Genomic DNA, 72,089 nt, shown 5'->3' on the forward strand with positions numbered 1-72,089 from the left:
AGTGGAAGAAATAAATCAAGATGAAAGAGAGAAAATAAGAGAGGAAGAAGGAAGAAAAATAATGAAAGAAATGAAAAGAGAAAAACATGCCTCTTATAGTAGTCATAACTCTTGCAAGAGCCTAAGTGAAGAACTTCATGACTATTATGAAGGAAGGCATAAGTCACATCTTAGACCTCACTCCCATAGGAGAGAAAATGAAAGAAAGCCTCAAGAGGCTAACATTAACCTCCCATACTTCCATGGGAAGGACAATGTAGAGGTTTACTTAGATTGGGAAATAAGGATAGATCAAAAACTTAAAAGAAAGTCTACTTTAAAATCTTATGGATCTCATTCTTATCCAAAGAAAGACCAAGGTCTAGGCATCTTAGGGGCAGCACCTTCTAAGCCCAAAGATGATAAGGGGAAGACAATAGAAAAACAACCCCCTAAGGCTAGTATGCAAGAAAATACTAGCTTTATAAAGTGTTTTAAATGTCTTGGAAGAGGACACATTACTTCTCAATGTCCTACAAAGAAAACCATGATTATGAGGAGCCAAGACATTTATAGTAGCCAAGATGAGGCTACTACTTCACCTTCCTCTAGTGAAAGTGAAGAAGCAAAAGGGGAAGAATCTAGTGAAGAAATCTACTCATATGAAGAAGGACAACCTTTAATGGTTAAGGAGAAGTGTAAGGAGGTAAGTGTCTCCTCCAAGAGGTTAGCTAAGAAGGAAAGGCATTTTGAAATAAAGATAAATATTAAAGAAATTTACCCTCTTAGACAACCTCCACATTTTCTCCTTTGTAAAAAGACACTTGTTAGCATTGTCACACCTCTTGGGCTTGAGTTTATTCCTCAACTAAAAGAGTTGTTGGATGAGGGTTTGGTTCGCAAGAGCTTAAATTCACTTGCTTTGTTGGTGCCCAAAATAGGTATTATTAGGCACCAAATTCCTAAAATAGATGGTATGATGAATGTTTTGAGTGGTGCAACCCTCTTTTGTAAAATCACTCGTGTACCCAATATCTTCATTATTTGTGTACATAGGGACTCATTAGGTAGGTTTGTTCTTATTTTTAGTTTCAATACAAACTTAGGTACTCATATGGGACACCTTAGGTTTGTCATACTTTTTGGTAGGAATAATCAACATGAAAATACAGAAAAAGGTATGTTTTATTGCATTACTTTTCTTAATTTTTTAAATAGTGATCAAGGGGTTCCCATAAACACTAAGAGAATAAAGGTCATTCCTGAGTGGCCCACTCCACCAAGTATAAGTAAAATTTGGGGCTTCCATAACTTAACAAACTTTTACAAAAGGTTTGTCCCATATTTTTCTATACTTGTAGCACCACTCATTGAGTTGGTGAGGAAACATGTTCCTTCATGGGAAGATGCCCAGGAAATGGGTTTTCAGACCTTACCTTACTTCAACATACCAAACACCACTAATATATATGTTTTTGTTCTTTTTACAGGTGTTGAGGAAAAAAGCCCGGAGTTTCAAGAACTTCGGGATTTGAGGTCAAATCTTTTTCAAGGGAGAGGGAATGATGCAATCCTACCCCGCAAGGGCATTGGATAGAAGACTCCAAGTAGATTGGGCCAGAGATGCAAGAGAAGGCCCTAAGATTCTCATGAGCCTTAGGGCCTTGTGTGTGCATTTTTTCAACTTTGATCATTTGAAAATTAAACTTCAGATTTCAGAGCTCTTTTAGAGCACAAAATTTCGTGTTCTTCTCTTCCTCTCCCTTCATTCATCTCATTCTTCCTCCAAGCTCTTATCCATGGCCTCCTATGGTGGTGAGCTTCTTCTAGACTCATCTTCTCCTTGAAGTGACGTCTCCTCTCTCTCTTCCTTCTCTATTTCGCTGCTATTCATCTTACAATAAGCAAAGGAATCCATTGATGAAGAAGATTCTAGGCCTACAAGCTCCAATGGAGCTTACATCAATCAAGCCACAAGCATGCATACAATAAGCATAGATAGAAGCAGTGAACACATAAAACAACCTTAATTAGATATGAAAAAGAGTTTACATTAACTACTCAGTAAGAATCCCCAACTAAGGGTTTTAGCCATTCATGGCAAGGAAGCTCCTTTTACACTGAAGAAGCGGAATCAAGAGAAATTGCTTGCTTACAAAGGAGTGGGGATTTCTCCTCTACCTCTAGGAATCTCACAATCTCTCAAAAACTCACTAATCTCCCTAAAAGATGAAAACTTGGCCCCTTGCTCTGCTCTATGCTCTTTGAAATTCACACTCTTCAGGCCTCTCAGTAGTGAACCGTTCTCCTCTCTTGGCTCTCGCTCCCATTCCTGTACAAATCAGGCTTAAAAAGGGCTTCCTGATCTCAACGTCGCGCTTAGCGCGAGTAAGTGAATTTGAGCTTAGCGCCAATCTCGCACTAAGCCTAGAAAGCGACAGACGACTTACTTAGCGAGCTGATAACGCGCTAAGTGCGTGCTTGCGAAGTAGATGTCTTTCCAGATTTCCCTTTACTCGCTAAACGCGCTGGTGCTGGGCTTAACCGTTGATGCGCGCTAAGCGCATTGAGCTCGCTTAGTGCGATGACTCCTTTGGCCCTTCTTTAAAATAGCTCTTTTTTGCCTGAAATTAAAGAAAATTTAACATTAGTTCCATGTAAAGAGGCTTCTACTGAGCAGAGATCAAAACAAAGAAATTTTATTTACAAACCTACCAAAAAGAACCATAAATTGGAAGATTTATATACATTTTGGAAAACTTTTCTACACAAAAGTTAGTCGTAAAAGACGACTAACAAACTCCCCTAAATTTACAGTTTTGCTTGTCCTCAAGCAAAGAAAGAACAGTTCACTTGTCCTCAAGTGACAAAAAATCACAATGGTTCTTCACAAATGTGTTTATTCCAAAAAATTCAATCACATGACATGAATGGCAATCAATGCTTCCATCAACAACTTCTCACAAGACATGCAGTTTTTCGAAGACATGAACATGATTATTAAGAAACACAACTGAGATAAGTTAGTAGGAATGACAGATATCAAGGAAGGATCATCAACCAAAGCCTCACGGTCACTATTTCACTCAAGCACAAGTGTTTAGGCTATCCATTAGTCAACAACCAACATAAGTCTCAATCTTTTCACTTCATCTCATACCATACAGTCAAGAACACACAAACTTGAATCCGAAGGACTTTTACTAGGCTTGTAATGAGGCTAGGCTGCAAACAAATCATGGTTTTTCTAGGATGCAAAACTTAAGTTCTAGGAGAGCATTCATCCATAGATCAACCTTTTTCTTTTTATTCCAGCTCTATTACTTGCCTTTCCGCACTTAGCTTTTCTTTTTCTTGAATAACAGCATACATTTTTATTTTTATTTACTACTTACATTTTTTTTAACACATAGTTGTGCTTATTAACTCCTGTGTGTGCTATTATTTCTTACCGTTGGAAGCTTTCACCCAATAAACTCCCCCAAATTTGGGGCAAATTTCTTTGAACCAAATTTTTCCTTTCATGAATGATGCTCTCCTACAACCTAAGACAAGGTAGAAGGAGATAAACTGTACAGGCTCAAGGCTCAATCAAACAATCATACTTTTAGCTCAAACTGGGTGCAAGGGATAAATCATTCATACACAAGGTAAGCTTTTTGGCTAAGTGGCTACTTTTAATTAAAACATGGCCTTCATCTTCTTCAAACTCATGCATTCATTCCATATTCAGAGATTCATGCAAAAACCATTACTTACTGCTAGTCGTTCTCTCACAATTAAAGATCACACTCTCACCAGGTTGTGGCTAACGTGTTCCTTCATAATCAACCTGACAAACCAACTAACATTTTCAGTCATGATCCTAATTCCATGTTTTTTCTCTTCTAATGATTGCATGCTCATTCAAAGCATATGATTTACGCATTTCAATTCACTCACATCATACAATCGATCCATTCAAATCAATCAACAAACACTGATTTCCAAAATCAAACATCAACCATTGAATAATATAAGTGCACTGTTCAATCAAGCTTTTATACAAGCTACCAAACAAAATATAACTATGAACTGAAATTTAAAAACTGAACTGAAATTTAAAAACTGAAACATAAACATAAAATGTACTGAAGACAGAATAATATAAACTGTTCAAAGTGCAAGAAAATGAAGATCCTGATCTTGTCAATCATCCTGTGCAGCGTCATTCAGGTCCAGTGCTGGTGCAGATAGTGGATCCTGAGAAATAGGCAAGTCCAGCACTGGTGCAGATGGCTCTGGCTGAGAGGATGTCAGGTCCAGCTCTGAAATGATATGCTCTGGTAGAGGCTATGGAGTCACCTATGGGGTAACTGCTGCAGTGTCCTCCTGTGGAGTAGCTGGACCAGCCCCAATAATAAAAGGCTCTAATGGAGAGGGCTCTGATATGTCAGCAGAAGCATCCTCATGTGCAAGTGAATATAAATGGACTTTGAGTGAGAAATTTTTGTTTACCTAGTTGCAAGTGGATATAACCGCTCAATCCTTGGTTGAGTGAATGACATGCAATACCTGCCTAAGATTTTAACAGCATTATACATCCTCCCATTTTTGGATAGGGCAAAAATTGCTCCACACATTTCTTTTTGCAAATGTACTAAACATGTTGAACCCTAACTGTACCGGCCAACTCGATCAAGATTTTTTAATAGGGATAGATACATCAGGTGAACTCTATTCTTTGACTTGTCTGGCATCAACACCCCACCAATCAGCCCTAAAATGTATGCTCTACAATGGACTACTAATTTTTATGGTGCAGGTTCTGCTGGGAGAATCAACATGTTTTCTTTTAATCATTTTAGTTTAAGTGTTGATCCCACTAGTACATTCTTTGGGGGAACAACACCTATATATATTTTGCACACATTAGTTCCAAATCATAATATGTTGGGCCAATAATTGGTCTTCCATCAACGTGTAAACCCAACTGAAGAGCAACATCTTCTAAGGTGATTATGCATTCACCAACAAGAGATGAAATGTGTGTGACTCAAGTCTCTACCTTTCAACCAAAGTAGTGACTAAAGTGGAATCAATTTTAACTTTTCTAAGCTTTGCAACATGTGGAACCCAGCTTGAACCAACAAAGATTCGATTCTAAAATCTGAAGAAGGCATAACATGAGCTTATGATTGGATTACATCGTCTGTTACCTACAAAAAATAAAAATAATAACAACATCACTATTTGTGAACCATAACATAATTAACATTCGATTAAACAAAATGTATTACATACTTCTCCAAATCTATGTAGGTATTGTTTCCAAAAAAGAGAAACAGTAGTAGATTTCATGGTTTAGGCTTTGGTACTAATGTCAAGAAGAAGTTAAAGAGGGATATATGAGAACGAGACATAGTGAGGTTGTGAGTTAGTGTATATGATGGCAATACATGCATTGTATTTATAGAAAAAAACTAACAGTAAATTGATTCATTCGATGGGATCTTGGTCGTTGATTTTGTCGGTGGGATCTTAACTGTTCAACGTGTGTTGCTCCAATCGATGATATCTAGGTCGTTCATTTTGCTAGTGGTATCTTCGCAATTCTTTTTGCAGTGTATGTGACATGCCATTTAACATTATAAATATGGTCTACACTGAGACAATCTGATCCATCACCTCAATCAAAAACCTTACTATTACCATAAACCCTAAACCATGACTTTATCATCAGTCAATGCGATTGTGTACTACAATAGCGCCATCATAACAACTAAACAAGGTTCAACATTTGTAAGTGGTTCACCAAAGATAGTTCAACTTGACAACAGAATGTCACTTGATGCCAAACAAGATTAGTCTACCAAATGGTAAAGTGATCAACTTGTTTATCACACATGTTTTTTTAATTTCAAATATGTATTTTAATAATCAAATAAAATGAAAATACAAAGGAACAAAAACACTATATTTAAACTAAGAAATAGAAATAGACAATATTTAAAACAATAATAAATAAATATTTTTAATAATTCATAATAAACAAACATATATTTAAATAATAAATTATATTTTGATTTTATAGTGAATAATTAAAATTGTGATATAAATTTATTTTTAACTATAAAATATTAAAATTTAATTTTAAAGATGAAAATAAAAATAAACGAGTGATTTAAAAGAGATAGACGTACAATAAAATTATGAATATGTAATAAATTACTTTAAAAAGTTCTATTATATGTTATAGATTTTATTTTTAGGTTTCATTTAATCTATTTAAAATTTTAATTTGGTCTATTTAAAGTTTTTATATAAGTCTAATTTTTCTTTATATTGGACAATAAACTCATAAATCATTGAGAAAAAATCTATGTAAAAAAAATTATAATCTATAAAAATCAAAATTATCATTACTCAAAACACGATAAAGGTGAAAATACACAGGGATAAAAAATGAAATAATATAGTAGAAGTATCATCTTAAAATTATTTTTTAACAACACTTTCTTTTAAATCAACTTTATTTCATTTTAAATTACAAATCAAATTAAAAGAAATAACAAAAATAATACAAAGTCTTCTCAAACTACAAATTATTTTAAGTTTAAACAATTTAAGCATAAATATAGATGATTAAAAAGGAAAAAATAAAAAAAAACAAAAGAAATTAAAAGAAATAACATAAAACACATGTTATGAAATCAATTTTTGCCGTGTTATAAAAACAATAAAACCTTAGTTTAGAAATCAATTCTTGAGAATCTGATTTCTTAAGTGAACAATAATTTGTATCAGCCACCTAAATAATATTTTTCTTGCATTATTTGCGTAAATAATTATTTTATTTGTATTATTTATGTAAATAACTACTTTTGCAATACCTTGATTTAATAAAATATTTATTTTATTTTGAAATTATTTTATAAATTTGCAACTGGATTTTGGAGTTAATATATACTAAACATCATAAAAAATACAAATTCGGTAGTTGAATAAAAATACCAAAACATGTAAATTAATAAAAACAAAATTATAGTAAAAAATAAATTTAGAAAGGAAAAGCGTGGATCATATTAGAGAGAATTTTTTTTGTTACATAAATATGATTTAATATCTAGCAATAAAGAAAGTGGGTAAACTATTTATAACCTTAACCAGAAAATTTCCATCAATTATTTAATAATAAAATGCATAGATAATGAAATATATTTGCAGTTATTAATGTAGTATTTGCAGTCTATAAAACATATTTAAAAGTTCATAACTTTTTTTGTTTTTTAAATTAATGTAGTATTTTTTTATTAGTATACAAATATGTTTAATTACATATTCAAATTTGTTATTTTTTTATTTTTTTTAATTTATACATCTTATAAAAGTATTATATCACTATGGTATTACTTGAAAAAGAACAAATCATAATAAAAGTTAAGCTTAAATTTTTTAGACAATATTTACTCGATTAAAATTATAATTAATTATTTTCTTAAATTTTAATGTAATTATATATAATTTTAATATGCTACTAAATAATTTTAAAAAAATACTAGATAACTTAAATGAAATGTTTAAACCGATTCGTCAAACCAACTCTCAAATTTGGTTTACAAACTGAACCGTTTAAACCAATTTGGAACCAGTTCAGTACTGATTTTTGCACACCCCTGTACATACGTTGCAATTCTTTAATCTTCTGAGTTCAATGCATCTGTCATGCAAGAAATAAACTGAAAATATGCATTTATGCATAATAATCCAGATTGTGCACCAGATATTTTCCAACCCAATGTTCCAAAGTCAACAACTTAGGGTTGAATATATTTTTTTTATCAGCACTTAGGGTTGAATATATAGTAAACATAAAAAATATGGACAATATAGACACAACCAACACAAAATTATATGGTGTCTGATTGTGGGAAGAGCTTTTCCAACATGTTGTTCGAAAGGATCCTATTGGGGTCCAATTCCTTTCTTGCTTTATTGTATGCATCCACAGGAAACCGCTTTCTTAGCCTTGCTTGGAGGGCTGCAAGCTCCTCCTTGTCCTTTGGAACCTAGACAGCAAATAATATGCACAAAAATTAAGTATACTTCAATGTTCAAGCACTTTCCTTTCATGTTCCAATTGACAAATAAGGCGATATCAACTGGATGCACCTTCGACACCTAAGCTGGTACTTAATAAACACACACACAAATTAGAGTAGGTAAATACAACCAGAAAAACAGCTTTATAAAAGCTGAACAATATATAATAAAACAACTATTCTAACGCTCCCCCTAAAGCTGAAGCATATAAATTAAATGCTCCTAGCTTGGAACATATAAACTGAAGCATCAGAGGATGAAAACAACTCCAAAATAATTCCCATTCTCTAAACCCAAAACAACTCCAAGGTAGAGAACTCCAGTGCACAAAATACAATGCCAAAGAACTGAAGATTCTTCTTCTAACTCAGATGCTGCGGAGGAACAAACTGAAACCCATGGCAGCAATGAACTCACATCTACTCCAACAACAAAAACTGATCAAGCTTTAACCAATCAACCTTCCAACATGACAGCAATGCAGCCAATAGATACAAGATCACCTCAAGTAATTTTGCTCAGATTGGTGGCTGATTGGGAGACAACCAACTTTGACTAGTGGTTGATTGGGAGAAACAACCAACAGACTCTCCCCCTAAAGCTTACTAAGCTTTTAGCATTTACAATACAATATCTTGACCCAAAAGATGGTTCTTGACCAGATCGAACCCCAAGAACAGCAACTGAGTCAATGACTAGGACAACCAATGCATCTGGGACTTATCTCTAACAGCCCCTCCACAAGCTAGAAGGTGGACTCAACACTTCCAGCCTGGGATGAACAATACAAGTACAAAATGAAAGCGCAATACAATGAAACATGCCGGAAATACATCAGCAAAAGATAGACAATGACTGAAAACATTCAAAGACAATTGGAATATGCTTAACCATTAAGCAGAAGCCATAACACAAGGCTTAACCACTCAACAAAAGCAAACACACTTGACCACCTAAAGGGCAGAAGCAAACCACTAACTAATGTTTAACCATCCATGGTAGAAGCTTGACACATTGCTTAACCACCTAAAAGGCAAAAGCAAACCAAGCTTAACTATCAAGAGTAGAAGCTACACACGATGCTTAACCACTCAAGACAGCAGCAAACCAATAACAGTGCTTAACCACCATATAGGTAGAAGCAACATAGCTTAACCATCGAGAGTAGAAGCTAAACATGGTGCTTAACCACTAAGACAGAAGCAAAACAATATTTGAATGCTTAACCACCATAAAGGCAGAGGCAACACACCAATGCTTAACCAAAGGCAGAAATTTGACATCAATACTTAACCACCATGGACAGAAGCAAATGACTGTTTTTTTTATAAAAAAAAATAAACACCTAAAACCTCTTGATGAATGGAGGGGACAGCAATAGTAAACAGAGAATATATATACAGCAGAGGCAACACACCAATGCTTAACCATCCATGGCAGAAATCTGACATCAATGCTTAACCACCATAAAGGCAGAGGCAACACACCAATGCTTAACCATCCATGGCAGAAATTTGACATCAATGCTTAACCACCATAAAGGCAGAGACAACACACCAATGCTTAACCATCCATGACATCAATGCTTAACCACCATGGACAGAAGCAAATGACTTTTTTTTTCAAAAAATAAACACCTAAAACCTCTTGATGAATGGAGGGGACAGCAATAGTAAACAGAGAATATATACACAAGAATAACAGTTGGACAGGAGTGATTGATAACAGAGATGACCAACTTAGAAGACAACCAAGAAAGACAGGACCTTTTACAGAACCAGAACACAAAACCCAAAGGAAGGAGGTGTTAAGTTCAGACCGACAAACCAAATAATGAAAAAAAAAAACAAAAAGAAGTGAACTTCACACCTAAAACAGACTTGGAAGACCTGACTTGGATGAACCTTTTTTTTTAAAATAGAGAACAGTGGTGCAGGACGATGGTTTGTGGTGCTGGACAACTCCAACAGAAAAAGAAGACCCAAACTCAAACCGCACACCAAACGAAGGAAAATGTGAACATGAGGCCCAAATGATGATACCCAGGAGGAATAAGGTAAAAGTAACAGCAGAAATGGGATCTGCAGGTGAAAACATCCAAAAACAGTCAAATAGTGACATCTCCGTCAGTGGCTCCAGCAACTGACGTGGCGACTCCAGCAGCGGCGGTTGAATCTGACTAGAGAGTCAGACTTGCCGGAGAGAGACGAACACAATGGTGGCAGTGGATGTTACTAACTCCCCAGATAAACGTTGTTGAACAAACTGAAAGAGAGAGAGAAAACTGAAGAAAAGTGAAAATGATTTTTATTGATTTGGAAAGTTAGTTGCAGTTAGTTACATACAGAGGTATATATAGACCTATGTTCTGTTAACCTTACAGAAAACAGATTGTAACTAACACTAATAGATTCTAACTAACACTATCAAAGCTAACTGCCCTTACCATCATACTACAGCTGTTTATCACTAGATGGGTGCTATTAGCAAAAGCTAACAGCCCTTACAATTAGATTACAAAATGTTTTCACGGTTGTACAATAACATACTTCAATAACCCCTCAAACTTAAGGGGAAGAGTTTTCAGAAGAAACACTCTTCACATTGAGTTTGCCTCGGAGAACTTCAAACCTTGATGCAGAAAGAGGCTTAGTGAGTACATCAGCCCACTGATCCTAAGCTTGAATATGGACAATAGAAAGCTGCTTGGCTAGAATCTTCTCCCTTACAAAAAAGTCATCAATTTGCAGGTGTTTTGTGTGGCTGTGAAAAACTGGATTGTGTGCGATAGAGAAAGCACTCTGATTATCACAAAAGATAACAGGAGTGGTAAATGGAACTTGTAATTCTGTCAACAAGGAATGAATCCAAGTCAATTCAGTGGAAGTCTGAGCTATGTTGCGATACTCAGCTTCTGTACTAGACCTGCAGTAACCTTTTGCTTGCAAGACCACCAAAATATTAAATTTGGACCAAGAAAAATAGCAGTCCCTGAGGTAGAGCACCTGTCATCCACATCTAATGCCCAGTCAGCATCACAGAATGCTCGAATAGCAAAGGGCTTTGTAACAGAAGTGGGTTGAAGAAGCAGACCATTAAACAAGGTGCCCTTCAAATACCTTAATATTCTTTTCACCATTGTCCAGTGAGAATCCAAAGGGGCAGCCATAAATTGACAAACTTTGTTGACAGCAAAACTGATTTTAGGTCTAGTAAGGGTAGCATACTGTAATGCACCAACGACAGATCTGCATAGTGTTGGATCATGAAAAGCATCAGCACCATGTCTAGACAACTTGTAGTTGGAGACCATTGGAGAAGAAATAGAGTGAGCTTCAACCATGTTAGTTTTGTGAAGTAAATCTCAAGTGTATTTGCTCTGAGTCATCAAGATAGAATTGTTGGGCAAATACTTGATTTCCAAACCCAAGAAATAATCTAAATGACCAAGCTGCTTGAGTGAAAAGGCAATATTTAGTTTGTATGTAAGCTGTTGAATCAGAGAAGTTGAGCTACCTGTTAGAATTATATCATCTACATAGACTAAAAGGTAAACAACATGCATCTGTTGGTGAAAGATGAATAGGGGTGAATCACTTTTGCTCCCAACAAAACCAAACCGCAGCAAAGTAGACTTTAGCCCATCAAACCATTGTCTTGGGACCTGTTTTAAGCCATAGATAGCTTTTTTGAGTTTGCAGACTGGTGATTTATCTACAACTTCAAAACCAGGAGGTTGTGCCATAAAAACAGTTTCTTCAAGTGCCTTAATAACAAACTTCAATAAACGTAGATCTGACAAAATGTGAAAAGGATGAAAATAGATGGCCAGAGAAGGTGGCGACGCGTGGCAGCTCCGATGATCTAGTACAGGGTGGGTTTTGCCGGTTGTCAGACCCTAATTTCATTCGAGTATAATGTTTTATCATTCAAATATGACGTTTTGATCATTGCTAATCAAATTAAGGTGTTTGGTACTGGTTGCAACACAAGGTAGAAGGATCGCTCAAGTTGATGTTTGATTATCAAATCTGAGAATAAAAACCACAAAGAAAGAGGGCAAAATGGCCATTTTTTGGATGTTTCTGGGCCTGAGCTCGCCCAGGCCAGCATCTGGCTCGCCTGAGCCATGGAATGCCTTCATCCTGAAGCAACCAGCTCGCCCGAGCGAGCTTCCCCTGCACCAAATAACTTTTTTTCTATAAATAGCCATGCAGGGGGAAGGGTTTAGGGGTTGGCAATTGAAGGAACTGAAGCAAAAACGCATGGAGAAAGAAAAGAAGAAAAAAGCAAAGCCGAGGTGCCGCTGAATCGAACCGTGGATCATTTCCTACATCTTCTCTCTTGCTAGCCTTGTACCCTGTGCAACAATCGGTTAGTTTTTCTTAAGATTTTGATGTAATCTACCTTTATGGGTCCTCTGTGATATTATGTGTGCATTTATCTTCTCCGCTTATCGTTGGTAATTTCATTTTATTCGTAAGGCTTAATTCTAGTCAATCACTAATGTCATAAAAATTGGTTTTTTAGTGAGACTGAAAGGTAATAAACACAACAAAAATGAAAACAAAAAATCAATTCACAACCCAACTTCTTTTCATCAAATATCACTTGAGATCGTTTCAAGGTCCAACGCCTTAACGATTCTCTCTGCTTTTTAAAATTTAAAACGTCGTTTCAAGATCCAACGCCTTAACGACTCTTTGTTCGCAATTAAAATAAATATTTCAAAAACATAAAATCAATTTAACACAAACATTCAGACTTAAAGAACTACATAGGTCTGATTTCCTCATTGCACCTGAGGATACGTAGGAACAAGGGCAACACCCTTGTCAATTCGGAAAAAAAAAATAATAAAAATAATGTAATAAAAGAAAAGCAATTTACCGCTCTTGGAAAAATAAATAATTTTGAAGTCATGTTTTGCACTCTCGATTAAAAGATGTTGTCCCTTGTGACAGTGCGTAGGGTGTTAATACCTTCCCTATGCGTAAACAACTCTCGAACCCTCCTTTTCAAAATTAATAGACCTCTTTTTGATTTTTCTAACTTTTTCCTCGAATAAACGTTGATGGTGACTCCACTTGTTCACTCCCTAGGAGACAAACGTGCTTTTATCTATTTTTTTTCGCCATCCCGTCGTGAGGTAGGTTGCGACACTGGTGACAGTGGGGCAAGTCTAGTGGTGCTTGCGGTGACAACCACTACACATTGAGAGACCGCACACTAGTAAAGAGAATGTGTTGCCAGAAAACAAAGAAAGTCATTGGTAAAAGAGAAACATGTTAGGAGGATGATGTGCGGGTGTGTGAGGAGTTATGGAAGGGGATGAAGTGCGGGTGTTTGAGGAGTTATGGAAGATACGGATTCCACCTAAAATTGTAATCTTTGCATGGAGGCTACTAAAAGAAAGACTGCAAACAAAGTCAAACTTAAGGAGGAGACGGGTGGAACTCAATGACACATTATGCCCATTCTGTGGGAGCCATGAGGAGAATGAAGCACATCTATTCTTTCTTTGTGACAGAATCATCCCGCTATGGTGGGAATCCATGTCCTAGGTCAACATTCATGGTGCTCTTCCGCAGAAACCTTGGCAACATTTCTCCCAGCATGTGATCTGTTTGCCTAATCGAATTTGTGATAATAGATGAAGGTGTTGGTGGTTGGCCCTCACATGGTCAATGTGGCAGCACCGGAATAAAATAATCTTCTCAAATGACACTTTTGATGGTAACAAGGTGATGGAGGATGCTATTTTTACACTTTGGACGTGGCTGAAGAGTTTTGAGAAGGATTTTGCAATCCCCTATACTTACTGGTCATCTAACATCTCAATAGGTTTTGTCTCTTCAGGGGGGTAGAAAATATAGGAAGTGGGAGCAGCTTATCACTGTATTTCCCTGCCTCTGCAGCTAATGGTTCCTTTCGAGACTGTTCTTAGTCTGATTTTGGAACCATGATGCTCGCAGTTTATTTACATGTACTGTTTGTACTTCTGGTACTCATTATATATATATATATATATACACACACGTTATCTTTGCCGATAAAAAAAAATTAAAATTGGCTCAAAGAACAATATAATCGATTATTTGGCTCTGCTCTGTTTTATATTGTCAGATATGCACAAAGAATCGATTAACTCAAGTGATAATCGATTATTTCAGGCTAGCCAAAAACATAGGTGTGCAAATCATCAATTAAAGGCAAATATAATCCAATTATCTTGATAAAGCTAAAACTCAGGTGGTTTTAAGATCAAGTTATCAAAATAATCAATTATCCTGAGCAAATAATCAATTATTTTGGTTTTCAACTACAAATAACAAACTTTTCACCTCTAACAGTATGACTCTTATTCCATAATCCATTTTAGAGGGTCTTGGAGAGAAACATGAGCCACGAAAATCATTTTTGAAACAAGATTAACAAGTTTTGTCATATAAAACAAGATTGACAATGCATCTCTCAAGGACTTAAGGAGTCATCATGTGAAAGTGGATAAGTGTGTTTTTATTTTGCAAATCTATCACATTAGGTGATATCAATCCTTTTACTTGGTTTTTCTGTTTAGTGTTTGTTTGAGGTTTCTCAAAGGTAATCTTGTAGCGGGTTTCTACAAGATTGGGGAAAATTTTATTGAGGGTGTTAGGAACCAAGAATTGAAATGATGAAGAAAAGCAAGAATTTTACTGAATAGTAAGAAAAGAACAGAAAATAGGAGAGAAAAACTCTCCTCCAAGGGTTTCCCCTTCACAAAGGATTTCTCCTTTCACAAAAAGCTAATGTTGAATTCACAAAAAACAAATCTCCTTCTCTCCTATCCTTCTTCCCCTATTTATATCTAATAAACCCCTCTAACTAACTAACCCATTTTTTTCAAAGGCAACTAACTAACTCATTAATAGTCTAACTATCTTAATAGAGGGTGTCAAAAACCTTGAAAACTTTATATGTGCATGTGTTTGAATAGCTGGAATTTGGTTAGTGAAATCTCAACCAGGTTAACTGAGAAACTGGATGTAAATCAAAGTGATGGTGATAAAGCCAATATAAAAATTTGAGTCCTCTCTATCTCTATCTCCTTATTTTACTTTCTTGGTTATTTGTGATGTGTTAACTGGTTTCATGATAATATAGTTCAAACAAGAATACTATTACCTAGGAAAATTGAACTAGGCTACCACATCTGTATTGCTAAATTGAGGTTGATTCAAGGAAATTTTGTAAGTTTCATTAAAGGCCTTCGAAAATAGTTTGGGGATTTTAAAACTTTTCATTGATCCAATTCACCCCATCTCTGATCCAACCCTTTTGCTTAACACTTTCTATTGTAGCAACATAGGTCCAACATTTTTTTTTTTTTTGCTCAGCAAAAATATATACTTTGTATTAAATGAGTACCAGAGGTACAAAATATTACAATTAGAGATACCAAGATCATGGTTCCAGATCAGACTTGAAGTAGTCTAGATTGGAACCAGAGCTTGGGAAGCAGGATTACATATTTTGTAATTGCTGTAAAGTGTAACCCTCCACTAACAAGTGAAACCTAATCTGAGATTGCTAGACCAGTGATTAAAGCTGGTCCCAAAATCCTTTTCTAGGTTGCGAAGCCATGACCAAAGTAGAAAAGTTGCATCATCCATGATTTTGTTGGCGTTGAATGTTGCATTGGAGAAGAGTATCTTATTCCGCTGTTGCCATATGGTCCAAGTCAAAGCTAACCACCAACTCTTCCACCTATTAACCTTCACACCCTGAGGCAATCCATTAGTAAATTGGAGGAAATGATACCTAGGGATTTGTGGGAAAGGGCCCACAATTTTTACCCAAGACATCGATTCCCACCATAAAGGGGTGATTTTGCTGCAATGAAAGAACAAGTGGCTTGCGTCTTCTTCGAGTCTGTTACAGAACAAGCACCTCCTGACATTTACTTCCACTTGACGTTTGTGGAGGTTTGCTCTTGTGGGAAGGCGATCCCTAAGTACCCTCCAGGCGAACACTAGTACTTTGCTAGGCGCCTTTACCTTCCACAATTCTGCATAATCCTTATCCTCTGCCCCTTCATGTAGAAGCTCCCTCATCATGTTGTAAGCACTTTTTGCAGAATAATACCCACTAGAATCTGCCTCCCACACCCACGCATCGTCTCTTTGTGGGTGAATCTGCTTACTGTCCACATCATTCAGAAATGAGATTGCCATGCCTACCTCATTATCAAACAGCGGTCTCCTCCAAGAGAACTCCCATTCCCACCCCAAATCCTTGCGCACCCCCATTTGCTGAACGGTGTGATTCTGCTGATTAGAAATGAGGTACAACCGTGGATACTTGGCTGCTAAAACTCCTCCAACCGCAATCCATTCATCCTCCCAAAACTTAATTCTGCCACCACAGCCAACCCTCCACACTATGCTTCTCTCTAATGCCTCCCCATAGTCCGAATGATGTAGGGCCATCTTTAGATCTCTCCACCAAGTAGATTCTTTATTATCTCTAGAAACCTCGTGCAAGCTCCTCCACCCCCCATACTTGGACTCCAATACTCTAACTCATAGTGCGCCTTGCTGCTGAAATAAATTCCACTTCCATTTTGCAAGCAATGCAATGTTGAAAGTGTTTATATCCTTGATTCCCAACCCCCGTTTTTCTTTTGGGCGACACACTGTATCCCATTTTACCCAAGCTATCTTGTTATGATCCTCAGCTCCTCCCCATAGGAATTGTCTCTGTAAGCGAACCAGCTTATCCAACACCATTTTGGGAACCCTGAAAAATGAAAAGAAATATATAGGAATAGATGTTAGGACAGATTTTATGAGAGTCACTCTCCCCCCAAAAGAGATGTATCTTTGCTTCCATCTCGCTAGTTTTCTCTCACACTTGGTAAGTAGAGGATCCCACATAAGGCGCCTTCTTGGGTTTGCACCAATAGGAATGCCAAGGTACGTAAAAGGAAAGGACAACAAGCTACAATTGAGATAATTTGCTGCTTCAAGTTTCCATTGCTCGGTCATTCCGAATGCACCAAAGCTGCTTTTTGCAAAATTAATTTTAAGTCCCGAAACAAGTTCAAAAGCTCTCAATATTGCTTTGATTGCTTTTACGTTCATCATAGTAGCCTCCCCAAAAAATATTGTGTCATCTGCGTACTGAAGGATAGTGATGTCCACATTATTTGAGCCCACTTTGAATCCCCTACACAGGTTTCTCCCCTCAGCTGCCTTTAGAAGCCCATTTAAAGCTTCAGCCACAATATTAAATAACAGGGGTGCTAATGGATCCCCTTGTCATAAGCCTCTTTGCGGGATGAACTCATGCGAGGGACTACCGTTCACCAGCACTGAGATAGAGGCGGATTTTAAGCAACCCTCAATCCACCTAATCCATTTGAGACCAAAATCCATTCTTCTTAGCATATATAACAAGAAATCCCATGCCACTGAGTCATAAGCCTTCTCGTAATCAACTTTAAACACAATGCATGGTTTCTGGCCTTTTTTTGCTTCATCAACAACCTCATTTGCTATAACCGCGCTGTGTAATAAGTGCCTACCTTCAATGAAGGCAGATTGCCTTTCGTCAATGATTAAAGGCAACACCTTCTCCAGGCGGTTGGCTAGAATCTTTGCCACTATCTTATAAATGCATCCTATAAGTGAGATAGGCCTATAGTCATTCAAGGTTTGTGGCTCTGGCACCTTAGGAATGAGTGCTATAAATGATGCATTGCAACCCCTTGGGAAACATCCATTTGTATAAAATTCATCCAGAAATCTGAGGACGTCAGGTCTGATTAGATCCCAAAAACTTTTGATGAATTTGAAATTAATACCATCTGGGCCTAGGCTCTTCTCGCTCTCGCACTCCCACACTGCCCTCTTTACCTCCTCTTCCTTGAAACGCTCCTCCAGCATGTCACTTTGGTGGCTTTCTATGGTCTGAAAAGGTATACCGTCCAGCCGTTGTCTAACTTGTTCTGGTTCTTGAAAACATCGCATGAAGAATGATCTTACTTCCTCTTTGACCCTTGTTGGCTCTTCTATCCAAGATCCGTCAACCATCACTCCTTTTAAGCAATTGTTTCTGCGTCTGGCATTCATTATCAAATGGAAATATCTTGTGTTACAATCCCCTTCTCTGATCCATTTGGACCTTGCCTTCTGCCTAAGTAGAGACTCATGTGATTGAGCTGCACTCCACAACTCTTCCTGAAGGTGCTTTCTGGTTTCTATTTCGATGGGGGTTAGATGTCTATTTGCTGAATCTGTCTCCAACTTGTTCAATTCTTCTTCAATTTTCTTGAATTTCATGAAGGTGTCCCCAAACTGTTCCTTATTCCATACCTTTAGCCTTTGCTTCAATCTTTTAATTTTTTCTTTCAACACATACCCTCCCCATCCACTTTGCTGAATACCATTCCATGATTCTTCTACCATTTTCCTGAATGATAAGTCTGATAGCCAGCAATCAAGGATCTTAAAAGGTTTAGGACCCCAATCAACTAGTTTAGATGTGAGCATAATTGGACAGTGATTAGAGAAGTTTCTATTCAAGGTCTGCTGGGTACTTGCAAGCCATTTGGCGAGCCATTCGGGAGACACTAGGAATCTGTCTAACTTACTCCTAGCGGTGCCATTCGGCCGAAACCAAGTAAAGATTACCCACTCATGGTACTTCCTCAACCTCCAAGTCTCCAATCCATTCATTAAACTCATTTATGTGGCTTTCTCCCCATCCCCTAGTACAATTGCCCACTCTTTCTGACTCCAATCTGATGTTATTAAAGTCACCCAGGATACACCAAAGCCCCCCTGGATTCAGAATTTTCAACTGTTTAATATTTTCCCATAGAACTCTTTTGTGCTGAATATCACACGGTGAGTATACTGTGATGATGTGAATTGGTTGTCTCCTGTCGTCATTTCCCTTCCAACATTACGAAACCTTGCCCTATGACCTTCCTGTCTAACTTGAAACTATTTTCACTCCACAAGCATAGAATTTCGCCTGCTGAGTTCAAGGCTTGTTGTGCTTCCCAACTAACTTCGGAGTCCCCCCATAAGGCTTGGCACATGGATTTATTTATAACTTCCTTTTTTGTCTCCTGTAAACATAGCATGTCTATTTTTTGTTTATTGACCAGTCTTCTAATTGTTGGCTACTTGATCCCCCTACCCAACCCTCTAACATTGTATGTGATTATATTCATTGCGAAACCCTCCTGCATCTCAATCTGTGTGCTTCTTCTTGATCTCTAGTCTCCATGTCCATTATTTTTCTTACAGGATCCCCTTGCGAAGACCCATTGGTGACCCCCAATGATTTTACCAGCTCCCACATATCTGCTGCTTCCTGCTTGTGAGAGTGAATAAAATCTGCCTCTTCATGTTGGATTTGTGTTGGTCTATGTTCGCTGTTGTTGGTGTATGCAAGTTGTTCCGGCCCATGTTTGACTTCAGCGCCCTCCACTAGCTGAGATGAGGTTGGATTAATTGGCTCTGGATCCATTGCAGCAGTTAAATTCAATCCATGTGTAAGGCCCGAAATAAATTTCCTTTTGGAACTCCTTTTTCGCAAATACACTTGCCACTTAGTTGTTGGTGGGCTTAAGTTCTGTTGTGGGTGAGTGATATGGGGGGTGTGGATAGCGAAATCCAGCCCATCAGCAGAGTCCCCTTCATGGTCACGTGACCTATTTTAATTTGAAATGTGGGTCTTCATATTCTCGTGCTGCCCTTCTCCCTCAAGCTTTCCTCTTTCAGGCTCATGGTCAACCCTCGCGTCAGGGATTAGAATCCCAATTGTGTCTGCAATGCCAATTTCGTGAAAATCTCGTCTCTCACATGCAAGGTTGGTGGCGGCAGAGTCCATTGGGCATGTACCACTGTGCGATGACTGCCCGTTGTCCGTTGGAGTGTTTGCACAGCGGATAACATCTTTACCCTTTGGGTTAACGTTATTTTTTTGTCCGCTGGATAAAAGAGCATCAACGGGATTCTGGGTTCCGGGAGGGGAAGCTTGAACGCCGGCCATCGTCGTGACCACGGTGGGTGCACTGACAACCGTGTTGTCGCTGAATCCCTGTACTTGCATGTGGAGCTCTGGTCCCACCGTCGAGGTGGTGCTATATGGATTCTGCAACTCGGCGTTTGGCTCTGCCACCATGACCTCCACCTCCTCACCAGTCATCCACGCATTGCTGGTAATCCCGTTTAGCGTACCGACGTCACTATCTGCAGATTCTAATTCTTTAGATGAGCCATACGCACTTCCCTTCCGGCCATAGCAAGTGTCGGAATTGCTGCCATTTTCTTCTACAATATGCACAATATACACCTCCCCGTGTATATGCACATTAACAGTGTGTTGTATGTATGGCTGCCACAGGGTTTTGACAAGAACCCGTACCCTGTCCATCCTTTTAACCAACTCGACAGCATCGTCCACATCCATCATGTCGCCGATTGCGGCCACTATGTTTCCAATCTGATGCATGTCCCAGGCCGTGATTGGTAATCCCCAGCAATAAACCCATGTCAGTCTGTAACCTATGCGCAGCTTAGGGCTCCATTTCTCCAAGGAATGGAATGGAGTAAGTCCTCCCTCTTCTTCCTCCTGCATCATGTGCTTTGCGCCTTCGTCAGAGAGGCCTTGCAACAAGACCATGTCAGCACCCATGTACTTCGACGAGATGTCGGCGCTGATATCCCAGTATAGGTCATCTTCTACCCTGTCAAACATGGCGAGATTTTTCAATCTTCCCACCCACGTCTCGTTTGCCCTCTTCATCAACGATTTTGGGATATCTAGGTACACTGAAGACCATGATGTACCATTATTGCCTCTGGTAGTACCTGCGGTTCTCCTTGACCCTGAAGTTGCGTTATTTCTTGCTACTACCTCCGCGTACGACCCATGGTCTGTAGTCGATATAGATTGAACATGACGAGGTATTGCTTCTTCTTTGTGCACGTCGTGCCTCGCTTTGTTCGTGTTCGAGATTGGCTTAGCGACCTTGTTTCTTCCAAATATTGGAATATTTACGTGCATCTTGAGACCGCCAAACACGGTGTTGTCGAGTGTCCACTCCAGCTTCTGTGCATCCTTGACGCCTTCGAATCTAACAAACCCGAACCTCCTACCATTCTTGTTTCTATTCTTGGCAATGAAGATTTCCCTTACGGCACCAAACGCTTTGAAATGGTACCATAGTTCTTCCTCCGTCGCGTCGTCAGGGAAACGGGTAAAGTAAAACGATGTTATGTTTTTCCTACTCCTCCAATTAGCTCTACCGTAGCTCTGTCCTTGCCCTCGCCTGTTCCCAGCATGCCTACGATGAGGATCCTCTCTCACCTTCTCACTGACGCGCTCTCTGGTTTGGTTCCTATGCTTGACTCTTACCCACCCATTCTCACCTTCTCTCGTGCTCTCACTGTCTCTCTCTCTCTCTCTCACTCTCGCTCGCTCTCATTCTCTCACACATAGGTCCAACATATTATACAGAGCAAGTCAAATAGACAATTCAATGAGGAAATTAGGCCAAAGATCAAATAATTTTGCTAAAAGTAGTTGCGGGGCTTTTGGGGTGTCGGATCAGTGGGCCTATGGTGCATCCAAATACCTCAATTGTAACTTGATGTCCTTTCCTTTCACATATTTGGGCATCCCTATAAGTGTCAATCCCAGAAGATGTCAGACATGGGAACCCATAATTACTAAATGTGAGAGAAAATTAGCGAGATGGAGACAGAGACACCTGTCTTTTGGGGGGAGAGTGACTCTCATAAATTCAGTGCTAACATCCATTCTGATATATTTTTTCTCATTTTTCAGGGTTCCTAAACAGGTGGTCGACAAACTAGTCAGATTACAGAGGAATTTTCTATGGGGTGGGACACCCGAGCAAAACAAGATTGCTTGGATCAGATGGGATACAGTGTGTAAGCCAAAGGAAGAAGGAGGACTGGGAGTCAAGGACATCACCGCGTTTAATACATCATTGCTGGGAAAGTGGAAATGGGATTTGTTTCAGAATAAGGAGGAGACATGGGCAAGGGTACTACAATCAAAGTATGGCAGTTGGAGGAATCCGAAAGGAGCTCCGAGGGCATGGAGGTTACTCAAAGACAGATTGCCAACCAGAGATAATTTGAGAAGGAAACGGGTAGAATTGCACGAATATGTGAGTCCTTTATGCAAATCAACAGATGAGAGCGCGAGTCATTTATTCTTTCACTGTAGCAAAATTCTCCCAATATGGTGGGAATCGTTGTCTTGGGTGAAATTGGTGGGGGCTTTCCCACACCACCCAAGACACCATTTTCTTCAACACAGTCATGGAGTTTATGAAGGACTGCAGGGGAACAAATGGAAATGGTGGTGGTTAGCACTCACTTGGACTATTTGGAAGCACAGAAACAGCATTATCTTCTCCAATGCTACTTTCAACGCTCACAAAGTAATGGATGACGCAGTGTTTCTAATTTGGACATGGCTTAGACACTTAAAAAAGGATTTCACTTATCATTACAATCAGTGGTCTTCAAATCTCAAAGAAGGTTTTCTTCGGACATGAAGATAGAAATCTAGGATTCACTCCTGTACTTTTCTCTTTTGTGGTTTCTTCCAGGTCCTGTAGTTACAGTGCCTGTTTTGTGAACCAGCTCCGGAGTGTATCTATAAAACTTGTATACTTTAGTACCTCTGGTTTTCTTTTTCACAGCAAATATCAATATATTATATATGAAATTCAGTACTAGGTGTACTGAAAGTACAATGATAAAGACAAGGCAAATGCAGTCTGAACCCCACTAGGAGGAATCAATAGACAGACCACAATATAATACAAACCCATCCCCTCTAGGAAAAAGCATCCTTCAAATTGGTTGACCAAAAATTAAAATGTAGTTGGAAACCCTTCTCCACACACTTTAGCCAAGACCAGGTGTGGAATAAGGCATCATCCATGACCTTTTCAGGAATAAAAGGCTGGTTCTTGAAGATCATGCCATTTCTATGATGCCAAATGGACAAGGACAGGGCTATCCACAAAAATTCCCATCTGTTGATTGTACAAGTTTGCCTATTCCACTGAGAGAATTGCAAAAAGTGATTCTTTGGTCTATGGGAAGAGGACCCACTCTATTAACCCATCTCATTGGCTCCCACCAAAGACTCCTAGTCTTTGAACAGTTGAACATAAGATGATTGACCGATTCTTCTTCATATTCACATAGAGGGCAGCTGTAAGAAGGCAATGTGACTTGTCTCTTTCTGAGATTATCCCTAGTAGGGAGTCTATTCTTGAGAAGTCTCCAAGAAAAAGCACTCGCTCTTAGGGGAATTTTCAATCTCCACATAATCTTGAGGGCATTGTCTTCACTATCATTATTATGAGCCTCCTGCAGCACTTTGTAGGCTGATTTTGTTGAGAATAGACCATTAGAGTCAGACTTCCACCAAAGGAAATCCCTGCTGGATTGGTGTATGTGGCCAGAATCAATCTCAGCTAGGAAATCAGCTACCATTTCAATTTCATGATCAAAAAAATCCCTTCTCCATGATAACTTCCATTCCCATCTGTCCTCCACAAAGTCTCCCATAGAATTGATTGAAGAAGTCTGCTGTTTGCTTATTAAGTATAGATGGGGATATTTTCCTTGGAGGTTATAATTGTCCCCCAGCCATTTATCCTTCCAAAAACTGATCTTGGAACCACTTCCCACCCTCCATTTTAGGTTATCAATAAAGCAATTGTTGTGCTGCTGCTGAAAGATAGCCTTCAGGTCCTGCCACCATTGGGAAGTGAAATTCCTCTTTCCACCAGAAATCAGCTCCTTCCACCCACCATATTTAGAAAGTAAAATTCTAGTCCAAGGTTGGTTGTGATTATTAGCCAGCTCCCACCCCCATTTGCCAAGTAGAGCCTCATTAAATTTAGATAAATCTTTAATCCCTAGGCCCCCTTTGTTCTTAGGAAGACAAACTGTGTCTCACTTCACCCAAGGAATCTTGTTGGCCTCTTGATGACCTCCCCAAAGGAAATTTCTTTGGATGGAAACAATTTTGTGCACCACTTTTTTAGGGATCTTAAAGAAGGATAGTAAGTAGATAGGTAAAGCTGATAGGACTGAGTTAATGAGAGTGATTCTGCCCCCATAGATAAGCTTCTTTGCTTCCATTTTGCAAGTTTGACTTCAAACTTCCTTATAATAGGCTGCCACACAATCCAGCTCTTAGAAGACACCCCTACTGGAATTCCAAGGTAAACAAATGGAAAATCCATAGTACTGCAGTTGAGGAATTGGGCTGCATCCCTGCACCAACTTCCAGATTTACCCAGACAACCAAAGTGGCTTTTAGAATAGTTTATCTTGAGGCCAGAAACCTCTTCAAAGCACCTCAGAATACATTTTAAGATTCTAATATTATGCTGAGTGGCATCTCCAAAAAACAGAGTATCGTCAGCATATTGGAGGATGTTCACTTCTTCTTTTAAAGATCCCACTTGGTAGCTTCTGAACAGATTCTTGGACACAGCTGACCTCATCAAACCTGTGAGACCTTCCACTACAATATTGAAAAGAAGAGGTGCAAGGGGATCACCTTGCCTTAGACCTCTCTTAGGAGCAAATTCCTTAGATGGGCTTCCATTAACTAAAATGGATATGGTTGCAGTGGATAGACAACCATTTATCCATTTCCTCCACCTTTCACAGAATCCCATCCTCATGAGCATGTAGTCAAGAAATCCCCAATAAACCGAATCGTATGCCTTTTCAAAATCCGCTTTGAAGACCATGCAAGGTTTATTTCTAGACTTGGCCTCAGCTAAAGCCTCGTTGGCAATCAAAACACCATGAAGGATGTGTCTCCCCTTCATAAAAGCCGTCTGCCTTTCATCTATAAGATGAGGTAATACAATGGCCAGCCTCTTGGCCAAAACTTTTGCCACAATTTTATAGACACACCCTATAAGGGAGATGGGTCTATAATCATTGAAAGATTGAGGGTCATTAAGCTTTGGGATGAGAGCTATAAATGAAGCATTGGTTCCTTTTGGAAAGGATCCATTGATATAAAATTCATCCATGAACCTCATGAAATCTGGTTTCAAAACCTCCCAGAAATGTTTAATGAAATTGAAATTCAAGCCATCTGGGCCAGGGCTTTTGTCCCCCCCACAATCCCAAACTACAGATTTGATCTCCAATTCAGAAAATCTGGACACAAGGCTTTCTTTATCTCTTAGATCAAGAGAAGAGAAGCGAACACCATCCAATGCTGGTCTATTAGAACATTCCTCCGAAAATCTGTCCTTGAAATAGAGGATAGCTGCATTTTTAACACTGCAAGGTTCATGTACCCACACACCATCCATGAAGATACCTTGAATAGCATTTTTTCTTCTTCTATGATTGATCAATCTATGGAAATAGGTAGAGTTGTTGTCCCCTTCTTTTAACCACTTAACTCTAGCCTTTTGTCTCAACATAGATTCATATGCATAAGCTGCCTCCCACAATTGGACTTGAAGGGATTTCTTAAGATTCACTTCCACTTGGGATAGAGGTCTGTCATTTAGTCCAGTCTCCAAAGAATTCAACTCCTTTTTAATATTATTAACTTTTCTAGCATTAGCTTCACCATTTGATAAGCTCCACTGCTTTAAGCACTGTTTAAGGATTTTTATTTTGTGATTCAGAACATATCCTCCCCATCCTGGAGGGTGATAATTGCCCCATTGCTGCTGCACTAGTTGCTGAAAACCCTTATCCTTCAAACCACCAATCCATAACCTTGAAAGGTTTTGGCCCCCAATCTATGTTCTTTGACTTCAATAGGATGGGGCAGTGATCAGAATAGTCCCTATCAAGCACGAACTGAGTAGAATCAGGCCAATGCACCAACCAATCATCTGATAAGAGGAACCTATCCAGTCTACTCATAGCACTGCCATTAGGTCTACACCAAGTGAATCTTCTCCCAAAAGACCTAACATCCTCTAAAGCCATGTCTGAAATCCAAGAATTGAATTCAGAAATACTAGGGTCAACACCCACTGACTGAGCTGAGCTCACTCTCTCATCTTGGTGCCTTATCGAGTTGAAATCACCTAATACACACCAGAGGGCTGCTTGAGAAGCTGTCTTCAACTGAAGGATCTCATCCCATTGCTGTCTCTTTCTTTGTAAATCGCAGGGGGCATAAACATTGATTATGGAAACCCTCTTATTGTCTTTAATCCACAGCCCTTCCAATAGAATAAAACCTCTCCCCACTACCTTTCTGTCAACTAAAAAAGAATCATTATTCCATATACATAAGAGGCCACCAGCAGCACTAATTGCAGGTGCAAACTCCGAAGAAGCATTACAGTCAGCCCATAAATACTGACATAGTCTTCTATCAATGGACTCCATTTTTGTTTCTTGGATGCAAAGAACATCAAGATTGTTGGTCAAGGTCAACTTTCTAATGGCTGACCTTTTGACACCACCACCCAACCCTCTAGAGTTAAAAGATAAAATATTCATGAGGCAAGATTATCCCTTCCCATCATAGCTGGTGAAACTACTACAGTCTCACTAATATCCTTGACAGTCTTCATGTTATCAAAAGAGGCCTTATGTTCATCAAAGGTCAAGCCCAAATGCCTGGCTACTTCATGGTGGAAGTCCTCCTCAGCCTCTGCAAGAACATTGATAAAGCTGCTTGAAGGAATGGGACTGAGACAGGTCTGAGGCGGAATTGGAACCACATCAGCTGCATCCACCCCCCCTAACAAGTCATCTTCCATATGAATGGGGCCACTGTTTGCAAGGTCCAGAGGTGATGGCTTATTGTCATCCCTTCTGGTCTTAGAAATTCTATTTGTATGGCCCAAAGATTTTCTTCCTGCACCCACCTTTTCTCTAGAATAAACTTTTAAGTTATAAGCAGTTTCCTCTCCCTTTGATACTGGGCCGTTAGTATTCAGGCCCAAGTCCTGCATGACCCCTTCCATCCCCCTATTCTGAGTGTTATTATTCGAACCACATATCTCTTTAATTGAGAGATTTGAATTTGGTTTGACCGCAGGGCATAACTCAGAGGTAATATCCTCTGGACCATGCTGAAAGGCCCGAAGGACAGCCCCTTTGACGGTATCAACGTCCTTGGGACCTTCATCACCTTTTTCCTCAATCATCGTCTGCTTCTGACCAGGGAAGGTGAACCTACGAACCTCCCTTCCACTTGCATGCAAAGAGCCTATGAGAGGACCGTTGTGATCCTCCTGACGCACGGAGCAGGATGGCAGGTCCACAGCAGGAAGCAACTCCCCATGGTGAGACGACACGTCATCGTCTGAGAAAGCCTCGGACTCCGCGCGCCAAAGGTTGATGGCCTTGGTCCACCGGCGCCGACATCCGTCCCCCAAATATTCCGACGATGCTCCGTCAGGTATGCGTGTTGTCAAGTCTTCGTCGGAATCCTCCATTGTTGTCGTGAACGGTGATGGCGGAAAAGCCTCCAATTCCGACCAACGCTGCCGTTTTCCCATAGCTCGAGATACCTCCTCCCTCAAGAACAAGTGATGCTCCGTTTCATTAACCATAGCCACCATCGATTTGGAGAAGATAGGTTTCTCCTTTGTGCGTATCAGAACCCGCGCGACGTCAAGTCTCGAACGGTCCGCCGTCTCCTCGTCAAGTTCAATAATTTCTCCAAATGTCGAAAGCAAGGTCGCGAAGTGTTCAGCGTCCCATATCTCCAAGGGGACACCCCAGATATGAATCCATATTAAACGGAATTCGGGCTTCAACTCCGGCGTCCATTTCTGGATTGAATATAGCGGTGTCTCTCCGTTGGATTGTTCTCTGAGGTTGATCTTATCTGCTTTAGCTTCGTCCATGTCGTGGAGGATAATCATGTCATCCCCCCAATATGACACCTTCACCTCCATACCTACCACCTCCTGAACCTCATCCACCGCCCTCTCAAACATTCCTCTATTTTTTAGACGACCCACCCAGAGATGATCCAACCAATTAGTTTTCCACTTTGCAGTCTGCAATGTTACAGATGCAACACGAGCTTCTGATCCATTCTTCCCTGACAAAGGCACCTCAATCTCCTTCCCTTTCATCGTATGATCGTGCTTAACAGCTTCCGCATACGATTTCATGCTAGTGAAGGGCATATTGTTGAGTCTCGGTTGTTTGGGTTCCATAGGATTCATGGAGTCCTTCCATGCTCGAACAACGTCTCCCCCTGATCTCACCACTTCCCTTTTACCTCCTCTCTAAAACTTTGGTTTGTTAACAAACAGCTTCAATCTACCTTCATCCTCTACACCTTTAAAACGAACAAAACCATATCGTTGACCCTGTTTATTCTTTGATTTAGGTATGAACACCTCCCACACTTTTCCCCATTCCTGGAATAACTTCCAGAGATAAGTTTCATTAACGGACTCTGGGAAATGAGAGAAATAAAAGGAGATTATGTCCTTTTTATTCCTCCATGATAGGGGTCTGTGTTTTTCGCTTGTCAGGTGTGCATGAAGATTATTCTGTCGGCGTGGTCCTGCTCCTTGTTCAATTCTTTTCTGTAACCGAGCCTTCCTTCTACCTCCCACTTGAATCCAAGGGTCCTCCTGGTGTTTGTTATTGATGCATCTGTGATTGGCAGCTGGTCTGTAGAAATCTCTTTCGTGAATGGCGTGACCTCTTCTCCTATCCTCCTTACTCTTTCTGTATCTGGCCCTTCCGTTAAGACTCTCTTTTAGGTCTCTAGCACTCGAGCGTCCTCTCTCTCGCACAGGCTCCCTCTCATACTCGTTCACTCCCTTTCTCTTTGACTCTCTCTCTGTATCTTTCTGTATCTCTCTCTCCCTCTCCATCTTTGATTCTCTCTCTCTCTCGTTCTCTGTTTCTCTCTCCTTCTCGTTCTCTGTTTGTCTCTCTGTTTCTCTCTCTAACCATTCTCTCTCTACGGATTCAAGTAGGGTAATCAATCCCACTTAGTGCGAAAAGGCTTATTAATACCATGTTGGACCTTATTAATACATATATTATTTTTGCTGAGCAAAAATAAAAAAAATAAAAAAATAAAAATTGGTACATCATATCCAAATACCATGTTGGACCTTTCATTTTTTATGATACTTATGATTACCTCAATCTTAGCCCAGTGTTCATATGCGGAGTAACGATCCCATAACTTTGCCTGAGTCAAATGCCTATAATGAAAGAACTCTTCTGTTATATCTTTCCTTTGCCGACCATCCATGGTAGGGAGGTACATGATTATACCTACCTGAAACAACATCAAAAGTATAACAATCTTCAAAACAGCATTATAATGTTGAAATTAATGGAAGGAGCGAATGTTTTGTATTTCATTGGTTCAAAAACTTGACATTAAAGATGATGAAAGACATTACTATGGGCAGTTGATTACAATTAAAGTCAAGTAGTGAATCTAATGCCTATTGGATTTCTTTTCGGCAAATAAATAATCTTTCTCCACAACAAAAATGCATAACTGGAGAAGCCGAATTTTAGCATTTAATAAAAAATATTTCATCTTTTTCTAAATGCCACTAAAAATTTTAAATCCCAATTGCACCCCAAAAGTTTCTTTATACAAAACATGAGAAAACAAAAAAGAAGTAGAAGCATCAAGATAAACATGGAGCTAAGCTCACTTCATATGACCATGTAATACCAGTTCACCCATCCTGGCTTAGAAAAGAACTTGGAACTATATCTGCACTGCAAAATCACCCAGGAAAGAGTTTTATTACCCAAGAAAATATATCATCCCCAGACGGACTTGAAGCAGGACTCAAGGAACTCCTACTGCTAGCTGTCCAGCGCTGCTCAATTGGAGCAGGTGCAGGTATGTCTTCTTTCTCTATAAGTAGCTTCAGCTCTTCAATGTATTCAAGGTCTTTCATGCTTGGATTAGCTAGTTTTCCAGCAGGGAAACATGCCTCTGATACCCACTGTTGGCCTCCGCAATCAAAGCCCAATATTTCATCACTCCATCCAACCCTATATCCTTCTGACTTTCGCCAGAACTCGGCCTCAGCTTTATTAATGCTGATGATGTGCTTTTTATTGAGAGGATCTAGGGCAATTAGCTTATCTCTTAATTCTGTGAAAGAAAGCTCATCTATATTTTGTTCACCATCTTCTGCTGATTTACCCCTGGATCCTTCTGCTCTGTATACAATAACAGAAACTCATGCAACTTGAAACAGAAAAGTTCACAACATGCAACAATAAAATAGCGACACAATTTACTAAAGATATAAAAGAGAATGAAAGTTGTTGGCAATATGTTAGGAACCAAGAATTGAAATGAGAAAGAAAAGAAAGGATTTCATTGACTAGTAAGAAAAGAACAGAAAATAGGAGAGAAAACTCTCCTCCAAGGGTTTCCCCTTCAAAAGGATTTCCCCTTTCACAAAGAGCTAATGCTCAATGTACAAATGATAAGACCCCCCTCTCTCCTATTCTTCTTCCCCTATTTATATCCAATAAACCCCTCCAACTAACTAACTAACCCCTTAACTAACTAATCAATATCCTAACTGTAGTAACTAACTCATTAATAGTCTAACCATCTTAACTAACTTTACCTTCTCCTTATATCCTAACAATACACCCCTCCTAAAAATCAACCTTGTCCTCAAGGTTGGAATTTGAAAACTGGAATTGCACACAGAAACTTCCTCAAGTTTTCTCCAATTGTTGGAAGACAACTGCACCCCTTGTAGCTTAACTGGGAATGACCCACTGTCCTTGTATGCAAACTAAGGTCCGGCGGATTCAGTGGTGGGAGGGACAAGGGTGACCTCCATATAACTTTAATCACCATGACTGCCTCAGTACATTCCTTCTCCCTTTAGCTCCACTGCTGAGCTGTCAGCCATAGATGCAACAAAGTTTAATGCTAAAGGCACATCCAGCAAGTTGACATTCCAAGATTCCAACATCATTGATGTTCTGTCCACCTTCATGATCGAATTTGGGTCCAACAATGAATTCTGTTTCATCATAACAATCTTTTTATGAAAATCTGAATCTTGAAAAGAATGAGGCTTGACTGCATCACCAGCTTCAACTTCCTTCTTGATCATCTTTGGTATTGGGTTATCAAGAAAATGGTCTTCGCAGCCCACATTCTTCACTTTGTTTTCCTTGTGTTTCTCCCTCTTCATCGAAGGATCAACTTCTTCCTCCATCATAACTTTTTCAATCTTTGTTTCTCTTACTAATATTGCTTCATTGTTTTTGGTTTCCTCTCCACCACATAGTGTGTGGTTCTTGATTACTGAAACTTCTTTACTTCTGTTTTCTGATTTCAAGAACTGCAATGGGTCATCGTCACACTCAAAATTGTTACCCTTTGAATCAGTTTCCCCTTCTATGCTTCCATCAAAGGTGGGAAGTTCCAGGTTTCTTGTCCAAGAACTAGCCTTTGCTTCACTGCTTTCTAACCCACTTCCCTCCATGTTATGTTTGTCTTACTGAGTCGAATGAGGATCAACCTCTTCAGTCAATATCTTGCACAACATATGTTTCAGCTCTTAAATGTTGATCCTCTCTTTCAAGAACACTATGGAACTCCTTTTTTCAATACGGGATTCCTTTTCCTTGCTTGACATGCACTCCAAGATCAATTCTTTGATCTTGTCATGTCTAGCATATTGTCCTTGATGTGGGCAATGTCACGTCGCAGCTCCGTCAGTTTTTCCCCTTGAGCGCTGGCCAATTTCTCCAATGCTCCCACATGGTTTTCCATCACGAACACAAATCCGGCAGGACAGACCAATTTGTTAGGAACCAAGAATTGAAATGAGAAAGAAAAGAAAGGATTTTAATGACTAGAAAGAAAAGAACAGAAAATATGAGAAAACTCTCCTCCAAGGGTTTCCCCCTCACAAAGGATTTCTCCTTTCACAAAGAGCTAATGCTCAATCTACAAATGATAAGATCCCTCTCTCTCCTACCCTTCTCCCCCTATTTATCTCTAATAAACCCCTCTAACTAACTGACTAGCCCCTTAATTAACTAATCAATATCCTAACTGTAGTAACTAACTCATTAATAGTCTAACCATCTTAACTAATTTTCCCTTCTCCTTATATCCTAACACAATACTAACAGAGAAAGTAATCAAAACTATAGTAAAAGCATAAGAACACCAATCTTTTTTTTTGCTCAGCAAAAATAGATAATATATATTAATGGAGTACCAGAGGTACTAAATTACAGATATTGGGGTGCCCAACACAAATATGCCCAAGACATTGGTTCCAAAACTGACTAAAATGGAGTCAGGAGTGGAACCACAATGGGCTACCCCAGCTGAAACAAAACTATATTAGATAAAATTACTGTTACATGAACCCTGCAGAAATGTTACTAGACCATTGGTTAAAATGCATGGAAAAATCCTTCTCTAAATTCCGCAACCATGTCCAAAGTAAGAAAACTGCGACATCCATAACTTTGTTGCTATCAAAATCCTCATTGGAGAATATCATTTTTTTTTTTTTTTGGTCAGCAAAATTAATATATATTGATATATGAGGGAGTACCAGAGGTACTATAGATACAAGAGTATGTAAGTAATGCTGGTAAAGCCTCATATCAGGCTGAGTACAGACTGATAGGAGCTTACTAGCATACTACAGAGCGTCAAAAATTACAAACCACAGCTAGTGTTACCCTAGTTTACAGAAAACCAGCTGGTAGATTGCTAGACCAATAGTTGAAATGCAATGTAAAATTTTCCTCCATTGTTCTGAACCATGTCCATGCCAAAAACAGTGCATCTTCCAGCAACTTACTGCCATTGAATGGAGCATTCATTGGAGAATATCATCTTATTTCTTTGCTTCCAAATGGTCCACGTGACAGCTATCCACCACCATTTCCATCTTTTGGCCCTCAAACCATCAACCATTGTTAGAACATGTTGTAGGAAGTGCATCTTAGGGTCTTTTGGGAAAGCAGAAGATTGGCTCACCCATGCCGATGATTCCCACCATATGGGGGTGACTTTTCTGCAGTGGAAGAACAAATGGCCTGCATCTTCCACCTCATTCCTGCATAAAGGACAGCTAGTGTCCGAGACTGCTACTTGTCTTCTATGTAAATTAATTTTGGTAGGTAACCTATCTCTAATTAGCCTCCAAGCAAATATTGCATACTTAAGTGGCACCTTCAGTTTCCACAATTCATGATAAACACTGTCGTGGATCCCATCGACTGTCGCTTCCCTCAACAAATTGTAGGCTGATTGCGCCGTATAATGACCACTTGGATCTCCCCTCCACACCCACCCATCTCTTCTATGCATCAGAATAGGCTGTCTTTCGATGTCATTTAGAAAATTAGTAGCCATGAGTACCTCGTTATCAAACAGCGGCCTTCTCCAAGATAGCTTCCACTCCCATTCCGCTTCCTTATAATCTCCCATGTGCTGGATTAAATGATTTTGTTGGCATGAAATTAGTGACAATCTGGGGTATTTTGTTCCCAGTGCTGCCTCTCCTTCAATCCACTCATCCTCCCAAAATTTTATCCTATCCTCACATCCAATTCTCCACTTTATACCTCTTTTTAATTCCTCCCCTTGCTGTGATGCTTGGAAGACCAATTTTAGATCCCTCCACCACAAAGACTGTTTTTTATCATTAGATGCTGCATCCAAACCCCTCCATCCTCCATATTTAGACTCCAATAATCTTACCCACAGCTAACCTTCATTGTGAAACAAGTTCCATCTCCATTTGTCAATAAGTGCAAGGTTGAACATGTTTATATCTTTAATACCCAAACCACCTTTTTCTTCTGGGAGGCAAACGGTCTCCCATTTGATCCAGGCAATTTTGTTATTATCCAATCCTCCTCCCCAAAGAAATCTTCTTTGCACACGTACTAACTTATCCAGCACCTTCTTTGGAATCCTGAAAAAAGACAAAAAGTAGATAGGAATAGAAGTTAAAACTGATTGAATTAGAGTCACTCTCCCCCCAAATGAAAGATGTCTTTGCTTCCACTTAGCTAATGCTCTCTCACACTTGTTGATAATAGGTTCCCACATATGATCTCTCATCGGGTTGGCACCTATAGGTATTCCTAAGTAGACAAAAGGGAACGACAGCTGACTACAATTCAAACATCTGGCTGCCTCGAAAATCCGCCTCTCCAACATGCCAATTGCACCAAAACAACTCTTAGCAAAGTTAATTTTTAAGCCTGATGCCAGCTCAAAAATCCTCAATATGGCTTTGATTGCTCTTACGTTCTCCATAGACGCCTCTCCAAAAAATATAGTATCATCCACATATTGGAGGATACTAATATCCACATTATTTGAACCAACACTGAAACCCCTGAACAAGGTTTTGTTGACAGCCTCTCTCACCAAGCCATTCAGTGCTACCATTGATCAACACGGAGATGGATGCAGATTTCAAACAACCCTCTATCCACTGAATCCATTTGGAGGAAAAGCCCTATCTGCTGAGCATATAGATCAGGAAGTCCCAAGAGACCGAATCGTAGGCCTTCTCATAATCAACTTTGAAGACAATGCACGGCTTCTGACCTCTTCTAGCCTCTTCCACCACTTCATTTGCTATAAGTGCACTTTGAAGCAAATGTCTACCCTCTATGAAAGCAGATTGTCTCTCATCTATTATAACTGGCATGATCTTCTTCATCCTATTTGCCAATATTTTGGCCACGATCTTGTACATGCAGCCAATGAGTGAAATTGGTCTATACTCCTCCAAATGTTGTGGATTAGCCACCTTTGGGATTAGGACTATGAACGAAGCATTGCTTCCCCTTGGGAAAATTCCGTTATGTCGTTAACATAGAACTCATCGAAAAATCTCAGAATGTTCGGTTTTAAAGTGGTCCAGAATCTCTTGATAAATTTAAAATTAATTTCATCCGGTCCCGGGCTTTTCTCACTCCCGCAGCCCCACACTGCCTCCTTTATTTCATCCTCCTCAAACCTGCCCGATAACATGACATTGTGATGCTGATTGATAATCTGAAAGCGAATGCCATCAAGACGGGGTCTTTGCTGGTTCTCTTCTCGGAATCTGTTATAAAAAAATGATCTGGCAGCCTCCTTCACCTTCTTTGGTTCCTCAATCCATGCACCATCAATCCAAACACCACTCACTGTGTTATTTCTACGACTTGCATTGACCAATAGGTGGAAGTATCGAGAATTACAGTCGCCTTCTTTTATCCATCTCACTCTAGCTTTCTGCCTTAGTAGGGATTCATGATGTTGTGCAGCTAACCACACCTCTTCCTGGAGCTGATTCCTTTTGAGAACCTCTAGAAGAGAGAGTTGTTTGTTAATTGTGCTCTCTTCAAATTGATTTAACTCTCCCTCCATCTTCTTGAATTTCTTGAAAGTGTCACCGAACTGCTCTTTGTTCCATTCCTTCAGCCGGTGTTTCAGTCTTTTAAGCTTTTCTTTAAGCACGAAACCTCCCCAACCCCCTTGGGTATGTGACTGCCAGCATTCCTGCACAACAGATGCGAAAGACTTGTCCAAGAGCCAACAATCAAGGATGCGGAACGGCTTAGGACCCCAATCAACAATCTTTGACCTTAGAACAAACGGGCAATGTTCGGAAAAATTTCTATCCAATGGCTGTTGTGAGCTTCCCGGCCATTTTGCGAGCCATTCTGGAGAGATTAGAGATCTGTCCAGCTTACTTTTTGCAGTTCCGTTGGGCCTAAACCACGTAAATTTTTTACCTATCCATGGAGCTTCTTCCACTTCTAATTCACCTATCCACTCATTGAATTCTTGTATACTTCCTTCGTCCAATCCTCTTTGGCTGACTCCGACTCTCTCCGAAGGATGTCTAATGTTATTGAAATCCCCCAAAATGCACCATAGCCCCCCTTGGATTGATGATTTCAGCTGTTTAATGGCATTCCACAAGATTCTTTTGTTTTGCACATCACATGGAGAGTATATAGCTACAATATGCACCTGCACTGCCTCCTTTGTCCACTGGCCTGTCAGCCAAATGAAGCCTTCGCCAATGGTTTTCCTCTCAAGCTTGAACGATCTTTCACTCCACATGCATAAGATTCCCCCAGCTAAGTTATTTGCCTGCGGCAACTCCCATGAAACATCAGGATCTCCCCACATTGTCTGACACCACGAATTTTCTATTGTGTTCCTCTTGATTTCCTATAAACATATCATATCTGCATTTTCTTTTTTAACTAGTCGCCTTATTGCTGCCCACTTGACCCCCCTCCCTAATCCTCTCACGTTGTAAGTGATAATATTCATGATGTACTGGTTTTGTTCCCCCCTTTCTCTGCTACCTTGCTGTCTCTTTCCTCCATGTTCATGAATTTCTCCACCATTTCCTCCTAATTTTCTATTCCAGATACCCCCAGCTGTTTTGCTAACTCCCATAATTCTTTTGCTTCCTGTTGCTTGTTTGTTGCTTGTTTTCTGCTGACCCTGTCTCCTCCACTGCATGCTGGTCCAATGACTCTCCTTTGTGATCAATGTTGAGCTGGCCTCGGTCTCCTTCCTCCTCTTGACCCATTAGCCTATGTTCCCGTGGGCTTGGGAGCTGTTGTTGCTGTTGGGAGTTTGGCTGTTGCAGTGGTGGGCCTGTAATTTGGGCTTTCGAGGTGTTCGCAACCCTCTGTTTGTAGCTTTCTGCCCCTCCTGGTTCGTGAAAACACCTTCCAGAAGTAGCTGGACAAGAGAGTGAAATATGTGGGCTTAATATTGTGTGTTTAGGTGTTGTGGGGGGGTGGGGGGGGGTGTGGCTAGTAAAGCCCAATGTGTTTGAAATTTGGCTTTCCACGTTGTCCTCACGTGATGTTTCCTTCAAGACTATGCCTTTACTTGCTGTCTGCCCAACCTCTGTACCCAAGCCATCTTCTCTCTCATCTTTCTTTTCCGTGTTTATACTGCTTTCTCTTTCCCCTCTCTCCTTGTTGTCGACTTGTCTCCATTCCGCAAAAGGAATGTCACGAGCTGTTCCATTCGGGGATCCCGCTGACCGTTCTGCATGCGCCACTGCGTCGCCGTCCTCTGCGCTACTTTCCTGACATGACTCCTTTGACCGCCAGCTTTTTCTATTACCCGATGGTCCTTGCGATTTTGAGTGACCATCGGGTAACGCCGATGACTGGTCTGCTGCGCCTCCGCCTACTGAGCTGGTGCCGTGCAATCGCGGCTCCCCCGCTGGGTTCCACGCTCTGTTCTCGATCACCAGCAATCCTGAGCTCTTGGCGATTGGTGACACCAGGGACCTTGAGCTCTTCGAGGTCGGTGATGCCATGAAACTGCCGTCAGAATCTATTTCTTCTGACGATGTGGCGTCGCTGCAACTTTTGCCCAACCACCTCGCATCATCGAGACCCCTTTCCTCCAATATACGAACCTCGAACATCTCTGATCCAAGGTAGGCTTGTACAGTGTGCTAAATGGCGGGTTTCCACGGTGTTTTGATGAGTACCCGCGCTCTGTCCATCCGCCGTCGATCTTCGACATCCTCATCAACCTCCACCAACTCCCCCATCACCCCCACTATCTTCTTAATGGATGACTCGTCCCATGCGATGACCGGGATTCCCCAGCATTGTACCCACGCAAGCCTGTGTCCCGAACGTAGGGCCGGCGTCCATTTCTGCAACGAGTAGAACATGGGGGTCGTGCCCTGACCCTCCCCGTGAACCAATTTGTTTGCTCTCTCATCGGTCAAGCCAAGTAACAGTACCATATCATCCCCTAAATATTTGTCTGTGACATCCATTCCGAGATCCCACCTAAGTTCATCTTCCACGCTGTGAAATCTCCCTGGGTTCGTCATCCTCCCCACCCACCCTTCTTTCAGCCATTTTTCCATTTCTGCAGATGGCTCGAGGTGTACTGACGATAAACCATCTTCATGGCTGTGTGCTCCATTCCTCTTGCCCGCTACTGCCTCCGCATAGGATATGTGGTGTGTTCTTGTATTCCTCTGGGTATGAAGGACTGCCTCAGGCTCGTTCCAGATGGGGGGCTTGTGTTGTTGATACTGTATCACCTCCGTAGTTTTCTTTTCTCCCCTCTGTCTCCCATATCGTGGAAGATTGACATATAGCTTCAATCCTCCTATAACCACACTGTCCAATTGGCTCTCTAATTTTCGCTCATCCTCTACGCCCTTGAATCTAACAAAGTCATACCTTCTCCCGTTCTTGTTTCGTTGTTTTGAAATAAATATCTCCCGGACGTCTCCCCATTTTTTGAAATGGTGCCATAGCTCCTTCTCAGTGTAGTTGTCGGAGAAGCGCGTGAAGTAGAATGGCGTTATCTCATTCCGATCTCTCCAGTTTGTTTGATTGCAGTGTCGCTGATTCCTATCCCTAAGTCTGGTTTGTGTGTATTGGTGCCTCTCTCTCAGTCTCACTCTGTCTCTCTCGAAAGCCTTACCTCTCCCTCTCACTCTCTCCCACCCTCTGTTTCTCTCTCCTCTCATTCTCAGAAGAACACCAATCTGAGATAACAGCACTTTCAACAACTTTTAGATCAATAAGAAAAATACATTAACATTTATCAGTCCATGCCTTGCTAAATTACAAGAAAATAGAGACTAGTAGGAATTTTAAAGACCTACAAATCGGTAAATGCAAACAGTTACAAATCTTTGGTAATTTCTTCAATCTCTGTGTTTCTACCTCTTAATGTAAATTTAAATAATATTCAAGGGACAAAAAATAAGAAATTCCACAAAATGAAGACAAAATAAGTGTAACCAATTGCAGAAAAATACGTGAGCAAGCAGCAGCTTCTACTAGCCTTTATTCAGTGAAAAAGACTCATTGACGCTTTCTCTCACATCTGGCTACTTTAGTACTTCCAACAAGTCAAAATAAACCAATAAATTTTACATTCAACAGACAAAGTATAATTGTACCCATATTTCTTGAGGGACTCCCGGTAAAGGTCACGCACATGCTGTATGGCTTCATCTTTGGTATATTGTGGTTTGAACTTGGGAGGACCTTTCCACTTGGAAACAGGATTGCATCGCACAACCACAACAGAATCAGTATAAGGGATATAAAGGTACTTAACATGCTTGTTCTCAGATAGCAATTTCCTGCATAAGATAGAAAAAGGCTAATAATAAAAATCTTTGGAAGCAGATTCTATATCACCTGTACCAGAGGTAACAATAATAGAAAATGTAAGCACATTCATGCAGCGAAAATAGCTAAGTGAAATATATGCAAGCATACAAGTATACTGCTACCAAGAATATTATATTAGAGTAAACACAAATTTTGGCCCACCAGAGGTATATGTAGCATCGTCTTGGTCCACTATTTATCAGTGGTGCCTAATTGGTCACTCCATGATAATTAATGCTATTAAATTTGCCATTTAAACACAAATTTGATGGCATTTAAAGGAGCAATTTGATGTTAAATATATCTTTGGATGACTGATTTGATACATTTATACATAGAGGAACAATGAGATGTTTTTTTGATCCGTAGGAATCAAAGACAGTGTTAGGGGATTTACAATAACTTATGCACCCAGCTCAACCAACTGTGCTAGACCCCCTAGACGGAACAATGAGATGTTGCATATACTTATGGAAGAACAAAACAAGATTTACCATATCATATTATTAATTTTTTAATTAGCCTGAATTCAGGAGACATCATCACTAGATTTGTCAACTCTAGCAATCAGTTGGCAGATGTGTTCACCATAGCCTTGAGGGGTCCATGGGTTAACTATATATGTAACAAGGTTGGTGCATATGATTTATATGCTCCAGCCTGAGGGGGGATGTTGAGAATCTGGAAAATATAAATCATTTTGGGGAAACATATCCCATTTAGGGGAAACTGCATCTCTTGGGATCATATGTAATTAATTCATCCATTCCATATAAACAGTACCGTAGGGTCTCTCTGACTCACGGTGTTTCTGCCTACTTGTTCTGTTCTTAAACAAGTACCATTACCAGTTACCACCATATATTTATGAATTTATGGGCTTATAATATCAGCTGAATTTTGGAGGTCATTGGTTCTAATTACATAAATAGCCTCTCCCCATTTATGGGGTTAACAATGCAAGCATATGAAAACTCCAAAATGGTAGAAGTCCTCAACACTGAGACACTCTTCTATTATTGTTAAAATTAGAATAAAAACTTAAATTGGTCACCAGAAATTTGCTGTCACCACATAAATCCTTGGAGATTTTTGTCACTAAATTAGTCTTTCGAAGATTGAAAATTGTTATCATATTTGTCCTTTTGTCATCTTTATAGTCTTCCACAAGGACAAATCTGAGTAACTTTTTAGATTTTTCAGGGACTAATTTAGTGATAGAAATGAATCTTTAACAAACTAATATGATGACACCATAATCTTTGGAAGACCAACTAAGGGGTTTACATTCATCATAGTTCTTGGGAGTAAAGCAAGATCTTGATCAGTGTTACAAAAATCTAGTGTTATTAATGTGATAATAATGACATTCAACATATATCTGTTATTTAATTGATTCTACCAAAAAGGAAAATATAAATTCCAACAATTACTTGTGATTTTTCTTAATCTCATTCATGGTTGAGACAACTGTGTGCTCCACAAGCTCCTGTCGATCAACACACTGAAGCGTGACTTCAGCCACAACTCCAAGTCCCCCAAGACCACATCGAGCAAGATAAAACAGTTCAGGGTCTTTATCTTTTGAGATCTCTATTGTCCCTTTGGCAGGGGTGACCAGCTTCATGGCAATAACTTGTTCATCAATAGGAGGCAATCTAGCACCAGTTCCATGCGCACCAACCTAAAACACATGAATGCAAATAATTTTACTTTGCTTTAAATGAAAGATAACACAGGAAGGTATAGTAATAGTACTACTACTACTAAACCTGAATAATGCCACCAATTTGCTGTTCCCTAATGGAAGCAAAATTCTGCAAGGTAAGACCATGGTCCTTGAGGCCATCGACAAGCTGCTGCACTCGAATCCCGGCCTGGACCCTGACAGTCTTGCTCTGCTTATCGACATCCAAGATCCCATCCATGAGAGCCAAGTTCACCATCCCGGTCCTGGAAAGCCCGATACCATTCGGCGAAAGCCCGGACCCCACCGGCCGGATACGGCTCCGCGCCTCCCTCAGCGCGCGCTCCAGCTGCTCCGCGTTCTCCGGCTGGAGGAAGTTGCGCGTCTGCACCTCGTGGGTCCCGCTCCAGTTGGAGACCGTGTGCAGGTCCTCCGGCAGCGGGGCGTACCGGAAGATCTGCGCCTTCTTGTGCTTGGCGTCGTCCGGGAGGGGGAATGTGTAGTAGGTGGCGCCGCCGCAGAAGAGGAGGAGGGCAGCGTAGCCGGCGTACTTGCGGGTTTCTGCATCCGCGGAGGAGTTGGGCGCCGCGGATGATGAGCATCGCCGAAGCAGGAGGTGGTGAAAATGCGAGTGGAGACCAAGGGAACGCTTCAGAACTAGAGTTCTCAGCATGTCTTCGGCTTCGCTCAACTCACAAACAAGGGAGTTGTACAGAGTGAGTGAGTGAGTGTGGCGGAAGCGAAACTTGGAAAATTTACGGACAAATGGGTAATTAACCATTTTAGTCATAATTTAATCCCCAAATAAATAAAAATTCTTATTTAATTCATAAACACGTAAAAAATATAACAATTAAATCCTGTAGCCTAAAACTTTATTCGTAAAAAATATAACAATTAAATCCTGTAGCCTAAAACTTTATTCGTAAAAAATGTTTAATTAATCTTAAAATATAATTTAATATCAAATAAATTCTTAATAATAATTTAATAATAAAATATTCTCACAAATTAAATAATAAAGATAAAATTATTACACTTTTAATACATTCAATTGTTAAAATTTATGAATCAAAATAATTATTTATCACAACAATCATGACAGATGTATATATAGTTATTAACTTTTGTCCCCCATGATTTTATAATTGGACCCATCTCAATTTCAATTTTCTAATCTTTGTCAAATTTTGTCTTTTATTGACTATTTTTGTCTGATATTTCATTGTCTTTTCAGTTCATTAGGTATTTTTATGTTTTATTTAACTGCACATATTTTTTCAACTCACCACACTTTTTCACATATTTTGATATAATAATACTAATTAGGTTAAACTATTATGTAATTTTGATCATTTTACTTTTTTTATAATTTTAGTCTAATCCTCAATTTTACATATATTTTATTTCTTTTGTTTTAGTTAAATTAAACTTTAGTTTAACATATTCACTTAAGGTGTCATAAAAAATAAATAAATATAAAATAAAAGAAGTAAATTTATTTAAAATTAAGTATTGGACCAAAATTGAAAAAAAAAATAGGACACTAAAATCATGGTTCAATAATTAAAAGAATAAAAGTATCATTTAGTCTAATTATTATTTAATATTTTTTAAATAAATTTCCTCACTGACTCATGTTCTTAGATCTGTCACTAATAGTAGGAGTGTGAATGTGGTGGAACTAGCAAAAAAATATGACTAAAATGAAATTTTCCTTTTTGTTTAGATTGGGACATCATTACCAAATTGTGCATGACATGATAAATAATACCTTATAATACACATTGTATGATTATTATTATCTTATACTCTTTTGAATATTCATCATACTCAAAGAGAAGAAATTAATATGTAGATTGTTGTGCTTCATACATAATAGGCCAATGAACTTAGTCTAATTATAGAAAGAAACGGTAAGTATTGAGTTATCATATTAACAAAGAGTATGCACAACATAAAGGGAATTAACAAATAATTTTTATATGCATTCACTATAACAAGTGGTCAATTTGTTGTGGTGAATGTGCTAAGTTTTAGTTTTTAGAAAAGAAGGTTTCAATGTTGCGAGGCATCAATTCACTATAGCAAAACTAAATTGTTTTAGTTTTTAAACACCAATTTTGGAGCGAAAATGAAATCAAACAAAAGAAAAGTATTGTTGAGATGAATTATAATTCTTCATATGAAACTCATTCCTAATCAATCTCCTAGTTCAATGCAACCAAGATCCAAACTATAATGACTAACATTAATTCCTTAGTGATTAATCCTTGAGTTCCAAGCCAAATCCCTAATTCCTTAGGTGATTTAAACCTAGAAACTCATAGCTGGGTTAGTGAACCTCTACAAAGTATTTGATCCATTCTAGGCATTAAAACCTTGCATAATTTCAATTCACGCATCCAAGGTTTCAACGCGTAAGCAACATGCACACAGTTGTAGAACAAATTAAACTAGGATATGTTTATGTGCATGATGTGTGTATGTTTTCTATGTTAGAGCATATGAGGAGTCATGAGCCTAGTTGTTAGGTGAGTGATGTTACTGATTTAATATATATCTATACACCAACTGAGGACATGTGTAGCTAGATACTAACCCTTAGAGGTAGGAGGAAGATATGCAAAATGTTATGCCTCACAAAGAGGTGATTTACTCAAGTTGGGCAAGTCAAAGTAAAGGAAAGGTTATGCGCATTCTCATCCAATGTTATAGTAAAGTAAGACCCTACTGAATGGTCAAGAGTAAAATAATGGTGCTTAGGTGTCTTAGTGCACTAGTGGCCTTAGATTTGGCATAGGATTGCCCATCCGTATGAGTTATACGGATTAAGTAATTCGTATAACTCATACGAATTGGTTAATTTGTATGCGTTATACGGATTTATAATATTTTTTCAATTTAAAATTAAAAGAAATATTTTTATTTTTTAAATTATAAATATATTAATATGATTGTTATACAAATTAATGTGTAAAAAAATTATTTGTTTTTTTGAAATGTAATTAGTATTATTATTTTAAATATTTTTAAATAAGTGTAGTTTGATAATTAATTTGTAAGTATTTGCTTTTATATTTTGGAAATGGTATTAATTATAAAATAATTTACACTTATAATTTATGTATAATTTATTTGAGTCGTTGCAGTCTAAAATTGATTATTTTTGGTTTAATTTGATGATTTATTTTATTATTTTGGAAATGGTATTTGTTATAATTTGATGAATTAGAATTGGGTTCATTAATATAATTTATTTTAGTACATATGGTTAGGTTATAATTTTTTATGTATTATATGGTTATAAATTTTAAGTAGAAAAAGTTGATGTTATTGTTTTTTAATATATAGGGTTTCAATTTTAATGTTTTATATTATTAAATACAATAAAAAAATACCTAACGTTTTATGTGATAGTATATGTATGATGCGGTTAGGGGTCGTTTGTTTGTGACTAAAATTTTTAAATATCTTGTTAAGATGGACGAAGATCAGTGGATGCATGACAATATAATGTCTGAAGAAATTGATATGAATGAACAAAATGAAGATGAAGATGGTATGAAATCAGAACATGTTGATTGTTTTGATGCATTCAATACTTCTCAGGTATTAATATAATTTTTTTGTTGTTAAAGTAAGTTATTGAATGTTTGTTGAAGAGTAAAAATGTTTGGATTGCATTGTAGGTGTTTGCTACTTGTGATGATGTTTTGAATTGGGCTCGAGCTGTTGTTTATGAAATTAGTTTTGAGGTCAGACACAAACACTAGTATAAGATGAAAGACTTCATTTGTCTTAATTGGTTATGAAAGGAGTGGTCAGTATAGGTCCAGGAAGAAAGATTTTGTAAGAAGAGATACTAACAGTAGGAAATGTGAGTGTCCCTTTAAGCTGTGTGGGAAATCAATGGTTGGAGGCCAAGGATGGATGATGAAGTTAACGTGTGGGAGTCACAATCATGAAATGACAAAGTCATTAGTTGGACATCCATACGTTGGTAGATTGACTAAGGATGAAAAGATAATTATTGTTGATATGACAAAGTCAATGGTGAAACCAAGAAATATTCTGCTAACGTTGAAGGAGCACAATGTCAATAGTTATACAACAATCAAACAAACATAAAATGCAAGAAGTGCATGTTGTTCTTTCATAAGAGACAGTGATACTGAAATGCAACAACTAATGAAGCTTCTTAAACGAGATTAGTATATTCATTGACATAGATTAAAGGATGAAGATGTTGTACATGATATCTTTTGGTGTCATCCTAACGCAGTGAAGTTATACAATGCCTGTAATTTAGTATTTTTGATAGATAGTACCTACAAAACAAATAGCTATAGGCTCTCATTACTTGACTTTGTTGGTGTGACACCAACAAGAATGACATTCTCTACTAGTTTTGCCTATTTGGAGGAAGAATGTCTAAATAATGTTGTCTGGGCTCTAGAATGGTTTCGAGGTCTTTTTCTCGTACGTGATACCCTCCCTAGAATTATTATTATTGACAGAGATTTAGCATTGATGAATGCAGAGCAAATTGTATTCCCTGAGTGTACCAACTTGTTGTGTAGGTTTCACATTGACAAGAATGTCAAGGCAAAATGTAAATCCTTGGTTGGTAAAAAAAATGCATGGGATTTTGCGGTGGATGCCTGGGGAGTTTGGTTTATTGTCCTTCGAGGATTGCCTTAAGAAGTTTGAAATTTCTTGTTCACCATGGCCAATGTTTGTTGACTATGTCAACCAAACATGGATAATTCCCCTCAAAGAAAAATTTGTTAAAGCCTGGACGAATAAAGTGATGCACTTAGGAAACACAACAACAAACAGGTATGAAAAATGTCATTTTTTATTAGGTTTAGGACTTAATGGATAAAAATACTTGTATTTATTTTTTTTTTTTTGTCTATTTCATATGCATAATTGAATCTGCTCATTGGACTTTAAAAAGACTACTACAAAATAGCCTTGGAGACCTATGTAGTGTTTGGGAAGCCATGAACAACATTATGATGCTGCAACACACTGAATTGTGTTATAATAATTTGAAATTGTTTGTGCATATGTAACAGGTTTTTTTAAGAGACTATTGTCCCTTACCACCTTTAGCTTTGTTATGGTCTAGACATTATCATCCTCAGGCAAAGCTGATGAGAATCATGAAACTGGCCAAATACAGGCTAAAGGCCCAAGTGGAGAAGGACGAAGGCCCAAGTGGAGAAGGACAAAGCCCCCGAGTGGAGAAGGATGAAGGCCCAAGTGGAGAAGGATGAAGGCCCAGAGGCAGAGACACTATCAAGATTATTAATTGTTGCTGAAGGCCCAAACTAATTTGAAGGCCCAAGTTAAATAAGTTTTTAGTTATAATTTATTTTTATTGTAATTTTGGCCCAAACTGTTTAGAAGGCCCATGTCTATTTTTATCTTTTTGTTCAGCTACACTATAAGTATGGGTTTTTGTTTTGAATAAGAAAACTTTTGGCATTTTGATCAAATTTGGTGAGAGTTTCTCTCCGGGTTCCTTGTTGAACCAATCTTAGACTTATCAAGGTAATCCTTGTGGCGTCTACCCTGACTTATCTTCCTTCATTGGAAGTGGCGTCTACCCAGACTTATCTTCCTTCACCGGAAGTGGCGTCTACCCTGACTTATCTTCCTTCACCGGAAGTGGCGTCATCCAAACCTTCGTAGCCTGTATCAAACGATCCGGTCCTACTCAGGTTCGCATCATCTGGTATCAGAGCTTCGGCTCTTGATACAGGTTCTATCCTATCCTATTATTTTTCTTTGTAATTTGTCCAGGTTCGTGTTTTGTCCTTGTTCTATTATTTGCATTTTTGTTTACATCTTGTTTCATTCTTGTTTGTGTCTTGTGTTCTGTTATTTGCATTTTTGTTTACATCTTGTTTCGTTCTTGTTTGCATCTTGTGTTCTGTTATTTGCGTTCTTGTTCTTGTTTCTTGTGTCTTTCACACTTTGTGTAAAAAAAAATTGCAAAAAAATTTGAAAAAAAAAGTGGGTGTTTGATCTTTGAACACGAAATTGAGGCATTTAGAGGTATTTTTTTGGAAAGAAAATCGTGGGTCAAATCCCCTATTCTAGATTCTCCTCTGAATTCTGAGCGTTTTGATATATAGTGGGCCTCAAACGGACAACCGTAACAAAAGTTATGAGCATTTGAAGTTTAATTGTCATATCTGTTATCTTATCTGCTATCCTATCTATTATCTTATTTGTTATCCAAATTAAATCTAATTTGTTATCCAAATCTGATCTGTTATCCAAATCAAATCAAATCAAAATTTGTTATCCAAATCAAATCAAGTCTAATCTGTTATCCAAATCAAATCCAATATGTTATCCAAATCAAGTCTAATATGTTATCCAAATCAAATCTAAATCCAAATCAAGTCTAATCTGTTAACCAAAATCAAATCTGATTTGTTATCCAAATTAAATCTGCTACACAGTCTGTGATAACTAAACTGTCTTTCCTGTTATATACCTTGTGTGTCTAATTTGATTCATCCAGGAACTTAAGAGGGAGTGAGTGGTAAAAGGTAAGAGTGAAAACATCACACAAAAGCCTATATTGAGATCATCAAACACGAGTGAACTACCATCAAAGAGAGAAACACGTGAGTAGAGTGTGGTGAGGTCCTGAATTTTTTTTTTTAATTTACTACAAAATTCTTTGTTCCTTAATCATGGCAAGAGCTGGTGACAATGGGGGTGTATATCATCAACTGGACGAATCTCAACGCTTATTTCTGGACGCGTGGACTACACAAATGCAACGTTTGTTGAACCGTAACAAAGAAAAGCCCTACAGACGAATAGCCAAATCTTCCTCATTTACTCTTAAACCTCTATCCCCTAGAGAAGTGTGTGATGACCAAATCAGAATGGGAGAAAAGAGAGAACAAGAGAAAGAAAATAGTGAGGCACCACAAAGGAATATGAAAAAGAAGAGTGATACACCCGAGGAAAAGAGTGATACACATAAGAGAGAGAGTGATACACATGAGAGAAAATTTAATTATTTTGCAGAGGCGAGTGAAGTGAGGAAAGTGTTACCTGCTTATGAACCACTCAATCTACAGTATTGCAAAGACAGTAAAATTTCTACTGATAATTCTAATGAGTTTACTATTTCTATTTCTCCTAGTGTTCAACCATTATTGCAGGAATTTAAAAATGTCTTTCCTAAGGAGATTCCTCATGGACTACCACCTTCAAGAGGCATAGAACATCAAGTTGATCTCCTCCCCGGAGCTTCATTGCCTAACAGGCCAACTTACAAAAGCAATCCCCAAGAGACTCAACGTAAGGATGCACATGCCAAAGTTGAGTATGTGAAAAGATTGTATGACCAAGTGAAGGTGCAAATTGCAAAGAAGAATGAAAGCCATGTCAAGCAAGCCCACAAGAAAAGGAAGGAAGTGGTACTTGAACCCGGTGATGATCCTGAACATTTGAGGACAAATGTTTTCCAAGAAGGAGGGAATGATGAGAATCATGAAACTGGCCAAATACAGGCTAAAGGCCCAAGTGGAGAAGGACGAAGGCCCAAGTGGAGAAGGACAAAGCCCCCGAGTGGAGAAGGATGAAGGCCCAAGTGGAGAATGATGAAGGCCCAGAGGCAGAGACACTATCAAGACTATTAATTGTTGTTGAAGGCCCAAACTAATTTGAAGGCCCAAGTTAAATAAGTTTTTAGTTATAATTTATTTTTATTGTAATTTTGGCCCAAACTGTTTAGAAGGCCCATGTCTATTTTTATCTTTTTGTTCAGCTACACTATAAGTATGAGTTTTTGTTTTGAATAAGAAAACTTTTGGCATTTTGATCAAATTTGGTGAGAGTTTCTCTCCGGGTTCCTTGTTGAACCAATCTTAGACTTATCAAGGTAATCCTTGTGGCGTCTACCCTGACTTATCTTCCTTCATTGGAAGTGGCGTCTACCCAGACTTATCTTCCTTCACCGGAAGTGGCGTCTACCCTGACTTATCTTCCTTCACCGGAAGTGGCGTCATCCAAACCTTCGTAGCCTGTATCAAACGATCCGGTCCTACTCATGTTCACATCAAAAGCAGTGACCAACTTCATATATTAGTAGAATGCAACAGTACAAAAATTTGATGATGTTGAAAACAGATCATGTTGATTTAAGTGAAGAGTGAAGATTCTACTACTTATGTAATTGTCATGTACTACAATTATATACAATTGTTTCATTGGAAATTCATATAATTATGTGTTATACTTTATGTTCAAACGATTTAAGGTTACTATAATACCTAGGGTTTAGTGTTAATTTATGTTATTAGGGTTAAGTGTTACAGGAAAATGGGGATTCTGAGGTACGCCACCAATTAGGGTTGATTGGTGCATCACAAATGAGGGGGTTTAGTGCCTAGGGTTTAGTGTTATGTCACAAGTTAGGATTTAGTGTTAATTCAAAACTTATGTTTTTTTGTTACGTGTCTAATATAGGGTTTATGGTTTAATTCACGACCTATGATATGCGGGTCCAATACTAATATAAAAAACATGTCAAATAAAATTTGTCAAATAAAAATGTTGTCAAATAAAATAAAATGATAAACATTGTCTAAACATTTCCTAAAAATTTCTAAATGTCTTTATGCGTCTTTCATACGCTGCCTTCGTCGCGACTGCACATATACATTGTGTTTCGCAGTGACACCTCTGACGATCCTTAGGCAGTCTTCCATCACACTGTATGCTTTTGTATCTTCTGTCACTATCCTCAGGTTCATCAATCGTTCTAACCTTTCAACTATTGCTTGGCAAACATCCTATGAAATTGACAACAACCGAAAAGGGTTATACACATTGCATGTTTAAATAAAATGAATATCAGAGTAAGCTGAATATATATGTTACCACTGCATGTCGAGGCCGCTCTACATGAGAATGTGCATCTGCAAGTGCTTCCTCCATAGTTGCTGCAACCATCGAGTACTGAGGAATATCTGGTTCAACATATGTGTCATCTTGCATGATAGATGGATGTCTAACTGGATCCCCAGGCTGTGCCGATCTCATGAAGGGATGAGAAATCATGTACAACCAATCGATGTAGCTGCACACTGTCCAGGCACAACCCAAATCTGACCCATCGGTGCAAGGTACTCAGAGAAATGTATTCATCTGTTGTCAATATATTCTAAGCATAATCTTGAACCTGGAGAGTATGGAGGAATAGTTTGAACATACCTAAACTGCCGCACAACCCTCTCTGGCCAGTGTATGACAACAATTGGACCCCATCGGATATGTTCAGAAAACAAAGAAACCAGCTCGAACTCTCTAACTTCATGGTGGTCATCGTAAGCCATCCAACAAACACCATCAAAAATCAATCTATCTAGACGTTTTCGATACGTTGACATTGGTAATGCCTTGCCAGAGGTCCAGCAGTAGGCACATGGTTTCCTTTCATGATAATCTTTAGCAGTAATAGCCTCAGCAACAAATGAAAAATGCTCATAAATCCAACACTACACATATTTTCAAAACAAAAAAAAATTAAATCAACACAATAGTCAACATCAAAGAACAAAAAAAAAATCAATTATAATTACCTATAATAGTGTGATATATCCGACAAGTTTTCAGATGCTACTCTTAGACACATCATTCAAATTGTTGTACATATGCACTAGGGCAGCAACTCCCCATGCATAGCTTCCACTCTGGGTGAGGTCTCAAAAGGCGTCCAAGAAAACCACATGCACGTGTGTTGCACTCTTATTAGCAGAAAGAGTGCAACCTAGCAAATGCAACAAATAAGCTCGAGCTGTTACAGTCCAGTGTGCTGCATCACATTTGCTACGGTAAATGTCTCGTAGCCATGATAGTCAAACATATGGCCCATGACATTATACTGTCTCAGCTCTTGCTTCATCTACACTCCCAGGACTCTTCTTATAACCTTACCTAAAGCCCGACTCAAACTTCTGGTTCTAACCATAATTTACACATTTAAACCATCATAACAATTTATGTCAAAATTCAAACAATACTTCAATCAATTACTATTCAATAATTCATAAATAAAAAAATTATTTGTAATATATATTTTTAATTAATTTTATGTAATCAAAATAACTTCTTTACTAAAAAACAACTTAAAAAAAAGACTATCATTAATTAAATAAATAAAATAACAAAAAATGTGTCTCCTTGCCTATTTTTTTACAAAAAAACTAATATATAATTATTATAGTAATATATTTATAATTTAAAAAAACAATAACAATTTAAAAACAAAAACTAAATTAATCTATTTTTAAGTAAAAAAAGAATATCTATTTAAAATAAAATTCAAAATAATATATTTATAATTAAAAATTATGTATGTAAAAAAAACTAAAATTAAAAAAACAAAAACTATTAAAAAAATAAAAATAATCTATTTTTAATTAAAAATCAATAAATATTTAATAAGAAAATTAAAAATAATATATTTATAATTAAAAAGATAATAACATTACCTATTTAAAAACAATAGCTATTTAAAAACATAAATAAAATTTATAATTAATATTTATAATTATAAAAGTAAAAAATTAACTATTTAGAAACAAAATTTAAACTAATGTATTTATAATTTGAAAAAACAATAAGTATTTTAAAACATCAAAGTAATATATTTAGAATTAAAAAAACAATATGTATGTAAAAAAAGGTAAAATTAATATATTTATAATTAAAAAAGAATAACTATTTAAGAAAAATAAAAATAATCTATTTTTAATTAAAAAAAACCATTTAAAAAGAAAATTCAAAATAATATATTTATAATTAAAAAAACAATAGCTATTTAAAAAATTAATATATTTATAATTAAAAACATAATAACATTAACTATTTAAAAACAATAGCTATTTAAAAACATAAGTAAAATTTATAATTAATATTTGCAATTAAAAAAGTAAAAAATTAACTATTAAAAAAAATTAAATAATATATTTATAATTTAAAAAACATTAAGTATTTTTAAAAAATAAAAATAATATATTTAGAATTAAAAAAACAATATGTATGTAAAAAAAGTAATATATATATATATATATTTATAATTAAAAAAAGAAGAACTAATTAAGAAAAATCAAAATAATCTATTTTTAATTAAAAAATAACCATTTAAAAAGAAAATTCAAAATAATATATTTAGAATTAATAAACAAGAACCATTTATAAAAAAAAATCAGAATAATATTTTTATAATTAAAAAAATAAATATTCAAAAAAATTCAAAATAATATATTTAGAATTAAAAAATAAATAGCTATTTTAAAAAAATAAAATATATTAAATTAAAAATAATATATTTAAAAACAATAGGTATTTAAAAAGAAAATTCATAATAATATATTTATAATGAAAAAAAATAACTATTTAAAAAAATTCAAAATAATATATTTATAACTAAAAGATAGCTATTTTATAAAAAATTAATATATGTATTATTAAATAATAAAAACATTAACTATTTAAAAACAAAAAATAAATTTATATATTTATAATTTATAAAGATAAAAACATTAACTATTTAAAATATAAATCAAAATAATATATTTAAAATTAAATAAAACAATAACTATTTAAAAACAAAATTCAAAATAATATATCTATAATTAAAAAGTCAATAACTATTTGAAAAAAAATTCTAAATAACATATTTATAATTATAAAAACAGTATCTATTTAAAAAAATTATATACTTATAATTAAAAAATAAAAGCATTAACTATTTAAAAATAGAAATAAAATTAATATATTTATAATTAAAAAAATAAAAACATAAATTGAAATAATATATTTATAATTAAATAAAACGACAACAACTATTTAAATACAAAAATCAAATTGATATATTTATAATTAAAAAAATAAAACATACGAATTAGGTAATCTGTATGATTTATACAGATTGATTAATCCATATAACTCATATGAATTACTCAATCTGTATGCATTATACAGATTCCAAACACATACCAAACACCAATGACAATGTCAAACGCTTACCTCGATGGCAGAAACAGCCCGACAATGGTGGACACGACCTAAACGACGCCAATGGAAGTTGTGGACAACGACAACGCAGCCGAGAGCACACCAAGAAGGAAGACAAAGAAGGTAGCAACTTGCGGCGTCGTACAGAGTGAACAAGGGAGCCTGGTTTTTAAAATTTAAGTGAATGACAGTTTTGTCACTTCACTTAAATTGTTGGGTGCACAAGTAATGGTACTAGGTGCACCTAGCAACACCCTCACCAAGGGTGTAACTGCGCAAGGGAATGTATATGTTCGGTCGAGGCGAAGGTGGCGTACATCGAACGCATGAAGATTGTTAGGATTTTTTTATGTTTTATAGGAATTATGTATGCAAGACTGAACAATGTTTATTATTTAATGTTATTTGATAAACTATTTATTTATTTTCATTTATGTAGCATGTGAATATTAAATTATTGACCTAACTAGATTATGTTAAACCCTAAACCAAATTAATTAATCACTCAACCTTAAATACATAATTCATTAGAACTAAAACCCTAAACCCTAATACAATTCAATTAACCAAATAACCCTAATAAAAACCATACCCAAATAACCCTTAATAAACCAGTACGTTACAAAAACAATATACTGTTTGTTTTTTTTATACTATGATTAAAACACGTTAATTATCACATTACATGACAATCCTATAAGTATTTAACAACTATGTATGTTATAAATATTGGCTTAACAGTAAGTAAATGTTTAATCTTTCCCTAAATCAACAAAGTCTGTTTTCAACCTCATCAAATTTGTATACTGCTGCATTCTACTAATATATGGTGTAGGCCATTGCTTTGCTTGATAATGACAATGTGTAGACCATAACAAAGCTGTTGGCGATAAGGGACCAGCGTCTCTTAGAAATACCTGTTACATAGGAACATACACATTCAAATTATCACAACACATTTTATTACATAAATTACACAAACATGATGATCATGCTTTTACTTGAACAAAATGATTGTCATACACATGACCGATACATATAACGTGATTTACAAAAAAATCTCTTGGTGGTTGACTTCTAAGAGGAAAAAACGTCGTACTTTGTTGGAGAAAAAGAGAAACAAGGATGACATTATACCTTGATGCAATCACATATCTCATGTCGATTATATTCATCCACTTATCCATGGTAACCTACATGTAACAGTTTTAATTACATTTATTTAAAGTAAAATTAATCCATCAAAATGTAACAAAAAACTTATATACCAACCAAAGACCAAGAATATTCACCCATACCCAATAAGGCAACAATTGCATGATATCCATAGTTACCATTAGGTTTGACATTGACAATGTTTTCAATGGAATCATGAATGCATGGATGAAAGTGATCCAACATCGGTATGGTCCTTCCTGGTTTTGGTTGTTTAGATGATGATGCACTACGTTTGACCGAATAATTACTATTTTTCATAGAATGTAATGCATCAACATACTCCCAGTAAGACAGATCACGCTTTATTGATCTTTGATGTTTGGTCATCGGTTTCTTTTGAGCACCTTTTGTTTTGACCTTTTCTGGAGGAGCACACATAGAGTTTACATCAGGGTAGGCAATTTCCTGAAGTTTACTCTTTAGAGTAACTTTGCCACAAACATCAAGCTCTTCAAATCGCTTGGATATGGTTTCCATCTCTTCGGTTATGCTGACTTCGGGCTTAGATAACCCTTGGTCTGAAAAACTTAGCCTTCGCCAAAACATATGGATTATGCCAAGAGGTATGCTACTGACAACATATCTAGCTAACTCACATGCACAAGGAAGACCATGAGTAGTTCTCATTACATATCCATAATGAGAACTATCAATACCAGCATAACATACATGCTCAAACTCAGTAGCAATCTGGTTTAAAGCATACCTTGACACGATGCCAAGTAGTTTCTTGTATAAGGTAACTTTAAAAACATGTTCAACCACATGTGTACCTGTCTCAAAAGATGTCTTAATTTCTATGTGTTGCAGCATGATCATGCTATTCATGGCTTCCCAAACACTACATAGGTCTCCAAGACTATGTTGCAATAGTCTCTTTAAGGCCCAATGAGCATACTCAACCTTGCATTTGAAATACACAAACAAGCAGACAAAAATAATTATTTTTATCCATTAGATCCTAAACCCTAACAACAACAAATATTTACATCTTTTATACCTGTTAGTTTTTGTGTTTCCTAAATGATCACCTTATTTGTCTAGGCTTTAATAAATCTTTCTTTATAGGGAATCAACCATGTTTGCTTCACATAGTCAACAAACATTGGCCACGGTAAGCAAGCAACTTCAAACTTCATAAGGCACTCATCAAAGTCTTGCTCAAAAGGACAATCAACCAAACTCCCTCAGGCTTCCATGACACTATTCCATGCATTTTTTTGACCAACCAGGGTTTTACATTTTTTCTTCACATTCTTATCAATGTGAAACCGACACAACAAATTGGTCGACTCAGGGAAAACAATTTTCACTACATTCATCAATGTTAGATCTATGTCGGTAACAATAACTCCAAGGAGGGCATCACGTCTTGGAAAAATACCTTGAAACCTTTCTAGAGGCTAAACAACATTATTTAGATGTTCTCCCTCTAAATAGGAAAAATTAGCAGAAAATGTCATCCCTATTGGTGTCACACCAACAAAGTCAAGTAACAGTAGTAACTTGCTAACCCAAGGAAGCTCCTGATCTCAAACACCGACTTGGGGCTCTTCTATCTCATCATGGCTTCTACCTTTGAAGGATCTACTGCTATCCCCCCCGCAAGATATAACATGACCCAAAAAACTCACCTCTTCTAGCCAAAACTCACACTTGGACAACTTGACATACAACCTATTATCCTTGAGGGTCTGCAACACAACCCTAAGATTCTCCTCATGTTCCTCCCTAGTCTTGGAATACACCAAGATATTATCTATGAAGACCACTACAAAACTATCTAGGTAGGGATGAAAGATCCTGTTCATGTAGTCCATGAACATGCCAGTGGCATTGGTCACACCGAAAGGCATAACTAGATACTCATAATGGTCGTAACGGGTCCTAAAGACAGTCTTCAGAATATCCCTAGAATTCACTCTAATCTGGTGGTAACCTGACCTAAGATCTATCTTACTAAACACACAAGCCCCCACTAACTGGTCCATTAGGTCATCTATCCTAGGCAAATGGTAACTATTCTTAATCGTCACCTTATTCAGCTGACGATAGTCTACGCACAGCCTCAGGGTCCCATCCTTCTTCTTGACTAACAACACAGGCGCTCCCCAGGGTGACACACTAGGCCTCACAAACTATTTCTCTATCAGCTCCTCCAACTGTTTCTTAAGCTCATTCAGCTCTACAGGGGACATCCTATAAGGTGTTATGGATATGGTTTCAGTACCAAGCACTAAGTCTATGGAGAACTCAACCTCTCTCTCAGGTGGTAACCAAGACACCTCCTCAAACACCTCAGGAAACTCCCTCACGATGGGTATATCACTCACAGGGGTCTTGGTCTCAACGCTCATGCTAGCTAGGATCATGTATACCTGTGCATCCTCTCTCAAAGATGCCTTAACCTGGTTAGCAGATAAAAACTCATCACCATCACTCACACCAGACTCAAGAAAGACAATAGATTTCTTAAAACAGTTTAGCAAGACATGGTTGAAAGATAACTAGTCCATACCAAGAATAACATCAATCTGACTTAAGGGTAACACAACCAAGTCAACTAGAAATAGTCTATCAGAAATCAAGATAGGACATTGCAAGCACACATTAGAAGTTAAAACAGACCCACTAGCAGGTGTATCCATAATCAAGTCAAATTTCAAAGAACACACAGGCAAAGCAAGTTTTTCAACACAAACACGAGAAATAAATGAATGTGTTCCACCTGAATCATACAACACAACCAAGGGAACATGACTTATGAAACACATACCTTGGATGAGATCATCGAACTGTGCGGCATCAGCTCCACTAAGAGCAAACACTCTCCCCATTGTCCTTGGTCGTCCACTCTGGTTATTCAGACTCCTACTCTTCTTTCTTCTAGGATGCAGGCAACTAGTACTGATGTAGCCCTTACCTAGACAATTGAAACAAGTCACGTCACTATTTGGGCTCTCATGAGTAAAATGACAAATCTTACCACACTTAGCACACTAGGATGGCGCAACAAGTGTAGCAGGAGCACAACCACCACCACCTCTACCAGCAGGTTGAGACACTTTGTTAGCTGGCTGAGAACTTCCACCAATAGGCTGAAATCCTCTACCGGTAGGCTGGGATCCACCGGTCCTTTGTCCCCCAAAGTGGTTGCCATATTGTCCAGAAGGGGTAGAGTACGGCTTAGCACAAATGTGAGTCATAGGCTTCTTCTCTTTCCCATGACTGGCACTGGCATTCCTGTAAAAAGTAGCCTTCCCCCGCTAATCCTCATCAAAGACCTTGCACATATTCGATAATTGTGCAAAGTTGTTGATGCCATGATAGTTAACCATCATCTTCACACATTTGGACCTTTCACTAGATTGCCCCTAATAATGAGAAAAGTATTTGACTAGGTTTTCAAACCTAGTTGCATATTCTGCCACTGTCATGCTCCCATGTTTCAACTTGAGAAACTCCATCTCCTTCCTGTTCTTCACAACCTCTAGAAAATACTTCTCCAAAAAAGTTTGTCTAAAGGTCCCCTATGGAACAATAAAACCACCTAATCCCTCTAGATGTGGACAAGTTTTCTCCCACTAGTACTTTGCCTCATCTGTTAGCATGTGAGTAGCAAACAATACCTTTTTCTTGTCCTGACACTCCATCACTCAGAAGATCTTGTCAATCTCCCTCAGCCAAGCCTCAACACCCTCAGGATCATAACCCCCCTTGAAGGTAGGTGGGTCATTCATATGAAAGCGATCTAAACCATGGTATGCAATTATTCTTCCACCGCCTCCCTGATTAGACATGACTTGCACCAGGTTGTTTAGAGCCTCAGTAAGAAGTCGCTCACGTTCATTTCTCGTAGCCATCACTTCTTGTGTCAAGCAAGAAGCAAAAACTTTGAGAAATGCACAACAGAGTAAATCTTTTTGGATCAAGTGGCCTTGGAATAATTAAGAAGAGGGGGTTGAATTAATTATTAATATGTCTTGACTAATTAAAAAATGTATCCTTCTTAGTGTTACTAGATTCAACTATGCTCTTACTACTAAGTTAAGAAAGTAAAGAACAGAAACGATAACTTAACCAAAAGTAAAAGCGGCAATTAAAAGTACACAACGGAAATTAAAGAGTGTAGGGAAGAAGAAGACAAACACAAGATTTATACTGGTTTGCAAACAACCCGTGCCTACATCCAGTCCCCAAGCAACCAACAGTTCTTGAGATTTCTTTTAACCTTGTAAAATCCTTTACAAGCCAAAGATCCACAAGGGATGTACCCTCCCTTGTTCTCTTTGAACAACCAAATCCACTTGAACTGATCCACAAGAGATGTACCCTCTCTTGTTCTCAGTATAACAACCCAAGTAGATGTACCCTCTACTTGTACCACAAAGGATGTACCCTCCAATGTGTTAGGACAAAGAATTCATAGGCGGTTAGTCCCTTGAATTCTCTGTGAGGGGGATACAAAAGATATCTCAGGCGGTTAGTGTTAGTCGGTGAAAATGACTAACTTTTGTGTATAAAACTTGTGTATATTGTATCAAACTTCTCCAATTTATAGTTGTTTTGTAATACTATAAGTACTTTTTGTTAAATATAGGTAATAGATAATTTATGCTTTTGTTTTGTGTGTTTAATAATCAATTTCTCTCAATTTCAGGTTAACTAGGCAACTTTGGCAAAGTGCTGTTTTTCACTCTTTCGCTAAGCCAAGCTGCTGGCTTAGTGAGAATTCGCTAAGCGCAACCTTCAGTGGCTAAGCGCGAGGAAGAATCCAGAAGAAGATGAGCTGTCAAGTTCGCTAAGCGCACCGCTCCAGGTCATCAAGCGCACCGCTTCAGCTCATCCACTAAGTGAAACAAACGCGCTAAGCCAAAATCCACTTATGCGCGCTAAGCGATCCAGATTTGCGCTAAGTGCACGAGCACGAACAAGGCCCCCTATTTAAGCTTGAAATCAGATTTGCAAAGGGAGTTTGACACTTTTCTTGAGAAGCTCTGCATGCACGAAGGTTCTAGAGAGAGAAAGGTCCAAGTTTTAGAGAGTTCTGAGAGATTTTGCTGTATAAAGATCTGCAGAGACGCAAATTCGAAGCGGAAGCCGTTCTGAGAGCTTGAGATGAGTTTATGAGTGATTGTGAGATCCTAGAGGTGAAGGAGACATCCTCACCACTTGTGTTTTTACAATCTTTCATCTTGTTCTTCTCTTTGTTGTAAAGGAGGTTTCCGGACTATGGAAAGCTAAATCCTCTATTGGATCTTCCCTGTAGGTACCTAATGTAAATATATTTCTATCTATGTAATGATATTTTGTGTGTTCTCTGTGCTATCTGCTTTTCATTCCAGTGTGCTTTTACCTTGATCACGTAGATGCATGCTTTGTTAGGGTCATTCAACAGTGGGAATTGGTCTGATTCTAAAGTCCTTCATAGTACGAGGCTAAGTTGTTGTGCTATCACGAGGAATCGGGGTACAAGAACTTAGTTGTGTATGTGTGTCTTAATGCGGTCTTGGTTGAGTCTAGTCTTACAAGAGGAATCTGCGGACGAGGCTTGATTAGGACTAGGCCAGGTGTCATACCCTAATTTCGTCCGGGGATTATTATTTGATGATATACAAACTTTGATTGGCCGCTTCGAGATACTTGGCACCCTTTGTTGCACAATATGTGAAGTCCCGAGACGTGTCGAAAATCAAAAGGAAGCAGGCTTACGCGATCCGTGAAAATTCCGTAATGTGACGGAAATCGAATGGAGGTGTTTTTCGCAATCCGTGAGTTTTCGTAACTTCTTCGAAAGCTAAAAAAGAGTAAATACATAATCCGTAAGGATTCGTAACCTTGCGGAAGGAAAATAAGTATCGTTACGAAATTCGTAAAGTTTCGTAACGTTACGGAAAAAGAATTACCAAAAAAAAGGTAAAGGGGGGTGCATTTAGTAAAAAGGGGGGTACAAATAGCAATCAAGCCCACTTGGGCCTTCCAGATTCTTCCTCCTGAAGGCTGTTGCTTCTGGAGGAAGCAACCTTGCTCGCCTGGGCGAGCTAAAGGGAGAAGGGGTTCAGCCTTCTTGGCACTTCTTATTCTCTGAAATTGCTGAGGAAAATTGTTTCCGTGAAGAAAATCCAAGCCGAGGCGCTTCCGTAACGTTTTCGTAACGTTTCAGTGAGTAATTACGCGAAGATTCTCGACCGTTCTTCAACATTCATTGTTCGTTCTTCATTTTCTTCAGTCTTCAACGGGTAAGTACCTCAAACCGAGCTTTTCAATTCATTCTATGTACCCGTGGTGGTCCACATTTTGTTTCATGTATTTTTATTCTCATTTTCATTCGCTTTCTATACCCCCTTTTGACGTGCTTCAGTCATTTCTCGCCTAATCTAAAAATAAAATAAATTTTTACCGATTATTTGAATTGTATCATCCGTTAATTTCTGTTAAAATGAATTCCGACCGTTCGGTCGTGCCGTAACCACGTCGGAAATCAAAGAAGAGGTAAAATAATAATATAATAATCGGAAAAAATACCTTTTAGTAGAATAAAGCGAAAAAATCAATCGGACGTTTTCTCTTTGGGATTTCTCATTCTTAATTGAATTGACTAATAACTAAAGTGAAACTAAGGCTAAAATCAACTCGCCTAGTCAAGCTCGTCCACAAAAATAGGGTTTTGAAAGTTTATCATTTCAGTTTCTTACCAAGTAAAATGGATCATTTTTAAGGTCCAACGCCTTAAAATGATCACATTTCAAGTAAAAAGAATCGCTTGATTCATGCATAAGAAAGAACTACGTAGGTCTGATTTCCTTTCCAAAGGAGGGTACGTAGGAGCAAAAGCCCCGCTTTTGTCGACCTCAAAAAATAAAAAGAAATAAAAGTTAAGGTAATACAATTTCCACAATTCTAAAAAATAGGCTATTGTCCTTTGAGACAAACGTGAGAGGTGCTAATACCTTCCTCAAACGTAAATACAACTCCCGAACTTAGAATTTTCATTTTGACCAGTTTCCTTCGGTTTTTCCGACGTTTTCCACAAATAAACGTTGGTGACATCTTTCCTCCTTTGGAAAGCGCACTCGTGAGCCTCGCCTTCGCTCGCCCGCAAAAGGGAACGTTGCGACAGTTGGCGACTCCACTGGGGACGCTTTTTGTGATTTAGGCCTATTTTAAGGAATTGTGGATTTGTGAAACTTCGTGTGTGCATTTGTTGAACTGTGTAAAATGTAAATAACTGTTGTCTATTTCGCATTCTTTACACTGCATTCTAAGCACCCACGGGTTTGAGTAAAAAAGGGGGCCCTACACCCGGGTTCATGGGAATTTAAGGAGTGGAGGTGAATCTATCATCATGCTAGGTCTCCGACTTGCTTGATAATAGTGAAACCTCGTCTAGAGCTTTCTCTCTTTATAATGTGTTGTCGCTGGTATTCCATACCGCCACAATATTATTATCTTGAGTGATGATACCTCTAGAAAACAGCCGTGTGAGTTATGAATTGTTGGGGAGTAGTTATTAGAGACCCCTAGATATTGTCCTATAGGTTCCCAAAATAGGGGCAAAGAGCAAACACGCTCCGTGCCATTTGTTCTCATGCATTTTTCTGCGAATAGCATGTTTTGCTAGTGATATTTTGTTTCTCTAGAGTGATACATCACTTTTTAATACACATGTTGAGGCGCCATAATGCCTAAAACGTAGTATTAAAAAGATGGATCTTTTTGGTCTCGTATATGTAAATTACCCTTTTGTTGTGTTTTCTTTCCGTTTCATGCATGCGCATCTGCATCATACCGTCACACGTGCGTTGTATGTAGGTCTCGTCTTTTGTCATGGGAAGTCGGAAGATCCATATCGTCTTCTTAACTGCACGCATGGGGCGTTGCGCCCCTAAAGGTGCAAGTAAGGAGAGATGATTTTCCGGGCTCTCGTGTCCGTAAATGCATTCATATCATGCATCGCATAAACATCTCTTCAGCATCATAATGAACATATTGTTCCTACATTTGTTCGTTATCATATTCCAGCATCACATTTTGCATGAGTCATTGCATCATCATGCATATGCATTCAACAAACTTTTTTGATCTACAAATTGCATACTAATTGTTTTCATGTTTGCTCATGCGTGACCCTTGCGTTTTCCCCTGCAAGACAAAAACAAAAAAGAAAGCGCGAAAATTCACGCTGCATTCTTAGTTGCATATATTCGGTACCATGAGCCAACCGTGTTGGGATCATAAACCCATTTCACTTAAAAACAAAATGATTGAACATGGTACCTAATGCATGGTTAACTAAGAAAGGATGTTTCTTCGGGCATCTTAATCTCATAATTACATTTTCCATGCATAGCATGCGTATTCTTGAGTCTTTCATCCCTATGAAATGTTGTTGAAGTATTGGCGATCAAAATTTCCATTTCCTGGGTTATGGGGTTGAACCAAGCTCGTGCTTTTACGAAAAAGTTCATCAAATCAAGTTGAAGCATGGAAGTAACAATCTTGCAAAAAATTGGGGCAGAAGATGGATCGGGTTACATCGCTGCTTCGTTTACTGCCAAACACATTTAGGACTGTTAATGTCCTTGTTACTTCCAGTTTCAACTTGACGAAGATGTCATTGGACCATGTTGAAAATCTAAATTGATTCAACCCCATATCCTGCGTAAAATTCGCAATACTTCAACTGTGCATCATTCGCATACATCCATGTTATTCATTGGTTGCATTGCTCATTTCATTCTTTCCTCACCGAACCTGTGCTAGAGCTAGAGTAATGGGTAAAGCGGAGGAGGTACAAGAGTAGATGGAGGCCGACATGGAGGCCATGAAAGAGCAAATGGCCGCAATGATGGAGGCCATGATGAGCGTGAAGAAGATAATGGAGGCCAATGCAGTTGCAATTGCCGCTACCAGCGTTGTTGCTAAGGTGAACCTGATGTCCCCATCCGGCATCAACCAAATGAATCATCCAACCTCAGATATGGTAGGCAAAGATTTGGGAAGTACGGGCGGCCCCCATGATGTGCAAATTCAAAACGAGCACGCCTTCCCGCCATATGGCTTGCCTCTCAACTATACGCCACCCAATGTGGCGTACACTCCCAATAAGAATGTCAATAACTCCACTCCTATACCCATTGAGAGCCAACAACCCCAAACTGATCATGCACATGTCTCTTAAACCGTGGGGGAGACACATGAAATTCCCCACCACAATCTAGCCGACTTCGAGCCTTGCCTCGAATATGCCACTGAAGGGCAAGCAGTTGGTGGTATACCCTTGCAAAACACTTCGGAGGGCCCTCAGTATCACCCACAACTACACCTCTTGCATTCCACAACAAGTAAAAACCCTCATGCTATGGCAGAAATGGGAAAGTTGGATCATATAGAGGAAAGGCTCAGGGCCATTGAAGGAGGTGAAGATTATGCCTTTGCTAACCTAGAAGAGTTGTTCCTAGTACCCAATATCATCACCCCTCCCAAGTTCAAGGTGCCAGACTTTGACGAGTACAAGGGGACTACTTGCCCCAAGAACCATCTAAAAATGTATTGTCGGAAGATGGGGGCATACACAAAAAATGAGGAATTGCTGATACATTCCTTCCAAGAAAGTCTTACTGAGGTAGCTGTTACTTGGTACACTAACTTGGAACCTTCCCGAGTCCATTCTTGGAAGGACCTAATGGTTGCCTTCGTTAGGCTGTGTCAGTATAATGGCTTCAGATAGGATGCAACTACAGAACATGTGCAAAAAGAGGGCACGGATCTTTCAAAGGATGCGCCCAAAGATGGAGAGACTTGGCAGCTCAAGTAGCGCCCCCAATAATAGAGAAAGAGATTATCACAATGATAGTAGACATGTTACCAGTGTTCTATTATGGAAATGGTGGGTTACACACCTTCAAGCTTTGCGGATTTGGACTTCGCCGGCAGAAGGATCAAAGCGGGTCTGAAAAGAGGCAAATTTAGTCATCCTGCTTGGACGAATGAGAAAACCGGGGCAAATGAAGAGGGTGAGGATGAAGTAGAAGCCCATGCTGTGACTGCCATTCCTATATGGCCAAGTTTCCCACCAACCCAACAATGTCATTACTCAGCCAATAACAACCCTTCTCATTACCCACCACCCAGTTATCCACAAAGGCCATCCATAAAACAATCACAAAGTCTGTCTACCGCACTTCCAATGACGAACATCACCTTTAGCACAAACCAAGAGCACCAACCAAGAAATGAATTTTGCAGCGAGAAAGCCTGTAGAATTCACCCCAATTCCAGTGTCCTATGCTGACTTGCTCCCATATCTACTTGATAATTCAATGGTAGCCATAACCCCAACCAAGGTTCATCAACCTCCATTTCTCCGAGAATACGACTCGAACGCGACGTGTGCTTGTCACGGAGAAGCCCCGGGGCATTCCATTGAGCATTGTAGGGCTCTGAAGCGTAAGGTGCAAGGTCTAATTGATGCGGGCTGGCTGAAATTCGAGGAGAATCACGTGTAAATCCTGACATTGACAAAAGATGCCACACATGGGGCAATTTTGAAGGCTGTTGTAGATATCTCTAATGACTCATCAGGATTTTCAAGTTTGTACCATTATTGTAAACCACATTTACAATGTTAAATGAAATGGATAAAGGTTATATCTTTGTCCCTCATCCTCTCACAAATGCATCTTTGCTTATTCAACTTTCACCGGAATGTGGGTGCAAGCCATTGGTCTGTTTGCTCAAGCAACCTGTGCTCCTGAGTTTGGACTTCCAAGAACGTTCAATCAGAGATTACTCGTCTTGCATGTTGGTGGGGGTGCCGTAAAACAACGAGTAAAGTTCAAAACAAATAAGTTTCAAAATAAAAATAAAAAAAAGTGTTAAAAAAAAAACATTTGATTGACTGTGTTTTCAAGACGTTCATGTGACCTCATTTTATCATTCCGGAAAGTTTGTCTTTTTAGAGAGAAGTGAGTTATCAAGAATAGGATGTTGGACAAATGGCCTCAGTTACCTTAAAGGGGGGTTGAATTAAGATGCAAAGACTATTCCCCAATTAAGCTTTCACTCTCTCTTTTCGGATTAACAATGCACCCTTAACATGAATTACTCAAAAGACAATTCAAAATAAACTTCTTTAAAGCAAAAGATAAATAGCAATAAATAAAAGAAGTTTAAGGGAAGAGAGGAATGCAAACTTGATTTATACTGGTTCGGCCACTTCCCGTGCCTACGTCCAATCCTCAAGCAACCCACTTGAGATTTTCAACTCTCTTTGTAAAACTCCTTTTACAAAGTTTGAACCACACAGGGACAACCCTTCCCTTGTGTTCAGGAATCCTCTACAACAAGAGACCCACGGTCTCTTAATCCCTTTTCAGAAATAAGAGGAAGAGAAGAAGAGATCTCTCTTAAAAGAGATAGATTGTACAATGAAGATCAATCAAAGTTCCTTATTAAAAATGCAAGTGGTTGACCAAGGAATCTTTTTGAGAGGATAAAACATTTCAATTCAAAAAAAACTCTTAATCTTTTGAGAGGATAAAACTTTTTGGCAACTCTCTTTAAATTCATGTTTCCAAGTCACATATAAATAGACCTTTGATGGGCATTCATAAACCATTTGAATAGATGTGACTCTTGGGAATTATATTCTGAAAATCCCCTCTGGTAATCAATTACAAGACTTGTGTAATCAATTACAGGTTTTAAAAATTTGAATTAAAACATTTTCAACTGCTGGTAATCGATTACCAGAGAGCAAATCTCAATTTGAAATGATAGAATTCTTTGGTCAAACCTTTTGTTTTTTCAATTTAGAAACTTCTTCCTAAAGATTCTAGAGATCAACTTGATCATATATCTTGATTTTCTTGGATTCTTGTCTTGAATAAAACTTAGAAGCACTTGATCCTTTAGCATCATCAAGACATCAAAACATCTTGCTTCTACATAGGAGTCATTTGACTTAATCCATCAACTGAAAAATCCTTCAACTATTTCTCGTCCTTGGAAAATTCTTTTTGCAAGAATCCACTGCTTCTTTCATTCTTCCTCACTACGAGGTTGTGAAAACAAGACAACAATTGGTACCTCTAAGCCCTACACTGGGGCAACGAAAGGCACCATGCAAAAACCTCAAGCGAACCTAGAGGCAGATTAGAAGTTTTCACCCAATAGGTTCCCAGCTACAAGGTCATGACGAATTACAACGATTGGTACCTCAAAGCCTTACACTGGGGCAATGAGGGGCATCGTGCATGAGCCTCAAGTGAACATAGGGGCAGATCAAAAGTTCTCACCCGTCGATGTTTTTAAACAAAAAAAAAGGGAGACAAGCCCTGGAATTTCAATAGATTGATTAAACGTCAAACAGCTCCATTCCCGTCACTCCAAAATGGTCAAGTGACTAAATCAAACAGAACATACACTCTGAGGGAGTTCCCGGAGAGATTTGCAAAAGATAGGATAGGGTTGATGAATTATCACCTTTTTCAAAAGGACAGTCAATCTGTGTTTTCCAAAAAGATTAAATCAAAATCAAAATCACAAAATAGGGAAAGAATGTCATGAACATTGTACAACTTTCCATTGCATTGCATTGTTTCATATGAGGTCAGCATTACCAAATTTCACAACAAAGGTTGCATGCGTCTGCATCCCTAAAAGTCATGTTAACTGCATAGATTTCCTACATCTCGTGTCCAATCTTGTTGGATGACCGGCCCTCTCGATGGGCCGATCTCTTGTTTTCTCGTAAAGGTGGACCCTTGGGTACTAGTACCTATCACCTTTAGAGGACTATATGTCCTCGCCATCAGAGGACTGCACATCCTCGCCTACGGAGGGCTACACGCCCTCGCCTTTAGAGGGCTACGCGTCCTCATTTTCAGTGTGCTCCATATCCACACCTTAGGAGAATATAAGGTCCTTTCCCCTTAGATGCTTAACCGAGACTTGCGCTCCCGGTTAAGGGGCTAGTTAGTTTCCTTTTATCAGTTCCTAGGCCACCCCCTGATATTGGAGGGCGACCAACTGTGCAAGCACATCCAGAAAGGGAGGCTATCACGCATCTAGTATGCATACTGGGGCAAGATTTCACCCGTGCCGCTGCAAAAAGACGAGTGCGGATCATGCGCACCAACATGACCACTCTTACATGGATATGGATGACGTTGTTATTTAGCAACATTCTGCCCAGCGACCACAATGCCAATCTCCCCCTGCAGATGTATCAGTTGGTCTGTGCCGTCATGACATAGGTAAGTATGCACATGGCTCAATTGACTTCTGATGTCATCTATTGTTTGCAGGGATCGCGCCCACAAGACGCCCAATGGACCCGAAGAAGTCCAACAGGGCCCTGGGGTTTCCAGCTCTGGTTACGGGCCTCTGTTAGTCCTACAGGGTGCCCGTTCCCCTAGCGAGGTCATGCCATCGTGACATAGGTAAGTATACATATGGTTCAATTGATTTCTGATACCATTTATTGTTTGCAGGAATGGCACCCACAAAGACACCCAGTGGACCCGGAGAAGTCCAACAGGGCCCTGGGGTTTCCAGCTCTGGTTACAGGCCTCTGTAGTCCTACAGGGTGCCCGTTCCCCCCGACAAGGTCACGTCATCATGACATAGGTAAGTATGCACATCGCTCAACTGATTTCTGATTTCATCTATTGTTTGTAGGGATCGTGCCCGCAAGACACCCAATGGACCCGAAGAAGTCCAACAGGGTCTTGGAGTTGCCAAGCTCTAATTACGGGCCTTTGTCAGTTCTACGGAGTGTCTGTCGCCCCCAGCAAGGTCATTAGGCCCCCTACTAATTGAGCTTTCATCAAGAAGTACTACGTCCCCAGGCGGGCGCAGGGCGAAACACCACAGCAGCCTTGGGATGGCCGGCAGCGGGCAACAGACGTACCACCATCACCTCTAGAGTTCACCTCAACTCATCCACAAAAAGGTTAGAGCGTTGCTTACGACCCATGGCCGACCAATAGGCAACCAAGTCCAGAGCCAAAGGTAAGCAAAGTACTAGGTCTGTGACCGACAAGCCATCAAGCGTCCAGCTCAAGGCGTTAAAGAAGCGCTACTAGGAGGCAACCTAGTACCTTTTTAAATCTCTGCTTGTTATTTGATCACCTTTGTTTCTCAAGTCATAGCAGGACACACCTAGTTGCTCATGATCCTAGGAATTTAAATAAAACAAGCACAAGCTCGGAAGGTAGTCATACCTCACAATATATATATATATATATATATATATATATATATATATATATATATATATATATATGTTTAGGTAGAAAGATACCTTGAATATGCATGTATGTAGCAAAAATACTTCACAAAATATATATATGTATGTTTAGGTAGCAAGATACCTTGGATATACATGTATATAGCAAAAATATCTCACAAAACATATATATGTATGTTTAGGTAGCAAGATACCTTGGACACACATGTATATGGCAAAATACCTCACAAAATATACGTATGTTTAGGTAGCAAAATACCTCAAAAAAAAAGAGAGAGCAAAAAGAGAGCGAGCAAGAAAAGAATAAGAAAAAAATATAATAAAAAAAATAATAATAAAAAGTTGTCTAGCTAAAAAACAACATGCTTGTGAAAAGAGATAATTTCTGACTTTTCTTTGAAAGATTTTACTGATCTTAACCAGTTTTTGAAAAAAAAAATGTGTGTACACATTTGAAGGGTAAATGCTGTGAAAAGTTTTTCGAACACCCAAGATAGACTCGGATGAATGCACAAATTGATAGAAGAACATATTTTGGAAATATTGGGTTGACTTAAAATAGGGAAAATAAATCCTGAGCCCTAGTGTCACATGACCATAAAAACTTGATGCTTGAGTGTCCACATGGGTGCATGCATGACCAGTTTTGCATAAAATTTCCTAATCATCATTTGTTGCATGTGTATCATGGGAATAATGTGGGGACATCCCCTTTATCCCCGAACCGTTGGCCAAATCCTGACATGTATCATGACCAGCCGTTCTACAAGCCTTGAGCCAAAATCCCAACTCACCATAATCCTTACCCTCGGAAGAAAACACAAAGAGAAGGAAAATTCCCAATCCAAGAAAGGGAGAAGACACAAAAAAAGAAGAGAGAATTCCCAATCCAAGAAAGGGAGAAGACACAAAACAGAAAGAAAGAGTGGGAGAAAGCAAAAAAAAAGAAAGGAAAATTCTCGATCAAGGATCGGAAGAAAACAGAAGAAATATGCAGAAAGGTCTTCGGACCAGACAATATCTGAACAATACAGAATTGTCACCAAGTAAACAAAAAAGAAAGGAAACCACGACCCAAAGTGGCCCTCTCCCTTTGATTGCCAACCAAAATCCTGTGCGCTAGCGACTTTCTCGCCACGCACTAAACAAAAACAGAAAAGGAAAAGGCAAAAACACTCAAAGCCAAATTCCCCACCTAAAAACCATTCCCAAAATAAGTCCTATTGATCCATGATCACACATGTAATCTTTGATTTGATAGGAAATGATTTGCAAAATCAAGTCATGACATATCTATGGTTTGGAATTAGGATAAAACACTTACCTGTGTGAGATTGATACACTTTGAGTGATTTTCTCCTATCTTTGTTGGACCCAGTGTTTCCTCTAAATGGTCGTTTAGAAATGAAATGCTAACATCCAAAATCTCATTTACGGTTATGAGAAAATTTCATCAGCATACTCTCCTTCCCCGATAGACACATTGTTTTTCATCCAAAAAGCATATGTTGCTCTGATCAGTTGGAAGTTTTGTCTCTTTACTAAAGCATGTTCGCATTTTGGTGAAGAAAACACCGAGACTATTTTTAGTCTCACAGTTGTCAAGAACTACGTAGGTTTGAGTTCCTCATCACAAATCGAGGATACGTAGGAGCAAAAGCCCTGCTTTTGTCGACCACCCCACTTTTTGTTACCATGACCCAAGAGTCCGGGGGCATGCGGAGCCACATGACCGTGGGATCCCCAAATTCGTATGTTCCATCATTTATCATTTGTATGCTATCTTTTGTTTAATTGAGGGACTAACGTTTGTGTCGTTTTGATTGACTTTTGTTTTGTGCATACATGTCGTTTGAACTGTTACGTTAGTATTTACTTCGTTGTTGTCAATAGTGTTTTTTGAAATTCCGGAGTCGTGTGGAGTTTTTCATTTAGGAACGTCGTCCTAAAAATAAAATGAACCAAAATCATGATGAAAAAGGAAAGAAGTGTTGTGAATAAAGTGTCTACATATATAAAGGAAAAGAAAAAATGTTTTTATATATATACATGTATGTAAAAGGAAAATGTGTATAGAAGGTTTTTGTGTGTGTAAGTGATGTGTGGAGAGAAATTCTTGTGTGTGTGATCAACGAGTGTATATAAAGAAACTTTTGTATGAGCCATAGGTGTGCGTTGGAGAAAAACGAAAAAGATCTTTGAATGTAAATAGGGTTTGATCATGTGACGTAAAGAGAGAGAGTTCCAATGCGTATACAGAAAAAGTTTGTCATGTATAAAAGTGTAGATATACAAAAGAAAATTTCTTCATAAAGGACCACAAGTGTATAATTTTGTGAATATATAAAAATGAAACAAAAAGAAAGAAAGACCGCAAAGGTCGACATGTTATAGTTAAGAAGTATAAATCATTCGTAAAGAGCAAACGTATCTTCTAGAAACAAGGGACTGATGCTAAGAGTTTATTTTCCGGAATAAACCGAGATAAGAATGGATGAATTCATTGAACTGATGAAAGAACATAATTTGGAAACATTGGGTCTGTTTGTGTAAATTCCCAACCGTAGGTAGTATCACAATGCCATAAACGGGATGCTTGAGTGCCCACCTGGCTGTAGCCATGACTAATTTTGCACGTTGTTTTCAAATCATCATTGTCACGCGTGCCTTATGGAATAATATGGAAGTTCAGCCCGAAATCGACACCTTGACACCCAAATTTGATTTGCCCCAGATATCAAGATTGGGTTCCCACGATAAAAGACCCCATTGAAACACAACCTTAGACCTTTTCGAACATTGGCCTATAAAAAAGAATCCTCATTCCTTCCCCGAAGCAAAGGACAACGGAATCTCCTCAAGGGAGAGTGAATAGAATGCTAAAACCCGATTTCCCAAAGAAAGGGATGGGGAAGGAGAAGTGAAAAAAAAGAAGAAGGAAGAAATGGAAAGAAAGAAAAAGAAAAAGATGAAAATAAAGAAAAGAACAAAAGAAAGAAAGGGAAGGATTCCCGATCAAAGATCGAAAGGAAGTGAAAAGGGAAAAGAAGCAATTCTCGATCAATGAAAGAAAGAGGACATAAATTCTTCAAGCCAGATAAATTTTCGGCAAGGTAGGTGACTGCCGGCAAAGGAAAACCCATTTTTGGTGATTCTTCCTTTCAGATTGCCACTCAAAATCATTCTCGACTGGCGATATCCCACCCCACATGAACAAAGAGGAAAAGACCGAAACACCCAGCTTCCTCTCCAAAAAACACTACCCTCGAGAAAATCCTATTGGTCCGTGATCGTACGTTTGATCTTTGATTCGATAGGAAGTCGTGTGCAAAATAAAGTCATGGTACAGTTATGGTTTGGGAATAGGATAAAACACTTACCTGTGTGAGTTTTATACACCATGAGTGATTTATTTTCAACTTAGCCCGATGTTTCCCATGCATGTTCATTTAAAAGCTAAAAGTTGACATCCTGCCTTTCATTCTCGGTTACAAGGAAGATTACCCTTAGCACAAGTATATTGTTTCTCTAAGATATGGTGCTCTCGTGAATGATTTATTTTTCTTTGCAAAAAGCATGTTTGCCTTGCAGGTGGAAAAAC

The 72,089-nt window shown here is 38.4% G+C and overlaps 2 protein-coding genes across 2 annotated transcripts; both read right to left on the minus strand.

Moving 5' to 3' along the window:
- Positions 1-7,641: 7,641 nt before the first annotated feature.
- Positions 7,642-41,626, minus strand: LOC114372241 (L-galactono-1,4-lactone dehydrogenase, mitochondrial-like). The gene is made up of 6 exons (XM_028329715.1): positions 41,039-41,626; positions 40,700-40,950; positions 39,050-39,235; positions 29,867-30,287; positions 29,236-29,376; positions 7,642-8,027 (listed from the first exon to the last, which is right to left on the minus strand). Exons 1-6 carry the CDS (start codon positions 41,624-41,626, stop codon positions 7,869-7,871), a joined length of 1,746 nt encoding a protein of 581 aa, XP_028185516.1. The 3' UTR covers positions 7,642-7,868.
- A 14,746-nt stretch (positions 41,627-56,372) lies between these two features.
- On the minus strand, positions 56,373-57,071 carry LOC114371539. Its single transcript, XM_028328948.1, has 2 exons — positions 56,844-57,071; positions 56,373-56,741 (listed from the first exon to the last, which is right to left on the minus strand). The coding sequence occupies exons 1-2, from the start codon at positions 57,069-57,071 to the stop codon at positions 56,373-56,375; spliced, it is 597 nt and encodes a 198-aa protein (XP_028184749.1).
- Between the last annotated feature and the right edge of the window lie 15,018 nt (positions 57,072-72,089).

The sequence above is a fragment of the Glycine soja genome, chromosome 10 (assembly GCF_004193775.1).
Source record: "Glycine soja cultivar W05 chromosome 10, ASM419377v2, whole genome shotgun sequence".
Lineage (NCBI taxonomy): Eukaryota > Viridiplantae > Streptophyta > Magnoliopsida > Fabales > Fabaceae > Glycine > Glycine soja.

Coding starts and splice junctions, on each gene's coding strand:
- LOC114372241 (XM_028329715.1), bottom strand. CDS start 41,626: ATGCTGAGAACTCTAGTTCTGAAGCGTTCCCTTGGTCTCCACTCGCAT. Junction 29,377..29,866: donor GGGATGATATATTTTCTTGG/GTAATAAAACTC, acceptor ATGTTGTTTCAG/GTAGGTATAATCATGTACCT. Junction 8,028..29,235: donor AACACTGGGCTAAGATTGAG/GTAATCATAAGT, acceptor TTTGCTGTCTAG/GTTCCAAAGGACAAGGAGGA.
- LOC114371539 (XM_028328948.1), bottom strand. CDS start 57,071: ATGGGGAGAGTGTTTGCTCTTAGTGGAGCTGATGCCGCACAGTTCGAT. Junction 56,742..56,843: donor GGTCTGTTTTAACTTCTAAT/GTGTGCTTGCAA, acceptor GGTATGGACTAG/TTATCTTTCAACCATGTCTT.